Below are 72,089 nucleotides of genomic sequence, written 5' to 3'. Positions count from 1 at the left end.
TGTGAAATAATCATCAAAGCTGAGACAATGCAAGATAAATTAAAATCATTCGTAATAATAATAACGCTTGCCTTTTTCGAAAATCACTAAGTGGTAACGGGAGGTAAGCTCAAATGGTAGAGTGCTCACTTAGCATGCGAGAGGGAATGGGATCGATACCAACATCCTCCAATATTATACATTCTCACATTTTGTCAGCGAATTAACAAATTTGAATTGGAATGAATCAGAAGACACGCAAACTTGACCATTACCACTCTGCAAAATAAATTGTATGCATTATTTTCCATTTAAAGCTCCCTCTATCCAATGACTGACAGTGGCTCACATCAACGTTCGGCATCTTCCAGGTGTCATCGAAATCTGAAATTTGAAATGCCGACGGACAGCGAAGCCAGTTCACTGGGAGACATCACAGAACTGTCAGAAAGCGTCTGCCAATGAATATTTACGTTTAAAAAACGGTAAACGCATTCATAAAACAAAAAAAAGCTGAATCGATATATAGCATTTGAAAATTGCAATTTATATCACTGTAAACTGTGAAATAATCATCAAAGCTGAGACAATGCAAGATAGATTAAAATCATTCGTAATAATAATAACACTTGCCTTTTTCGAAAATCATAAATGGTAACGGGAGATAAGCTCAAATGGTAGAGTGCTCACTTAGCATGCACGAGGTAGTGGGATCAACACCAACATCCTCCAATATTTTACATTCTCACATTTTGTCAGCGAATTTACAATTTTGAATTGGAATCAATCAGAAGACATGCAAACTTGACCATTACCACTCTGTGAAATAAATTGTATGCATTCTTTTCCATGCAAAGCTCGTTCTAACCATTGACTGATTGACTGCCTGATATCAACGTTCGGTGTCTTTCATGTGTCAAAGAAATCTGAAATTTGGAATGCCGACGGACAGCTAAGCCAGAACAATGGGAAACATCACAGAACCATCAGAAAGCGTCTGCCAATGAATATTTACGTTTAAAAAACCGTAAACGCATTTATAAAACAAAAAAAAGCTGAATCGATATATAGCATTTGAAAATTGCAATTTATATCACTGTAAACTGTGAAATAATAATCAAAGCTGAGATTATACAAGATTAATCAAAATCATTCTTAATAATTATAATAATGCTTGCCTTTCTATGAAATCACCAAAAGGTAACGGGGGATTAGCTCAAATGGTAGCGTGTTCACTTATGCATGCGAGAGGTAGTGGGATTGATACCCACATTCTCCAATGTTTTACATTCTCACATTTTGTCAGCGAATTAACAATTTTGAATTGGAATCAATCAGAAGACCAGAGTGGTAACTTGACCATTACCACTCTGCGAAATAAATTGTATGCATTCTTTTCCATGCAAAGCTCGTTCTAACCATTGACTGATTGACTGGCTGATATCAACGTTCGGTGTCTTTCATGTGTCAAAGAAATCTGAAATGTGGAATGCCGACGGACAGCGAAGCCAGAACAATGGGAAACATCACAGAACCATCAGAAAGCGTCTGCCGATGAGAATTTACATAAAAACAAATCGTAAACATATTCATACAATAAAAAAAGCTGAATAGATACAAAGCATTTGAAAATTACTATTTATATCACTGCAGACTGTGAAATAATAATCAAAGCTGAAATCATGCAAGATAAATTAAAATCATTCATAATAATAATAAAGCTTGCCTTTATATGACATCATCTCGAGGTATCGGGGGATTAGCTCAAATGGTAGAGCAGCTCACCCTGCATGTGAGAGGCAGTGGGATTGATACCCACATCCTCCAAAATTCTACATTCTCACATTTTGTCAGCGAATTAACAAATTTTAATCGGCAGGATTCAGAAGACACGCAATCTTGACCATTGCCTCTCCACGAAACAAATTGTATGCATTATTTTCCATATCAAGCTCTTTCTCACCATTGACTGAGTGACTGGGTGATATCAACGTTCGGTATCTTCCAGGTGTCATATAAATCTGAAATTTGGAATGCCGATGGACAGCAAAGCCGGTACACTGGGAGACATGACAGAACCGTCAGAAAGCGTCTGCCAATGAATATTTACGTTTAAAAAAACCGTAAACGCATTCATAAAACAACAAAAAGCTGAATCGATATATAGCATTTGAAAATTGCAATTTATATCACTGTAAACTGTAAAATAATCATCAAAGCTGAGACAATGCAAGATAAATTAAAATCATTCGAAATAATAATAAAGCTTGCCTTTTTCGAAAATCACTAAGTGGTAACAGGAGATAAGCTCAAATGGTAGAGTGCTCACTTAGCATGCGAGAGGTAGTGGGATTGATACCCACATCCTCCAATGTTTTACATTCTCACATTTTGTCAGCGAATTAACAATTTTGAATTGGAATCAATCAGAAGACCAGAGTGGTAACTTGACCATGACCACTCTACGAAATAAATTGTATGCATTCTTTTCCATGCAAAGCTCGTTCTAACCATTGACTGATTGACTGGGTGATATCAACGTTCGGTGTCTTTCATGTGTCAAAGAAATCTGAAATTTGGAATGCCGATGGACAGCGAAGCCAGAACAATGCGAAACATCACAGAACCATCAGAAAGCGTCTGCTGATGAGAATTTACGTAAAAACAAATCGTAAACACATTCATCCAATAAAAAAAGCTGAATAGATACAAAGCATTTGAAAATTACAATTTATATCACTGCAGACTGTGAAATAACAAGTGAATCCTCTTGGATTGCGCTGAGGTTCGGGCATGGAATTTCGAGCCTCGATCATGGTTCGAGCCTCGATCTTGTATACAAAAATAATAATAATAATAATAATAATAAGAACCTTGGGCCGAATCTCACGCTTCACCAGTGCGCGTGCGCGAATTTACGTCACGTCGGCAGCGAGAAGGGGTTCCCCAACACGAACCAATCAGGAACTGCCACGTCACACTTATATGATCTCAGAATTCCTGTGACAGGAATTCGCGTTACACTGGCTGGAAGTCATTCGCGAGAGGCGCTTCCTCAACGCTAATAATCAAAGCTGAAATCATGCAAGATAAATTAAAATCATTCATAATAATAATAAAGCTTGCCTTTATATGAAATCATCTAGAGGTATCCAGGGATTAGCTCAAATGGTAGAGCACTCGCTTTGCATGCGAGAGGCAGTGGGATCGATACCCACATCCTCCAATGTTCTTCATTCTCACATTTTGTCAGCGAATTAACAATTTTGAATTGGAATCAATCAGAAAACCAGAGTGGTAACTTGACCGTTACCACTCTGCGAAATAAATTGTATGCATTCTTTTCCATGCAAAGCTCGTTCTAACCATTGACTGATTGACTGGCTGATATCAACGTTCGGTGTCTTTCATGTGTCAAAGAAACCTGAAATTTGGAATGTCGATGGACAGCGAAGCCAGAACAATGGGAAACATCACAGAACCATCAGAAAGCGTCTGCCGATGAGAATTTACGTAAAAACAAATCGTAAACACATTCATACAATAAAAAAAGCTGAATAGATACAAAGCATTTGAAAATTACTATTTATATCACTGCAGACTGTGAAATAATAATCAAAGCTGAAATCATGCAAGATAAATTAAAATCATTCATAATAATAATAAAGCTTGCCTTTATATGACATCATCTCGAGGTATCGGGGGATTAGCTCAAATGGTAGAGTGCTCGCTTTGCATGTGAGAGGCAGTGGGATCGATACCCACATCCTCCAAAATTCTACGTTCTCACATTTTGTCAGCGAATTAACAATTTTAATCGGCAGGAATCAGAAGACACGCAATCTTGACCATTGCCTCTCCACGAAACAAATTGTATGCATTATTTTCCATATCAAGCTCTTTCTCACCATTGACTGAGTGACTGGGTGATTTCAACGTTCGGTATCTTCCAGGTGTCATATAAATCTGAAATTTGGAATGCCGATGGACAGCAAAGCCGGTACACTGGGAGACATCACAGAACCGTCAGAAAGCGTCTGCCAATGAATATTTACGTTTAAAAAACCCGAAAACGCATTCATAAAACAAAAAAAGCTGAATCGATACATATAAAGCATTTGAAAATTGCAATTTATATCACTGTAAACTGTGAAATAATCATCAAAGCTGAGACAATGCAAGATAAATTAAAAGCATTCATAATAATAACAAAACTTTCCTTTATATAAAATCACAAAGCGGTAACGGGGGATTAGCTCAAATGGTAAAGTGCTCGCTTATGCATGCGAGAGGTAGTGGGATCGATACCCACATCCTCAAATATTCTCCATTGCCACATTTTGTCAGCGAATTAACAATTTTGAATTGGAATCAATCAGAAGACATGCAAACTTGACCATTACCACTCTGCAAAATAAATTGTATGCATTATTTTCCATTTAAAGCTCCCTCTATCCAATGACTGACAGTGGCTCACATCAACGTTCGGCATCTTCCAGGTGTCATCGAAATCTGAAATTTGAAATGCCGACGGACAGCGAAGCCGGTTCACTGGGAGACATCACAGAACCGTCAGAAAGCATCTGCCAATGAATATTTACGTTTAAAAAACCGTAAACGCATTCATAAAACAAAAAAAAGCTGAATCGATATATAGCATTTGAAAATTGCAATTTATATCACTGTAAACTGTGAAATAATCATCAAAGCTGAGACAATGCAAGATTAATTAAAATCATTCGTAATAATAATAAAGCTTGCCTTTTTCGAAAATCACTAAGTGGTAACACGAGATAAGCTCAAATGGTAGAAGGCTCACTTAGCATGCGAAAGGTAGTGGGATCGATACCCACATCCTCCAATGTTTTACATTCTCACATTTTGTCAGCGAATTAACAATTTTGAATTGGAATCAATCAGAAGACCAGAGTGGTAACTTGACCATTACCACTCTGCGAAATAAATTGTATGCATTCTTTTCCATGCAAAGCTCGTTCTATCCATTGACTGATTGACTGGCTGATATCAACATTCGGTGTCTTTCATGTGTCAAAGAAATCTGAAATTTGGAATGCCGACGGACAGCGAAGCCAGAACAATGGGAAACATCACAGAACCATCAGAAAGCGTCTGCCGATGAGAATTTACGTAAAAACAAATCGTAAACACATTCATGCAATAAAAAAAGCTGAATAGATACAAAGCATTTGAAAATTACTATTTATATCACTGCAGAATGTGAAATAATAATCAAAGCTGAAATCATGCAAGATAAATTAAAATCATTCATAATAATAATAAAGCTTGCCTTTATATGACATCATCTTGAGGTATCGGGGGATTAGCTCAAATGGTAGAGTGCTTGCTTTGTATGTGAGAGGCAGTGGGATCAATACCCACATCCTCCAAAATTCTACATTCTCACATTTTGTCAGCGAATTAACAAATTTTAATCGGCAGGAATCAGAAGACACGCAATCTTGACCATTGCCTCTCCACGAAACAAACTGTATGCATTATTTCCCATATCAAGCTCTTTCTCGCCATTGACTGAGTGACTGGGTGATATCAACGTTCGGTATCTTCCAGGTGTCATATAAATCTGAAATTTGGAATGCCGATGGACAGCAAAGCCGGTACACTGGGAGACATCACAGAACCGTCAGAAAGCGTCTGCCAATGAATATTTACGTTTAAAAAAACCCGAAAACGCATTCATAAAACAAAAAAAGCTGAATCGATATATATAAAGCATTTGAAAATTGCAATTTATATCACTGTAAACTGTGAAATAATCATCAAAGCTGAGACAATGCAAGATAAATTAAAAGCATTCATAATAATAACAAAACTTTCCTTTATATAAAATCACAAAGAGGTAACGGTGGATTAGCTCAAATGGTAGAGTGCTCGCTTATGCATGCGAGAGGTAGTGGGATCGATACCCACATCCTCCAATATTCTCCATTGCCACATTTTGTCAGCGAATTAACAATTTTGAATTGGAATGAATCAGAAGACATGCAAACTTGACCATCACCACTCTGCAAAATAAATTGTATGCATTATTTTCCATATAATGCTCCCTCTATCCATTGACTGACAGACTGGCTCACATCAATGTTCGGCATCTTCCAGGTGTCATCGAAATCTGAAATTTGAAATACAGACAGACAGCGAAGACGGTACACTGGGAGACATGACAGAACCGTCAGAAAGCGTCTGCCAATGAATATTTACGTTTAAAAAAACCGTAAACGCATTCATAAAACAAAAAAAAGCTGAATCCATATATAGCATTTGAAAATTGCAATTTATATCACTGCAAACTGTGAAATAATCATCAAAGCTGAGACAATGCAAGATAAAATAAAATCATTCGTAATAATAATAAAGCTTGCCTTTTTCGAAAATCACTAAGTGGTAACGGGAGATAAGCTATAAATGGTAGGAGTGCTCACTTAGCATGCGAGAGGTAGTGGGATTGATACCAACATCCTCCAATATTTTACATTCTCACATTTTGTCAGCGAATTAACAAATTTTAATCGGCAGGATTCAGAAGACACGCAATCTTGACCATTGCCTCTCCACGAAACAAATTGTATGCATTATTTTCCATATCAAGCTCTTTCTCACCATTGACTGAGTGACTGGGTGATATCAACGTTCGGTATCTTCCAGGTGTCATATAAATCTGAAATTTGGAATGCCGATGGACAGCAAAGCCGGTACACTGGGAGACATGACAGAACCGTCAGAAAGCGTCTGCCAATGAATATTTACGTTTAAAAAAACCGTAAACGCATTCATAAAACAACAAAAAGCTGAATCGATATATAGCATTTGAAAATTGCAATTTATATCACTGTAAACTGTAAAATAATCATCAAAGCTGAGACAATGCAAGATAAATTAAAATCATTCGAAATAATAATAAAGCTTGCCTTTTTCGAAAATCACTAAGTGGTAACAGGAGATAAGCTCAAATGGTAGAGTGCTCACTTAGCATGCGAGAGGTAGTGGGATTGATACCCACATCCTCCAATGTTTTACATTCTCACATTTTGTCAGCGAATTAACAATTTTGAATTGGAATGAATCAGAAGACACGCAAACTTGACCATTACCACTCTGCAAAATAAATTGTATGCATTATTTTCCATTTAAAGCTCCCTCTATCCAATGACTGACAGTGGCTCACATCAACGTTCGGCATCTTCCAGGTGTCATCGAAATCTGAAATTTGAAATGCCGACGGACAGTGAAGCCGTTTCACTGGGAGACATCACAGAACCGTCAGAAAGCGTCTGCCAATGAATATTTACGTTTAAAAAACAGTAAACGCATTCATAAAACAAAAAAAAGCTGAATCGATGTATAGCATTTGAAAATTGCAATTTATATCACTGCAAACTGTGAAATAATAATCAAAGCTGAGATTATGCAAGATGAATCAAAATCATTCTTAATAATAATAATGCTTGCCTTTCTATGAAATCACCAAAAGGTATCGGGGGATTAGCTCAAATGGTAGAGTGCTCGCATAGCATGCGAGAGGTAGTGGGATCGATACCCACATCCTCCAATGTTCTTCCTTCTCACATTGTGTCAGCGAATTAACAATTTTGAATTGGAATCAATCAGAAGACCAGAGTGGTAACTTGACCGTTACCACTCTGCGAAATAAATTGTATGCATTCTTTTCCATGCAAAGCTCGTTCTATCCATTGACTGATTGACTGGCTGATATCAACGTTCGGTGTCTTTCATGTGTCAAAGAAATCTGAAATTTGGAATGCCGACGGACAGCGAAGCCAGAACAATGGGAAACATCACAGAACCATCAGAAAACGTCTGCCGATGAGAATTTACGTAAAAACAAATCGTAAACACATTCATGCAACAAAAAAAGCTGAATAGATACAAAGCATTTGAAAATTACTATTTATATCACTGCAGACTGTGAAATAATAATCAAAGCTGAAATCATGCAAGATAAATTAAAATCATTCATAATAATAATAAAGCTTGCCTTTATATGACATCATCTTGAGGTATCAGGGGATTAGCTCAAACGGTAGAGTGCTCGCTTTGCATGTGAGAAGTAGTGGGATCGATACCCACGTCCTCCAAAATTCTACATTCTCACATTTTGTCAGCGAATTAACAAATTTTAATTGGCAGGAATCAGAAGACATGCAATCTTGACCATTGCCTCTCCACGAAACAAATTGTATGCATTATTTTCCATATCAAGCTCTTTCTCACCATTGACTGAGTGACTGGGTGATATCAACGTTCGGTATCTTCCAGGTGTCATATAAATCTGAAATTTGCAATGCCGATGGACAGCAAAGCCGGTACACTGGGAGACATCACAGAACCGTCAGAAAGCGTCTGCCAATGAATATTTACTTTTAAAAAAACGAAAACGCATTAATAAAACAAAAAAAGCTGAATCGATATATATATAGCATTTGAAAATTGCAATTTATATCACTGTAAACTGTGAAATAATCATCAAAGCTGAGACAATGCAAGATAAATTAAAAGCATTCATAATAATAACAAAACTTGCCTTTATATAAAATCACAAAGAGTTAACGGGGGATTAGCTCACATGGTAGAGTGCTCGCTTAGCAAGGGAGAAGTAGTGTGATCGATACCCACATCCTCCAATATTCTACATTGTCACATTTTGTCAGCGAATTAACAATTTTGAATTGGAATGAATCAGAAGACGCCCAAACTTGACCATTACCACTCTGCAAAATAAATTGTATGCATTATTTTCCATTTAAAGCTCCCTCTATCCAATGACTGACAGTGGCTCACATCAACGTTCGGCATCTTCCAGGTGTCATCGAAATCTGAAATTTGAAATGCCGACGGACAGCGAAGCCAGAACAATGGGAAACATCACAGAACCATCAGAAATCGTCTGCCGATGAGAATTTACATTAAAAAAACCCGAAAACGCATTCATAAAACAAAAAAAGCTGAATCGATATATATATAGCATTTGAAAATTGCAATTTATATCACTGTAAACTGTGAAATAATCATCAAAGCTGAGACAATGCAAGATAAATTAAAATCATTCGTAATAATAATAAAGCTTGCCTTTTTCGAAAATCGCTAATTGGTAACGGGAGATAAGCTCAAATGGTAGAGTGCTTACCTATATTGGTAACGGGAGATAAGCTCAAATGGTAGAGTGCTTACCTATGCATGCGAGAGGTAGTGGGATCGATACCAACATCCTCCAATATTTTACATTCTCACATTTTGTCAGCGAATTAACAATTTTGAATTGGAATCAATCAGAAGACACGCAAACTTGACCATTACCACTCTGCAAAATAAATTGTATGCATTATTTTCCATTTAAAGCTCCCTCTATCCAATGACTGATTGACTGGCTGATATCAACGTTCGGTGTCTTTCATGTGTCAAAGAAATCTGAAATTTGGAATGCCGACGGACAGCGAAGCCAGAACAATGGGAAACATCACAGAACCATCAGAAAGCGTCTGCCAATGAATATTTACGTTTAAAAAACCGTAAACGCATTCATAAAACAAAAAACAGCTGAATCCATATATAGCATTTGAAAATTGCAATTTATATCACTGTAAACTGTGAAATAATAATCAAAGCTGAGATTATGCAAGATAAATTAAAATCATTCATAATAATAACAAAACTTGCCTTTATATAAAATTACAAAGAGTTAACGGGGGATTAGCTCAAATGGTAGAGTGCTCGCTTAGCATGCGAGAAGTAGTGGGATCGATACCCACATCCTCCAATATTCTACATTGCCACATTTTGTCAGCGAATAAACAATTTTGAATTGGAATGAATCAGAAGACACGCAAACTTGACCATTACCACTCTGCAAAATTAATTGTATGCATTCTTTTCCATTTAAAGCTCCCTCTATCCAATGACTGACAGTGGCTCACATCAACGTTCGGCATCTTCCAGGTGTCATCGAAATCTGAAATTTGAAATGCCGACGGACAGCGAAGCCGGTTCACTGGGACACATCACAGAACCGTCAGAAAGCGTCTGCCAATGAATATTTACGTTAAAAAAAACCGTAAACGCATTCATAAAACAAAAAAAAGCTGAATCGATATATAGCATTTGAAAATTGCAATTTATATCACTGTAAACTGTGAAATAATCATCAAAGCTGAGACAATGCAAGATAAATTAAAATCATTCGTAATAATAACAAGTGAATCCTCTTGGATTGCGCTGAGGTTCGGGCATGGAATTTCGAGCCTCGATCATGGTTCGAGCCTCGATCTTGTATACAAAAATAATAATAACTAGAACGGGCACTCGGTAGAGCGCATACCTTCGCCGCAGCTACTGTTCTGTACTTGGCATGGGAGTGTAGGGAACAGAACAGTCAACAGTTTGGTGCTGATTTCATGCAAATCGGATAAGAATTGACCGAGTTATGACAAAAAACGCACATTTTGCAAGGTCGTGACCCCCCTGACCTTTGACCCCCAACCGCTAACAAGGGTAATGTCTTCACTGGGTCATGTCGTATATCACAAGATCGGGCATTGAATTCTGAACATTTTGGCATTAGTTGCATGCCAATTGGATAAAAATTGACCGCGCTATGGTAAAAATACGATTTTGACCTTTTCGTGACCTTGACCTTGACCTTTGACCCGATTGCTCCCAAAATCTAATCAAATGTGTCCCGTATAATAACCAATCATCCCACCAAATTTCATGCAATTCGGTTGAATACTTTTTGAGTTATGCGAATAACATACACACACACACACACACAGACATACAAATAAATACACAGCGATCAAAACATAACCTTCCGCTTTTGCGAAGGTAACTATAAATGTGAGGGAGAGATGCAGTAATCTAAGATTAAACTATAAATGTGAGGGAGAGATGCAGTAATCTAAGATTAAACTATAAATGTGAGGGAGAGAAGCAGTAATCTAAGATTAAACAAGATTGGGCATTGAATTCTGAACATTTTGGCATTAGTTTCATACAAATTGGACACAAATTGACCGCGCTATGGTAAAAAGACGATTTTGACCTTTTCATGACCTTGACCTTGACCTTTGACCCGATCGATTCCAAAATCTAATCAAATGGTTCCCGGATAATAACCTATCATCCCACCAAATTTCATGCGAATCGGTTGAATACTTTTTGAGTTATGCGAATAACATACACACACACACACAGACATACAAATAAATACACAGCGATCAAAACATAACCTTCCGCTTTTGCGAAGGTAATAAATACACAGCGATCAAAACATAACCTTCCGCTTTTGCGAAGGTAATTAACCTGAAATTGCAGACAGAATTATTTATTTTATCTGAGAAGCTAAACGAATCTTCTTCTTCTTTAGTACCTCAAACTTTATGTGAAATGCGATCGATTTTTAAAAATCAGAATTTGAGCAAATCTGTTTCATTCGTCTGTTAATATGCCTCCCCGATTGACAAATCTGCAATTTGAATTTCATTTGAGGTTGAAATGATTGCGGGAGATCGCGTTATAGTGATGACGTCTTGGATGGACATCCTCTTCTTCAGTCGCTCATAACTTTGAGTGAAATACGATCGAGTTAAAAATAGTCAGAATTTGAGCAAATCTGTTTCATTCGTTTGTTAATATGCCTCATCTCTTGACAAATCTGCAATTATAATTTTTTTTGAGGTTGAAATGATCGCGGGAGATTGCGTTATTGTGATGACGTCCTGGATGGACATCTTCTTCTTCAGTCGCGCATAACTTTGAGTGAAATACGATCGAGTTAAAAATAGTCAGAATTTGAGCAAATCTGTTTCATTCGTTTGTTAATATGCCTCATCTATTGTCAAATCTGCAATTATAATTTTTTTTGAGGTTGAAATGATCGCGGGAGATCGCGTTATAGTGATGACGTCCTGGATGGACATCTTCTTCTTCAGTCGCTCATAACTTTGAGTGAAATACGATCGAGTTAAAAATAGTCAGAATTTGAGCAAATCTGTTTCCCAAAATCTAATCAAATGTGTCCCGTATAATAACCAATCATCCCACCAAATTTCATGCAATTCGGTTGAATACTTTTTGAGTTATGCGATTAACATACACACACACAGACATACAAATAAATACACAGCGATCAAAACATAACCTTCCGCTTTTGCGAAGGTAATTAAAATCATTCGTAATAATAATAAAGCTTGCCTTTTTTGAAAATCACTAAATGGTAATGGGAGATAAGCTCAAATTGTAGAGTGCTTACTTCTGCATGCGAGAGGTAGTGGGATCGATACCAACATCCTCCAATATTTTACATTCTCACATTTTGTCAACGAATTAACAATTTTGAATTGGAATCAATCAGAAGACACGCAAACTTGACCATTACCACTCTGCAAAATAAGTTGTATGCATTATTTTCCATTTAAACCTCCCTCTATCCAATGACTGACAGTGGCTCACATCAACGTTCGGCATCTTCCAGGTGTCATCGAAATCTGAAATTTGAAATGCCGACGGATAGCGAAGCCGGTTCACTGGGACACATCACAGAACCGTCAGAAAGCGTCTGCCAATGAATATTTACGTATAAAAAACCGCAAACGCATTCATAAAACAAAAAAAAGCTGAATCGATATATAGCATTTGAAAATTGCAATTTATATCACTGTAAACTGTGAAATAATAATCAAAGCTGAGATTATACAAGATTAATCAAAATCATTCTTAATAATAATAATGCTTGCCTTTCTATGAAATCACCAAAAGGTAACGGGGGATTAGTTCAAATGGAAGAGTGCTCGCTTAGCATGCGAGAGGTAGTGGGGTCGATACCCACATCCTCCAATGCTTTACATTCCCACATTTTGTCAGCGAATTAACAATTTTGAATTGGAATCAATCAGAAGACATGCAAACTTGACCATTACCACTCTGCGAAATAAATTGTATGCATTCTTTTCCATGCAAAGCTCGTTCTAACCATTGACTGATTGACTGCCTGATATCAACGTTCGGTGACTTTCATGTGTCAAATAAATCTGAAATTTGGAATGCCGACAGACAGCGAAGCCAGAACAATGGGAAACATCACAGAACCATAAGAAAGCGTCTGCCGATGAGAATTTACGTAAAAACAAATCGTAAACACATTCATGCAATAAAAAAAGCTGAATAGATACAAAGCATTTGAAAATTACAATTTATATCACTGCAGACTGTGAAATAATAATCAAAGCTGAAATCATGCAAGATAAATTAAAATCATTCATAATAATAATAAAGCTTGCCTTTATATGAAATCATCTCAAGGTATCGGGGGATTAGCTCAAATGGTAGAGCTGCTCGCTTTGCATGTGAAAGGCAGTGGGATTGATACCCACATCCTCCAAAATCTTACATTCTCACATTTTGTCAGCGAATTAACAAATTTGAATCAGCAGGAATCAGAAGACACGCAAACTTGACCATTGCCTCTCCATGAAACAAATTGTATGCATTATTTTCCATATCAAGCTCTTTATCACCATTGACTGAGTGACTGGGTGATATCAACGTTTGGTATCTTCCAGGTTTCATATAAATCTGAAATTTGGAATGCCGATGGACAGCAAAGCCGGCACACTGGGAGACATCACAGAACCGTCAGAAAGCGTCTGCCAATGAATATTTACGTTAAAAAAACCCGAAAACGCATTCATAAAACAAAAAAAGCTGAATCGATATATATATAGCATTTGAAAATTGCAATTTATATCACTGTAAACTGTGAAATAATCATCAAAGCTGAGACAATGCAAGATAAATTAAAAGCATTCATAATAATAACAAAACTTGCCTTTATATAAAATTACAAAGACGTGACGGGGGATTAGCTCAAATGGTAGAGTGCTCGCTTAGCATGCGAGAGGTAGTGGGATCGATACCCACATCCTCCAATATTCTACATTGACACATTTTGTCAGCGAATTAACAATTTTGAATTGGAATGAATCAGAAGACATGCAAACTTGACCATTACCACTCTGCAAAATAAATTGTATGCATTATTTTCCATATAATGCTCCCTCTATCCATTGACTGACAGACTGGCTCACATCAATGTTCGGCATCTTCCAGGTGTCATCGAAATCTGAAATTTGAAATACAGACAGACAGCGAAGCCGGTACACTGGGAGACATGACAGAACCGTCAGAAAGCGTCTGCCAATGAATATTTACGTTAAAAAAAACCGTAAACACATTCATAAAACAAAAAAAACCTGAATCGATGTATAGCATTTGAAAATTGCAATTTATATCACTGTAAACTGTGAAATAATAATGAAAGTTGAGATTATGCAAGATGAATCAAAATCATTCTTTATAATAATAATGCTTGCCTTTCTATGAAATCACCAAAAGGTAACGGGGGATTAGCTCAAAAGGTAACAGGGGATTCGCTCAAATGGTAGAGTTCTCACTTAGCATGCGAGACGTAGTGGAGATTGATACCCACATCCTCCAATGTTCTACATTCTCACATTTTGTCAGCGAATTAACAATTTTGAATTGGAATCAATCAGAAGACCAGAGTGGTAACTTCACCATTACCACTCTGCAAAATAAATTGTATGCATTCTTTTCCATGCAAAGCTAGTTCGAACCATTGACTGATTGACTGGCTGATATCAACGTTCGGTGTCTTTCATGTGTCAAAGAAATCTGAAATTTGGAATGCCGACGGACAGCGAAGCCAGAACAATTGGAAACATCACAGAACCATCAGAAAGCGTCTGCCGATGAGAATTTACGTAAAAACAAATCGTAAACACATTCATGCAATAAAAAAAGCTGAATAGAAACAAAGCATTTGAAAATTACTATTTATATCACTGCAGACTGTGAAATAATAATCAAAGCTGAAATCATGCAAGATAAATTAAAATCATTCATAATAATAATAAAGCTTGCCTTTATATGACGTCATCTTGCGGTATCGGGGGATTAGCTCAAATGGTATCGCGCTTGCCTTGCATGCGAGAGGCAGTAGGATCGATACCAACATCCACCAATGTTCTACATTTTCACATTTTGTCAGCGAATTAACAATTTTGAATTGGAATCAATCAGAAGACACGCAAACTTGACCATTACCACTCTGCGAAATAAATTGTATGCATTCTTTTCCATGCAAAGCTCGTTCTAACCATTGACTGATTGACTGGCTGATATCAACGTTCGGTGTCTTTCATGTGTCAAAGAAATCTGAAATTTGGAATGCCGACGGACAGCGAAGCCAGAACAATGGGACACATCACAGAACCGTCAGAAAGCGTCTGCCAATGAATATTTACGTTTAAAAAACCGTAACCGCATTCATAAAACAAAAAAAAGCTGCATCCATATATAGCATTTGGAAATTGCAATTTATATCACTGTAAACTGTGAAATAATAATCAAAGCTGAGATTATGCAAGATGAATCAAAATCATTCTTAATAATAATAATGCTTGCCTTTCTAGGAAATCACCAAAAGGTAATAGGGGATTAGCTCAAATGGTAGAGTGCTCGTTTTGCATGCAAAAGGTAGTGGAATCGATACACACATCCTCCAATGTTCTACATTCTCACATTTTGTCAGCGAATTAACAATTTTGAATTGGAATCAATCAGAAGACACGCAAACTTGACCATTACCACTCTGCGAAATAAATTGTATGCATTATTTTCCATATCAAGCTCCTTCTCACCATTGACTGAGTGACTGGGTGATATCAACGTTCGGTATCTTCCAGGTGTCATATAAATCTGAAATTTGGAATGCCGATGGACAGCAAAGCCGGTACACTGGGAGACATCACATAACCGTCAGAAAGCATCTGCCAATGAATATTTACGTTAAAAAAACCGAAAACGCATTCATAAAACAAAAAAAGCTGAATCGATATTTATATAGCATTTGAAAATTGCAATTTATATCACTGTAAACTGTGAAATAATCATCAAAGCTGAGACAATGCAAGATAAATTAAAATCATTCTTAATAATAACAAAGCTTGCCTTCATATAAAATCACAAAGACGTAACGGGGGATTAGCTCAAATGGTAGGGTGCTCGCTTAGCCTGGGAGAGGTAGTAGGATCGATACCCACATCCTCCAATATTTTATATTGTCACATTTTGTCAGCGAATTAACAATTTTGAATTGGAATGAATCAGAAGACACGCAAACTTGACCATTACCACTCTGCAAAATAAATTGTATGCATTATTTTCCATATAAAGCTCCCTCTATCCATTGACTGACAGACTGGCTCATATCAATGTTCGGCATCTTCCAGGCGTCATCGAAATCTGAAATTTGAAATGACGACAGACAGCGAAGCCGGTACACTGGGAGACATGACAGAACCATCAGAAAGCGTCTGCCAATGAATATTTACGTTAAAAAAAACCGTAAACGCATTCATAAAACAAAAAAAAGCTGAATCGATATATAGCATTTGAAAATTGCAATTTATATCACTGTAAACTGTGAAATAATCATCAAAGCTGAGACAATGCAAGATAAATTAAAATCATTCGTAATAATAATAAAGCTTGCCTTTTTCGAAAATCACTAAGTGGTAACGGGAGATAAGCTCAAATGGTAGAGTGCTCCCTTATGCATGCGAGAGGTAGTGGGATCGATACGAACATCCTCCAATATTTTACATTCTCACATTTTGTCAGCGAATTAACAATTTTGAATTGGAATGAATCAGAGGACATGCAAACTTGACCAATACCACTCTGCAAAATAAATTGTATGCATTATTTTCCATTTAAAGCTCCCTCTATCCAATGACTGACAGTGGCTCACATCAACGTTCGGCATCTTCCAGGTGTCATCGAAATCTGAAATTTGAAATGCCGACGGACAGCGAAGCCGGTACACTGGGAGACATGACAGAACCGTCAGAAAGCGTCTGCCAATGAATATTTACGTTTAAAAAACCGAAAACGCATTCATAAAACAAAAAAAGCTGAATCGATATTTATATAGCATTTGAAAATTGCAATTTATATCATTGTAAACTGTGAAATAATCATCAAAGCTGAGACAATGCAAGATAAATTAAAATCATTCATAATAATAACAAACCTTGCCTTCATATAAAATCACAAAGCGGTAACAGGGGATTAGCTCAAATGGTAGAGTGCTTGCTTAGACCTGGGAGAGGTAGTGGGATCGTATACCCACATTTTCCAATATTTTACATTGTCACATTTTGTCAGCGAATTAACAATTTTGAATTGGAATGAATCAGAGGACACGCAAACTTGACCATTACCACTCTGCAAAATAAATTGTATGCATTATTTTCCATATAAAGCTCCCTCTATCCATTGACTGACAGACTGGCTCACATCAATGTTCGGCATCTTCCAGGTTTCATCGAAATCTGAAATTTGAAATGCCGACGGACAGCGAAGCCGGTACACTGGGAGACATGACAGAACCGTCAGAAAGCGTCTGCCAATGAATATTTACGTTTAAAAAACCGTAAACGCATTCATAAAACAAAAAAAAGCTGAATCGACATATAGCATTTGAAAATTGCAATTTATATCACTGTAAACTGTGAAATAATCATCAAAGCTGAGACAATGCAAGATAAATTAAAATCATTCATAATAATAATAAAGCTTGCCTTCATACAAAGTCACCAAAAAGTAACAGGGGATTTAGCTCAAATAGTAGAGTGCTCACTTAGTATGCGAGAGTTAATGGGATCGATACCGACATCCTCCAATATTCTACATTCCCACATTTTGTCAGCGAATTGACAATTTTAAAATGGAATCAATCGGAAGACACGCAAACTTGACCATCACCACTCTGCGAAATAAATTGTATGCATTCTTTTCCATGCAAAGCTCGTTCTAACCATTGACTGATTGACTGGCTGATATCAACGTTCGGTGTCTTTCATGTGTCAAAGAAATCTGAAATTTGGAATGCCGACGGACAGCGAAGCCAGAACAATGGGAAACATCACAGAACCATCAGAAAGCATCTGCCGATGAGAATTTACATAAAAACAAATCGTAAACACATTCATGCAATAAAAAAAGCTAAATAGATACAAAACATTTGAAAATTACTATTTATATCACTGCAGACTGTGAAATAATAATCAAAGCTGAAATCATGCAAGATAAATTAAAATCATTCTTAATAATAATAAAGCTTGCCTTTATATGAAATCATCTCGAGGAATTGGGGGATTAGCTCAAATGGTAGAGCGCTCGCTTTGCATGTGAGAGGCAGTGGTATCGATACCCACATCCTCCAAAATTCTACATTCTCACATTTTGTCAGCGAATTAACAAATTAACAAATAAAAAAAGCTAAATAGATACAAAACATTTGAAAATTACTATTTATATCACTGCAGACTGTGAAATAATAATCAAAGCTGAAATCATGCAAGATAAATTAAAATCATTCTTAATAATAATAAAGCTTGCCTTTATATGAAAACATCTCGAGGAATTGGGGGATTAGCTCAAATGGTAGAGCGCTCGCTTTGCATGTGAGAGGCAGTGGTATCGATACCCACATCCTCCAAAATTCTACATTCTCACATTTTGTCAGCGAATTAACAAATTTGAATCGGCAGGAATCAGAAGACGCGCAAACTTGACCATTGCCTCTCCACGAAACAAATTGTATGCATTATTTTCCATATCAAGCTCCTTCTCCCAATTGACTGAGTGACTGGGTGATATCAACGTTCGGTATCTTCCAGGTGTCATATAAATCTGAAATTTGGAATGCCGATGGACAGCAAAGCCGGTACACTGGGAGACATCACAGAACCGTCAGAAAGCATCTGCCAATGAATATTTACGTTTAAAAAACCATAAACGCATTCATAAAACAAAAAAAAGCTGAATCGACATATTGCATTTGAAAATTGCAATTTATATCACTGTAAACTGTGAAATAATCATCAAAGCTGAGACAATGCAAGATAAATTAAAATCATTCATAATAATAATAAAGCTTGCCTTCATACAAAGTCCCCAAAAGGTAACAGGGATTAGCTCAAATGGTAGAGTGCTCACTTAGCATGCGAGAGGTAGTGGGATCGATACCCACATCCTCCAATATTCTACATTTTCACATTTTGTCAGCGAATTAACAAATTTTAATCGGCAGGAATCAGAAGACACGCAATCTTGACCATTACCACTCTGCAAAATAAAGTGTATGCATTATTTTCCATATAAAGCTCCCTCTATCCATTGACTGACAGACTGGCTCACATCAATGTTCGGCATCCTCCAGGTGTCATCGAAATCTGAAATTTGAAATGCAGACGGACAGCGAAGCCGGAACACTGGGAGACATGACAGAACCATCAGAAAGCGTCTGCCAATGAATATTTACGTTTAAACAAACCGTAAACGCATTCATAAAACAACAAAAAGCTGAATCGATATATAGCATTTGAAAATTGCAATTTATATCACTGTAAACTGTGAAATAATCATCAAAGCTGAGACAATGCAAGATAAATTAAAATCATTCGTAATAATAATAAAGCTTGCCTTTTTCGAAAATCACTCAGTGGTAACAGGATATAAGCTCAAATGGTAGAGTGCTCACTTAGCATGCGAGAGGTAGTGGGATTGATACCCACATCCTCCAATGTTTTACATTCTCACATTTTGTCAGCGAATTAACAATTTTGAATTGGAATCAATCAGAAGACCAGAGTGGTAACTTGACCATGACCTCTCTCCGAAATAAATTGTATGCATTATTTTCCATGCAAAGCTCGTTCTAACCATTGACTGATTGACTGGGTGATATCAACGTTCGGTGTCTTTCATGTGTCAAAGAAATCTGAAATTTGGAATGCCGATGGACAGCGAAGCCAGAACAATGCGAAACATCACAGAACCATCAGAAAGCGTCTGCTGATGAGAATTTACGTAAAAACAAATCGTAAACACATTCATCCAATAAAAAAAGCTGAATAGATACAAAGCATTTGAAAATTACAATTTATATCACTGCAGACTGTGAAATAATAATCAAAGCTGAAATCATGCAAGATAAATTAAAATCATTCATAATAATAATAAAGCTTGCCTTTATATGAAATCATCTAGACATATCTAGGGATTATCTCAAATGGTATAGCCCTTGCTTTGCATGTGAGAAGGCAGTGGGATCGATACCCACATCCTCCAATATTCTACATTGCCACATTTTTTCAGCGAATTAACAATTTTGAATTGGAATGAATCAGAAGACAAGCAAACTTGACCATTACCTCTCCACGAAACAAATTGTATGCATTATTAGCGCTGAGGAAGCGCCTCTAGCGAATGACTTCCAGCCAGTGTAACGCGAATTCCTGTCACAGGAATTCTGAGATCATATAAGTGTGATGTGGCAGTTCCTGATTGGGTCGTGTTGGGGAACCCCTTCTCGCTGCCGACGTGACGTAAATTCGCGCACGCGCACTGGTGAAGCGCGAGATTCGGCCCAAGGTTCTTATTATTATTATTATTATTTTTGTATACAAGATCGAGGCTCGAACCATGATCGAGGCTCGAAATTCCATGCCCGAACCTCAGCGCAATCCAAGAGGATTCATTTTCCATATAAAGCTCCCTCTATCCATTGACTGAGTGACTGGGTGATATCAACGTTCGGTATCTTCCAGGTGTCATATAAATCTGAAATTTGGAATGCCGATGGACAGCAAAGCCGGTACACCTGGAGACATCACAGAACCGTCAGAAAGCGTCTGCCAATGAATATTTACGTTAAAAAAACCCGAAAACGCGTTCATAAAACAAAAAAAGCTGAATCGATATATATATAGCATTTGAAAATTGCAATTTATATCACTGTAAACTGTGAAATAATCATCAAAGCTGAGACAATGCAAGATACATTAAAAGCATTCATAATAATAACAAAACTTGCCTTTATATAAAATCACAAAAAGGTTATGGGGGATTAGCTCAAATGGTAGAGTGCTCGCTTAAGCAAGCGAGAGGTAGTGGAATCGATACCCACATCCTCCAATATTTTACGTTGTCACATTTTGTCAGCGAATTAACAATTTTGAATTGGAATGAATCAGAAGACACGCAAACTTGACCATTACCACTCTGCAAAATAAATTGTATGCATTATTTTCCATTTAAAGCTCCCTCTATCCAATGACTGACAGTGGCTCACATCAACGTTCGGCATCTTCCAGGTGTCATCGAAATCTGAAATTTGAAATGCCGACGGGCAGCGAAGCCGGTTCACTGGGAGACATCACAGAACCGTCAGAAAGTGTCTGCCAATGAATATTTACGTTTAAAAAACCGTAAACGCATTTATAAAACAAAAAAAATCTGAATCGCTATATAGCATTTGAAAATTGCAATTTATATCACTGTAAACTGTGAAATAATAATCAAAGCTGAGATATACAAGATTAATCAAAATCATTCTTAATAATAATAATGCTTGCCTTTCTATGAAATCACCAAAAGGTAATGGGGGATTAGCTCAAATGGTAGAGTGCTCGCCTCGCATGCGAGAGGTAGTGGGATCGATACCCATATTCTACATTCTCACATTTTGTCAGCGAATTAACAAATTTTAATCAGCAGGAATCAGAAGACATGCAATCTTGACCATTACCACTCTGCAAAATAAAGTGTATGCATTATTAGCGCTGAGGAAGCGCCTCTAGCGAATGACTTCCAGCCAGTGTAACGCGAATTCCTGTCACAGGAATTCTGAGATCATATAAGTGTGACGTGGCAGTTCCTGATTGGTTCGTGTTGGGGAACCCCTTCTCGCTGCCGACGTGACGTAAATTCGCGCACGCGCACTGGTGAAGCGCGAGATTCGGCCCAAGGTTCTTATTATTATTATTATTATTTTTGTATACAAGATCGAGGCTCGAACCATGATCGAGGCTCGAAATTCCATGCCCGAACCTCAGCGCAATCCAAGAGGATTCACTTGTTTTCCATATAAAGCTCCCTCTATCCATTGACTGACAGACTGGCTCACATCAATGTTCGGCATCTTCCAGGTGTCATCAAAATCTGATATTTGAAATGCAGACGGACAGCGAAGCCGGTACACTGGGAGACATGACAGAACCGTCAGAAAGCGTCTGCCAATGAATATTTACATTTAAAAAAACCGTAAACGCATTCATAAAACAACAAAAAGCTGAATCGATATATAGCATTTGAAAATTGCAATATATATCACTGTAAACTGTGAAATAATCATCAAAGCTGAGACAATGCAAGATAAATTAAAATCATTCGTAATAATAATAAAGCTTGCCTTTTTCGAAAATCACTAAGTGGTAACAGGAGATAAGCTCAAATGGTAGAGTGCTCACTTAGCATGCGAGAGGTAGTGGGATTGATACCCACATCCTCCAATGTTTTACATTCTCACATTTTGTCAGCGAATTAACAATTTTGAATTGGAATCAATCAGAAGACCAGAGTGGTAACTTGACCATGACCACTCTACGAAATAAATTGTATGCATTCTTTTCCATGCAAAGCTCGTTCTTACCATTGACTGATTGACTGGGTGATATCAACGTTCGGTGTCTTTCATTTGTCAAAGAAATCTGAAATTTGGAATGCCGATGGACAGCGAAGCCAGAACAATGCGAAACATCACAGTACCATCAGAAAGCGTCTGCTGATGAGAATTTACGTAAAAACAAATCGTAAACACATTCATCCAATAAAAAAAGCTGAATAGATACAAAGCATTTGAAAATTACAATTTATATCACTGCAGACTGTGATATAATAATCAAAGCTGAAATCATGCAAGATAAATTAAAATCATTCATAATAATAATAAAGCTTGCCTTTATATGAAATCATCTAGAGGTATCCAGGGATTAGCTCAAATGGTAGAGCACTTGCTTTGCATGTGAGAGGCAGTGGGATTGATACCCACATCCTCCAATATTCTACATTGCCACATTTTGTCAGCGAATTAACAATTTTGAATTGGAATGAATCAGAAGACACGCAAACTTGACCATTACCTCTCCACGAAACAAATTGTATGCATTATTTTCCATATAAAGCTCCCTCTATCCATTGACTGATTGACTGGCTGATATCAACGTTCGGTGTCTTTCATGTGTCAAAGAAATCTGAAATTTGGAATGCCGACGGACAGCGAAGCCAGAACAATGGGAAACATCACACAACCATCAGAAAGCGTCTGCCGATGAGAATTTACGTAAAAACAAATCATAAACACATTCATGCAATAAAAAAAGCTGAATAGATACAAAACATTTGAAAATTACTATTTATATCACTGCAGACTGTGAAATAATAATCAAAGCTGAAATCATGCAAGATAAATTAAAATCATTCATAATAATAATAAAGCTTGCCTTTATATGAAATCACCTTGAGGTATCAGGGGATTAGCTCAAATGGTAGAGCGCTCGCTTTGCATGTGAGAGGCAGTGGGATCGATACCCACATCCTCCAAAATTCTACATTCTCGCATTTTGTCAGCGAATAAACAAATTTTAATTGGCAGGAATCAGAAGACACGCAATCTTGACCATTGCCTCTCCACGAAACAAATTGAATGCATTATTTTCCATATCAAGCTCTTTCTCACCATTGACTGAGTGACTGGGTGATATCAACGTTCGGTATCTTCCAGGTGTCATATAAATCTGAAATTTGGAATGCCGATGGACAGCAAAGCCAGTACACTGGGAGACATCACAGAACCGTCAGAAAGCATCTGCCAATGAATATTTACGTTAAAAAAACCCGAAAACGCATTCATAAAACAAAAAAAGCTGAATCGATATATATAAAGCATTTGAAAATTGCAATTTATATCACTGTAAACTGTGAAATAATCATCAAAGCTGAGACAATGCAAGATAAATTAAAAGCATTCATAATAATAACAAAACTTTCCTTTATATAAAATCACAAAGAGTTAACGGGGGATTAGCTCAAATGGTAGAGTGCTCACTTATGCATGCGAGAGGTAGTGTGGATCGATACCCACATCCTCCAATATTCTCCATTGCCACATTTTGTCAGCGAATTAACAATTTCGAATTGGAATGAATCAGAAGACATGCAAACTTGACCATCACCACTCTGCAAAATAAATTGTATGCATTATTTTCCATATAATGCTCCCTCTATCCATTGACTGACAGACTGGCTCACATCAATGTTCGGCATCTTCCAGGTGTCATCGAAATCTGAAATTTGAAATACAGACAGACAGCGAAGAAGGTACACTGGGAGACATGACAGAACCGTCAGAGAGCGTCTGCCAATGAATATTTACGTTAAAAAAAACCGTAAATGCATTCATAAAACAAAAAAAAGCTGAATCCATATATAGCATTTGAAAATTGCAATTTATATCACTGCAAACTGTGAAATAATCATCAAAGCTGAGACAATGCAAGATAAATTAAAATCATTCGTAATAATAATAAAGCTTGCCTTTTTCGAAAATCACTAAGTGGTAACGGGAGATAAGCTATAAATGGTAGAGTGCTCACTTCACATGCGAGAGGTAGTGGGATTGATACCAACATCCTCCAATATTTTACATTCTCACATTTTGTCAGCGAATTAACAATTTTGAATTGGAATGAATCAGAAGACACGCAAACTTGACCATTACCACTCTGCAAAATAAATTGTATGCATTATTTTCCATTTAAAGCTCCCTCTATCCAATGCCTGACAGTGGCTCACATCAACGTTCGGCATCTTCCAGGTGTCATCGAAATCTGAAATTTGAAATGCCGACGGACAGCGAAGCCGGTTCACTGGGAGACATCACAGAACCATCAGAAAGCATCTGCCAATGAATATTTACATTTAAAAAACCGTAAACGCATTCATAAAACAAAAAAAAGCTGAATCGATGTATAGCATTTGAAAATTGCAATTTATATCACTGCAAACTGTGAAATAATAATCAAAGCTGGGATTATGCAAGATGAATCAAAATCATTCTTAATAATAATAATGCTTGCCTTTCTATGAAATCACCAAAAGGTATCAGGGGATTAGCTCAAATGGTAGAGTGCTCGCTTAGCATGCAAGAGGTAGTGGGATCGATACCCACATCCTCCAATGTTCCTCATTCTCACATTTTGTCAGCGAATTAACAATTTTGAATTGGAATCAATCAGAAGACCAGAGTGGTAACTTCACCGTTACCACTCTGCGAAATAAATTGTATGCATTATTTTCCATGCAAAGCTCGTTCTAACCATTGACTGATTGACTGGCTGATATCAACGTTCAGTGTCTTTCATGTGTCAAAGAAATCTGAAATTTGGAATGCCGACGGACAGCGAAGCCAGAACAATGGGAAACATCACAGAACCATCAGAAAGCGTCTGCCGATGAGAATTTACGTAAAAACAAATCGTAAACACATTCATGCAACAAAAAAAGCTGAATAGATACAAAGCATTTGAAAATTACTATTTATATCACTGCAGACTGTGAAATAATAATCAAAGCTGAAATCATGCAAGATAAATTAAAATCATTCAAAATAATAATAAAGCTTGCCTTTATATGACATCATCTTGAGGTATCAGGGGATTAGCTCAAACGGTAGAGCGCTTGCTTTGCATGTGAGAGGCAGTGGGATCGATGCCCACATCCTCCAAAATTCTACATCCTCACATTTTGTCAGCGAATTAACAAATTTTAATCGGCAGGAATCAGAAGACATGCAATCTTGACCATTGCCTCTCCACGAAACAAATTGTATGCATTATTTTCCATATCAAGCTCTTTCTCACCATTGACTGAGTGACTGGGTGATATCAACGTTCGGTATCTTCCATGTGTCATATAAATCTGAAATTTGGAATGCCGATGGACAGCAAAGCCGGTACACTGGGAGACATCACAGAACCGTCAGAAAGTGTCTGCCAATGAATATTTACTTTAAAAAAAAACGAAAACGCATTAATAAAACAAAAAAAGCTGAATCGATATATATATAGCATTTGAAAATTGCAATTTATATCACTGTAAACTGTGAAATAATCATCAAAGCTGAGACAATGCAAGATAAATTAAAATCATTCATAATAATAACAAAACTTGCCTTTATATAAAATCACAACAAGTTAACGGGGGATTAGCTCAAATGGTAGAGTGCTCGCTTAGCATGCGAGAGGTAGTGGGATCGATACCCACATCCTCCAATATTTTACATTGTCACATTTTGTCAGCGAATTAACAATTTTGAATTGGAATGAATCAGAAGACACGCAAACTTGACCATTACCACTCTGCAAAATAAATTGTATGCATTATTTTCCATATAAAGCTCCCTCTATCCATTGACTGACAGACTGGCTCACGTCAATGTTCGGCATCTTCCAGGTGTCATCGAAATCTGAAATTTGAAATGCAGACGGACAGCGAAGCCAGTACACTGGGAGACATGACAGAACCGTCAGAAAGCGTCTGCCAATGAATATTTACGTTTAAAAAAACCGTAAACACATTCATAAAACAAAAAAAAGCTGAATCGATATATAGCATTTGAAAATAGCAATTTATATCACTGTAAACTGTGAAATAATCATCAAAGCTGAGACAATGCAAGATAAATTAAAATCATTCGTAATAATAATAAAGCTTGCCTTTTTCGAAAATCACTAAGTGGTAACAGGAGATAAGCTCAAATGGTAGAGTGGTTACTTATGCATGCGAGAGGTAGTGGGATTGATACCAACATCCTCCAATATTTTACATTCTCACATTTTGTCAGCGAATTAACAATTTTGAATTGGAATGAATCAGAAGACACGCAAACTTGACCATTACCACTCTGCAAAATAAATTGTATGCATTATTTTCCATTTAAAGCTCCCTCTATCCATTGACTGACAGACTGGCTCACGTCAATGTTCGGCATCTTCCAGGTGTCATCGAAATCTGAAATTTGAAATGCAGACGGACAGCGAACCCGCTACACTGGGAGACATGACAGAACCGTCAGAAAGCGTCTGCCAATGAATATTTACGTTTAAAAAACCCGTAAACGCATTCATAAAACAAAAAAAAAGCTGAATCGATATATAGCATTTGAAAATTGCAATTTATATGACTGGAAACTGTGAAATAATCATCAAAGCTGAGACAATGCAAGATTAATTAAAATCATTCGTAATAATAACAAAGCTTGCCTTTTTCGAAAATCACTAAGTGGTAACAGGAGATAAGCTCAAATGGTAGAGAGCTCGCTTAGCATGCGAGAGGTAGTGGGATCGAGACCCACATCCTCCAATGTTTTACATTCTCACATTTTGTCAGCGAATTAACAATTTTGAATTGGAATCAATCAGAAGACCAGAGTGGTAACTTGACCATTACCACTCTGCAAAATAAATTGTATGCATTCTTTTCCATGCAAAGCTCGTTCTAACCATTGACTGATTGACTGGCTGATATCAACGTTCGGTGTCTTTCATGTGTCAAAGAAATCTGAAATTTGGAATGCCGACGGACAGCGAAGCCAGAACAATGGGAAACATCACAGAACCATCAGAAAGCGTCTGCCGATGAGAATTTACGTAAAAACAAATCGTAAACACATTCATGCAATAAAAAAAGCTGAATAGATACAAAGCATTTGAAAATTACTATTTATATCACTGCAGAATGTGAAATAATAATCAAAGCTGAAATCATGCAAGATAAATTAAAATCATTCATAATAATAATAAAGCTTGCCTTTTTATGACATCATCTTGAGGTATCGGGGAATTAGCTCAAATGGTAGAGTGCTTGCTTTGTATGTGAGAGGCAGTGGGATCGATACCCACATCCTCCAAAATTTTACATTCTCACATTTTGTCAGCGAATTAACAAATTTTAATCGGCAGGAATCAGAAGACACGCAATCTTGACCATTGCCTCTCCACGAAACAAACTGTATGCATTATTTCCCATATCAAGCTCTTTCTCGCCATTGACTGAGTGACTGGGTGATATCAACGTTCGGTATCTTCCAGGTGTCATATAAATCTGAAATTTGGAATGCCGATGGACAGCAAAGCCGGTACACTGGGAGACATCACAGAACCGTCAGAAAGCGTCTGCCAATGAATATTTACGTTTAAAAAACCCGTAAACGCATTCATAAAACAAAAAAAAGCTGAATCGATATATAGCATTTGAAAATTGCAATTTATATCACTGTAAACTGTGAAATAATCATCAAAGCTGAGACAATGCAAGATAAATTAAAAGCATTCATAATAATAACAAAACTTTCCTTTATATAAAATCACAAAGAGGTAACGGTGGATTAGCTCAAATGGTAGAGTGCTCGCTTAGCATGCGAGAGGTAGTGGGATCGATACCCACATCCTCCAATATTCTCCATTGCCACATCTTGTCAGCGAATTAACAATTTTGAATTGGAATGAATCAGAAGACATGCAAACTTGACCATCACCACTCTGCAAAATAAATTGTATGCATTATTTTCCATATAATGCTCCCTCTATCCATTGAATGACAGACTGGCTCACATCAATGTTCGGCATCTTCCAGGTGTCATCGAAATTTGAAATACAGACAGACAGCGAAGACGGTACACTGGGAGACATCACAGAACCGTCAGAAAGCGTCTGCCAATGAATATTTACTTTAAAAAAAAACGAAAACGCATTAATAAAACAAAAAAAGCTGAATCGATATATATATAGCATTTGAAAATTGCAATTTATATCACTGTAAACTGTGAAATAATCATCAAAGCTGAGACAATGCAAGATAAATTAAAATCATTCATAATAATAACAAAACTTGCCTTTCTATGAAATCACCAAAAGGTAACGGGGGATTAGCTCAAATGGTAGGGTGCTCGCTTAGCATGCGAGAGATAGTGGGATCGATACCAACATCCTCCAATGTTCTACATCCTCACATTTTGTCAGCGAATTAACAAATTTTAATCGGCAGGAATCAGAAGACATGCAATCTTGACCATTGCCTCTCCACGAAACAAATTGTATGCATTATTTTCCATATCAAGCTCTTTCTCACCATTGACTGAGTGACTGGGTGATATCAACGTTCGGTATCTTCCATGTGTCATATAAATCTGAAATTTGGAATGCCGATGGACAGCAAAGCCGGTACACTGGGAGACATCACAGAACCGTCAGAAAGTGTCTGCCAATGAATATTTACTTTAAAAAAAAACGAAAACGCATTAATAAAACAAAAAAAGCTGAATCGATATATATATAGCATTTGAAAATTGCAATTTATATCACTGTAAACTGTGAAATAATCATCAAAGCTGAGACAATGCAAGATAAATTAAAATCATTCATAATAATAACAAAACTTGCCTTTATATAAAATCACAACAAGTTAACGGGGGATTAGCTCAAATGGTAGAGTGCTCACTTAAGCATGCGAGAGGTAGTGGGATCGATACCCACATCCTCCAATATTTTACATTGTCACATTTTGTCAGCGAATTAACAATTTTGAATTGGAATGAATCAGAAGACACGCAACCTTGACCATTACCACTCTGCAAAATAAATTGTATACATTATTTTCCATATAAAGCTCCCTCTATCCATTGACTGACAGACTGGCTCACGTCAATGTTCGGCATCTTCCAGGTGTCATCGAAATCTGAAATTTGAAATGCAGACGGACAGCGAAGCCAGTACACTGGGAGACATGAAAGAACCATCAGAAAGCGTCTGCCAATGAATATTTACGTTTAAAAAAACCGTAAACACATTCATAAAACAAAAAAAAGCTGAATCGATATATAGCATTTGAAAATAGCAATTTATATCACTGTAAACTGTGAAATAATCATCAAAGCTGAGACAATGCAAGATAAATTAAAATCATTCGTAATAATAATAAAGCTTGCCTTTTTCGAAAATCACAAAGTGGTGACGGGAGATAAGCTCAAATGGTAGAGTGCTTACTTATGCATGCGAGAGGTAGTGGGATTGATACCAACATCCTCCAATATTTTACATTCTCACATTTTGTCAGCGAATTAACAATTTTGAATTGGAATGAATCAGAAGACACGCAAACTTGACCATTACCACTCTGCAAAATAAATTGTATGCATTATTTTCCATTTAAAGCTCACTCTATCCAATGACTGACAGTGGCTCACATCAACGTTCGGCATCTTCCAGGTGTCATCGAAACCTGAAATTTGAAATGCCGACGGACAGTGAAGCCGGTTCACTGGGAGACATCACAGAACCGTCAGAAAGTGTCTGCCAATGAATATTTACGTTTAAAAAACCGTAAACGCATTTATAAAACAAAAAAAAGCTGAATCGATATATAGCATTTGAAAATTGCAATTTATATCACTGTAAACTGTGAAATAATAATCAAAGCTGAGATTATACAAGATTAATCAAAATCATTCTTAAGAATAATAATACTGCTTGCCTTTCTATGAAATCACCAAAAGGTAACGGGGGATTAGCTCAAATGGTAGAGTGCTCGCTTAGCATGCGAGAGATAGTGGGATCGATACCAACATCCTCCAATGTTCTACATTCTCACATTTTGTCAGCGAATTAACAATTTTGAATTGGAATCAATCAGAAGACACGCAAACTTGACCATTACCACTCTGCGAAATAAATTGTATGCATTCTTTTCCATGCAAAGCTCGTTCTAACCATTGACTGATTGACTGCCTGATATCAACGTTCGGTGACTTTCATGTGTCAAAGAAATCTGAAATTTGGAAAGCCGACGGACAGCGAAGCCAGAACAATGGGAAACATCACAGAACCATGAGAAAGCATCTGCCGATGAGAATTTACGTAAAAACAAATCGTAAACACATTCATGCAATAAAAAAAGCTAAATAGATACAAAGCATTTGAAAATTACAATTTATATCACTGTAAACTGTGAAATAATAATCAAAGCTGAGATTATTCAAGATGAATCAAAATCATTCTTAATAATAATAATGTTTGCCTTTCTAGGAAATCACCAAAAGGTAACAGGGGATTAGCTCCCCTCCAATTAGCTTATTATTATTATTCATAATAATAACAAAATAACAAACTTGCCAAAACTTGCCTTTATATAAAATCACAAAGAGTTAATGGGGGATTAGCTCAAATGGTAGAGTGCTCGCTTAGCATGCGAGAGGTAGTGGGATCAATACCCACATCCTCCAATATTCTACATTGCCACATTTTGTCAGCGAATTAACAATTTTGAATTGGAATGAATCAGAAGACACGCAAACTTGACCATAACCACTCTGCAAAATAAATTGTATGCATTATTTTCCATATAAAGCTCCCTCTATCCATTGAATGACAGACTGGCTCACATCAATGTTCGGCATCTTCCAGGTGTCATCGAAATCTGAAATTTGAAATGCAGACGGAGAGCGAAGCCGGTACACTGGGAGACATGACAGAACCGTCAGAAAGCGTCTGCCAATGAATATTTACGTTTAAAAAAACCGTAAACGCATTCATAAAACAAAAAAAAGCTGAATCGATATATAGCATTTGAAAATTGCAATTTATATCACTGTAAACTGTGAAATAATCATCAAAGCTGAGACAATGCAAGATAAATTAAAATCATTCGTAATAATAATAAAGCTTGCCTTTTTCGAAAATCACTAAGTGGTAACAGGAGATAAGCTCAAATGGTAGAGTGCTCACTTATGCATGCGAGAGGTAGTGGGATCGATACCCACATCCTCCAATGCCTTACATTCTCACATTTTGTCAGCGAATTAACAATTTTGAATTGGAATCAATCAGAAGACCAAAGTGGTAACTTGACCATTACCACTCTGCAAAATAAATTGTATGCATTCTTTTCCATGCAAAGCTCGTTCTAACCATTGACTGATTGACTGGCTGATATCAACGTTCGGTGTCTTTCATGTGTCAAAGAAATCTGAAATTTGGAATGCCGACGGACAGCGAAGCCAGAACAATGGGAAACATCACAGAACCATCAGAAAGCGTCTGCCGATGAGAATTTACGTAAAAACAAATCGTAAACACATTCATGCAATAAAAAAAGCTGAATAGATACAAAGCATTTGAAAATTACTATTTATATCACTGCAGAATGTGAAATAATAATCAAAGCTGAAATCATGCAAGATAAATTAAAATCATTCATAATAATAATAAAGCTTGCCTTTATATGACATCATCTTGAGGTATCGGGGAATTAGCTCAAATGGTAGAGTGCTTGCTTTGTATGTGAGAGGCAGTGGGATCGATACCCACATCCTCCAAAATTCTACATTCTCACATTTTGTCAGCGAATTAACAAATTTTAATCGGCAGGAATCAGAAGACACGCAATCTTGACCATTGCCTCTCCACGAAACAAACTGTATGCATTATTTCCCATATCAAGCTCTTTCTCGCCATTGACTGAGTGACTGGGTGATATCAACGTTCGGTATCCTCCAGGTGTCATATAAATCTGAAATTTGGAATGCCGATGGACAGCAAAGCCGGTACACTGGGAGACATCACAGAACCGTCAGAAAGCGTCTGCCAATGAATATTTACGTTTAAAAAAACCCGAAAACGCATTCATAAAACAAAAAAAGCTGAATCGATATATATAAAGCATTTGAAAATTGCAATTTATATCACTGTAAACTGTGAAATAATCATCAAAGCTGAAATCATGCAAGATAAATTAAAATCATTCAAAATAATAATAAAGCTTGCCTTTATATGACATCATCTTGAGGTATCAGGGGATTAGCTCAAACGGTAGAGCGCTTGCTTTGCATGTGAGAGGCAGTGGGATCGATACCCACATCCTCCAAAATTCTACATCCTCACATTTTGTCAGCGAATTAACAAATTTTAATCGGCAGGAATCAGAAGACATGCAATCTTGACCATTGCCTCTCCACGAAACAAATTGTATGCATTATTTTCCATATCAAGCTCTTTCTCACCATTGACTGAGTGACTGGGTGATATCAACGTTCGGTATCTTCCATGTGTCATATAAATCTGAAATTTGGAATGCCGATGGACAGCAAAGCCGGTACACTGGGAGACATCACAGAACCGTCAGAAAGTGTCTGCCAATGAATATTTACTTTAAAAAAAAACGAAAACGCATTAATAAAACAAAAAAAGCTGAATCAATATATATATAGCATTTGAAAATTGCAATTTATATCACTGTAAACTGTGAAATAATCATCAAAGCTGAGACAATGCAAGATAAATTAAAATCATTCATAATAATAACAAAACTTGCCTTTATATAAAATCACAACAAGTTAACGGGGGATTAGCTCAAATGGTAGAGTGCTCGCTTAGCATGCGAGAGGTAGTGGGATCGATACCCACATCCTCCAATATTTTACATTGTCACATTTTGTCAGCGAATTAACAATTTTGAATTGGAATGAATCAGAAGACACGCAAACTTGACCATTACCACTCTGCAAAATAAATTGTATGCATTATTTTCCATATAAAGCTCCCTCTATCCATTGACTGACAGACTGGCTCACGTCAATGTTCGGCATCTTCCAGGTGTCATCGAAATCTGAAATTTGAAATGCAGACGGACAGCGAAGCCAGTACACTGGGAGACATGACAGAACCGTCAGAAAGCGTCTGCCAATGAATATTTACGTTTAAAAAAACCGTAAACACATTCAAAAAACAAAAAAAAGCTGAATCGATATATAGCATTTGAAAATAGCAATTTATATCACTGTAAACTGTGAAATAATCATCAAAGCTGAGACAATGCAAGATAAATTAAAATCATTCGTAATAATAATAAAGCTTGCCTTTTTCGAAAATCACTAAGTGGTAACAGGAGATAAGCTCAAATGGTAGAGTGGTTACTTATGCATGCGAGAGGTAGTGGGATTGATACCAACATCCTCCAATATTTTACATTCTCACATTTTGTCAGCGAATTAACAATTTTGAATTGGAATGAATCAGAAGACACGCAAACTTGACCATTACCACTCTGCAAAATAAATTGTATGCATTATTTTCCATTTAAAGCTCCCTCTATCCATTGACTGACAGACTGGCTCACGTCAATGTTCGGCATCTTCCAGGTGTCATCGAAATCTGAAATTTGAAATGCAGACGGACAGCGAACCCGCTACACTGGGAGACATGACAGAACCGTCAGAAAGCGTCTGCCAATGAATATTTACGTTTAAAAAACCCGTAAACGCATTCATAAAACAAAAAAAAGCTGAATCGATATATAGCATTTGAAAATTGCAATTTATATGACTGGAAACTGTGAAATAATCATCAAAGCTGAGACAATGCAAGATTAATTAAAATCATTCGTAATAATAACAAAGCTTGCCTTTTTCGAAAATCACTAAGTGGTAACAGGAGATAAGCTCAAATGGTAGAGAGCTCGCTTAGCATACGCAAGGTAGTGGGATCGAGACCCACATCCTCCAATGTTTTACATTCTCACATTTTGTCAGCGAATTAACAATTTTGAATTGGAATCAATCAGAAGACCAGAGTGGTAACTTGACCATTACCACTCTGCAAAATAAATTGTATGCATTCTTTTCCATGCAAAGCTCGTTCTAACCATTGACTGATTGACTGGCTGATATCAACGTTCGGTGTCTTTCATGTGTCAAAGAAATCTGAAATTTGGAATGCCGACGGACAGCGAAGCCAGAACAATGGGAAACATCACAGAACCATCAGAAAGCGTCTGCCGATGAGAATTTACGTAAAAACAAATCGTAAACACATTCATGCAATAAAAAAAGCTGAATAGATACAAAGCATTTGAAAATTACTATTTATATCACTGCAGAATGTGAAATAATAATCAAAGCTGAAATCATGCAAGATAAATTAAAATCATTCATAATAATAATAAAGCTTGCCTTTATATGACATCATCTTGAGGTATCGGGGAATTAGCTCAAATGGTAGAGTGCTTGCTTTGTATGTGAGAGGCAGTGGGATCGATACCCACATCCTCCAAAATTTTACATTCTCACATTTTGTCAGCGAATTAACAAATTTTAATCGGCAGGAATCAGAAGACACGCAATCTTGACCATTGCCTCTCCACGAAACAAACTGTATGCATTATTTCCCATATCAAGCTCTTTCTCGCCATTGACTGAGTGACTGGGTGATATCAACGTTCGGTATCTTCCAGGTGTCATATAAATCTGAAATTTGGAATGCCGATGGACAGCAAAGCCGGTACACTGGGAGACATCACAGAACCGTCAGAAAGCGTCTGCCAATGAATATTTACGTTTAAAAAACCCGTAAACGCATTCATAAAACAAAAAAAAGCTGAATCGATATATAGCATTTGAAAATTGCAATTTATATCACTGTAAACTGTGAAATAATCATCAAAGCTGAGACAATGCAAGATAAATTAAAAGCATTCATAATAATAACAAAACTTTCCTTTATATAAAATCACAAAGAGGTAACGGTGGATTAGCTCAAATGGTAGAGTGCTCGCTTAGCATGCGAGAGGTAGTGGGATCGATACCCACATCCTCCAATATTCTCCATTGCCACATCTTGTCAGCGAATTAACAATTTTGAATTGGAATGAATCAGAAGACATGCAAACTTGACCATCACCACTCTGCAAAATAAATTGTATGCATTATTTTCCATATAATGCTCCCTCTATCCATTGAATGACAGACTGGCTCACATCAATGTTCGGCATCTTCCAGGTGTCATCGAAATTTGAAATACAGACAGACAGCGAAGACGGTACACTGGGAGACATCACAGAACCGTCAGAAAGCGTCTGCCAATGAATATTTACTTTAAAAAAAAACGAAAACGCATTAATAAAACAAAAAAAGCTGAATCGATATATATATAGCATTTGAAAATTGCAATTTATATCACTGTAAACTGTGAAATAATCATCAAAGCTGAGACAATGCAAGATAAATTAAAATCATTCATAATAATAACAAAACTTGCCTTTCTATGAAATCACCAAAAGGTAACGGGGGATTAGCTCAAATGGTAGGGTGCTCGCTTAGGCATGCGAGAGATAGTGGGATCGATACCAACATCCTCCAATGTTCTACATCCTCACATTTTGTCAGCGAATTAACAAATTTTAATCGGCAGGAATCAGAAGACATGCAATCTTGACCATTGCCTCTCCACGAAACAAATTGTATGCATTATTTTCCATATCAAGCTCTTTCTCACCATTGACTGAGTGACTGGGTGATATCAACGTTCGGTATCTTCCATGTGTCATATAAATCTGAAATTTGGAATGCCGATGGACAGCAAAGCCGGTACACTGGGAGACATCACAGAACCGTCAGAAAGTGTCTGCCAATGAATATTTACTTTAAAAAAAAACGAAAACGCATTAATAAAACAAAAAAAGCTGAATCGATATATATATAGCATTTGAAAATTGCAATTTATATCACTGTAAACTGTGAAATAATCATCAAAGCTGAGACAATGCAAGATAAATTAAAATCATTCATAATAATAACAAAACTTGCCTTTATATAAAATCACAACAAGTTAACGGGGGATTAGCTCAAATGGTAGAGTGCTCACTTAAGCATGCGAGAGGTAGTGGGATCGATACCCACATCCTCCAATATTTTACATTGTCACATTTTGTCAGCGAATTAACAATTTTGAATTGGAATGAATCAGAAGACACGCAACCTTGACCATTACCACTCTGCAAAATAAATTGTATACATTATTTTCCATATAAAGCTCCCTCTATCCATTGACTGACAGACTGGCTCACGTCAATGTTCGGCATCTTCCAGGTGTCATCGAAACCTGAAATTTGAAATGCTGACGGACAGTGAAGCCGGTTCACTGGGAGACATCACAGAACCGTCAGAAAGTGTCTGCCAATGAATATTTACGTTTAAAAAACCGTAAACGCATTTATAAAACAAAAAAAAGCTGAATCGATATATAGCATTTGAAAATTGCAATTTATATCACTGTAAACTGTGAAATAATAATCAAAGCTGAGATTATACAAGATTAATCAAAATCATTCTTAAGAATAATAATACTGCTTGCCTTTCTATGAAATCACCAAAAGGTAACGGGGGATTAGCTCAAATGGTAGAGTGCTCGCTTAGCATGCGAGAGATAGTGGGATCGATACCAACATCCTCCAATGTTCTACATTCTCACATTTTGTCAGCGAATTAACAATTTTGAATTGGAATCAATCAGAAGACACGCAAACTTGACCATTACCACTCTGCGAAATAAATTGTATGCATTCTTTTCCATGCAAAGCTCGTTCTAACCATTGACTGATTGACTGCCTGATATCAACGTTCGGTGACTTTCATGTGTCAAAGAAATCTGAAATTTGGAAAGCCGACGGACAGCGAAGCCAGAACAATGGGAAACATCACAGAACCATGAGAAAGCATCTGCCGATGAGAATTTACGTAAAAACAAATCGTAAACACATTCATGCAATAAAAAAAGCTAAATAGATACAAAGCATTTGAAAATTACAATTTATATCACTGTAAACTGTGAAATAATAATCAAAGCTGAGATTATTCAAGATGAATCAAAATCATTCTTAATAATAATAATGTTTGCCTTTCTAGGAAATCACCAAAAGGTAACAGGGGATTAGCTCCCCTCCAATTAGCTTATTATTATTATTCATAATAATAACAAAATAACAAACTTGCCAAAACTTGCCTTTATATAAAATCACAAAGAGTTAATGGGGGATTAGCTCAAATGGTAGAGTGCTCGCTTAGCATGCGAGAGGTAGTGGGATCAATACCCACATCCTCCAATATTCTACATTGCCACATTTTGTCAGCGAATTAACAATTTTGAATTGGAATGAATCAGAAGACACGCAAACTTGACCATAACCACTCTGCAAAATAAATTGTATGCATTATTTTCCATATAAAGCTCCCTCTATCCATTGAATGACAGACTGGCTCACATCAATGTTCGGCATCTTCCAGGTGTCATCGAAATCTGAAATTTGAAATGCAGACGGACAGCGAAGCCGGTACACTGGGAGACATGACAGAACCGTCAGAAAGCGTCTGCCAATGAATATTTACGTTTTAAAAAACCGTAAACGCATTCATAAAACAAAAAAAAGCTGAATCGATATATAGCATTTGAAAATTGCAATTTATATCACTGTAAACTGTGAAATAATCATCAAAGCTGAGACAATGCAAGATAAATTAAAATCATTCGTAATAATAATAAAGCTTGCCTTTTTCGAAAATCACTAAGTGGTAACAGGAGATAAGCTCAAATGGTAGAGTGCTCACTTATGCATGCGAGAGGTAGTGGGATCGATACCCACATCCTCCAATGCCTTACATTCTCACATTTTGTCAGCGAATTAACAATTTTGAATTGGAATCAATCAGAAGACCAAAGTGGTAACTTGACCATTACCACTCTGCAAAATAAATTGTATGCATTCTTTTCCATGCAAAGCTCGTTCTAACCATTGACTGATTGACTGGCTGATATCAACGTTCGGTGTCTTTCATGTGTCAAAGAAATCTGAAATTTGGAATGCCGACGGACAGCGAAGCCAGAACAATGGGAAACATCACAGAACCATCAGAAAGCGTCTGCCGATGAGAATTTACGTAAAAACAAATCGTAAACACATTCATGCAATAAAAAAAGCTGAATAGATACAAAGCATTTGAAAATTACTATTTATATCACTGCAGAATGTGAAATAATAATCAAAGCTGAAATCATGCAAGATAAATTAAAATCATTCATAATAATAATAAAGCTTGCCTTTATATGACATCATCTTGAGGTATCGGGGAATTAGCTCAAATGGTAGAGTGCTTGCTTTGTATGTGAGAGGCAGTGGGATCGATACCCACATCCTCCAAAATTCTACATTCTCACATTTTGTCAGCGAATTAACAAATTTTAATCGGCAGGAATCAGAAGACACGCAATCTTGACCATTGCCTCTCCACGAAACAAACTGTATGCATTATTTCCCATATCAAGCTCTTTCTCGCCATTGACTGAGTGACTGGGTGATATCAACGTTCGGTATCTTCCAGGTGTCATATAAATCTGAAATTTGGAATGCCGATGGACAGCAAAGCCGGTACACTGGGAGACATCACAGAACCGTCAGAAAGCGTCTGCCAATGAATATTTACGTTTAAAAAAACCCGAAAACGCATTCATAAAACAAAAAAAGCTGAATCGATATATATAAAGCATTTGAAAATTGCAATTTATATCACTGTAAACTGTGAAATAATCATCAAAGCTGAAATCATGCAAGATAAATTAAAATCATTCAAAATAATAATAAAGCTTGCCTTTATATGACATCATCTTGAGGTATCAGGGGATTAGCTCAAACGGTAGAGCGCTTGCTTTGCATGTGAGAGGCAGTGGGATCTATACCCACATCCTCCAAAATTCTACATCCTCACATTTTGTCAGCGAATTAACAAATTTTAATCGGCAGGAATCAGAAGACATGCAATCTTGACCATTGCCTCTCCACGAAACAAATTGTATGCATTATTTTCCATATCAAGCTCTTTCTCACCATTGACTGAGTGACTGGGTGATATCAACGTTCGGTATCTTCCATGTGTCATATAAATCTGAAATTTGGAATGCCGATGGACAGCAAAGCCGGTACACTGGGAGACATCACAGAACCGTCAGAAAGTGTCTGCCAATGAATATTTACTTTAAAAAAAAACGAAAACGCATTAATAAAACAAAAAAAGCTGAATCAATATATATATAGCATTTGAAAATTGCAATTTATATCACTGTAAACTGTGAAATAATCATCAAAGCTGAGACAATGCAAGATAAATTAAAATCATTCATAATAATAACAAAACTTGCCTTTATATAAAATCACAACAAGTTAACGGGGGATTAGCTCAAATGGTAGAGTGCTCGCTTAGCATGCGAGAGGTAGTGGGATCGATACCCACATCCTCCAATATTTTACATTGTCACATTTTGTCAGCGAATTAACAATTTTGAATTGGAATGAATCAGAAGACACGCAAACTTGACCATTACCACTCTGCAAAATAAATTGTATGCATTATTTTCCATATAAAGCTCCCTCTATCCATTGACTGACAGACTGGCTCACGTCAATGTTCGGCATCTTCCAGGTGTCATCGAAATCTGAAATTTGAAATGCAGACGGACAGCGAAGCCAGTACACTGGGAGACATGACAGAACCGTCAGAAAGCGTCTGCCAATGAATATTTACGTTTAAAAAAACCGTAAACACATTCATAAAACAAAAAAAAGCTGAATCGATATATAGCATTTGAAAATAGCAATTTATATCACTGTAAACTGTGAAATAATCATCAAAGCTGAGACAATGCAAGATAAATTAAAATCATTCGTAATAATAATAAAGCTTGCCTTTTTCGAAAATCACTAAGTGGTAACAGGAGATAAGCTCAAATGGTAGAGTGGTTACTTATGCATGCGAGAGGTAGTGGGATTGATACCAACATCCTCCAATATTTTACATTCTCACATTTTGTCAGCGAATTAACAATTTTGAATTGGAATGAATCAGAAGACACGCAAACTTGACCATTACCACTCTGCAAAATAAATTGTATGCATTATTTTCCATTTAAAGCTCCCTCTATCCATTGACTGACAGACTGGCTCACGTCAATGTTCGGCATCTTCCAGGTGTCATCGAAATCTGAAATTTGAAATGCAGACGGACAGCGAACCCGCTACACTGGGAGACATGACAGAACCGTCAGAAAGCGTCTGCCAATGAATATTTACGTTTAAAAAACCCGTAAACGCATTCATAAAACAAAAAAAAGCTGAATCGATATATAGCATTTAAAAATTGCAATTTATATGACTGGAAACTGTGAAATAATCATCAAAGCTGAGACAATGCAAGATTAATTAAAATCATTCGTAATAATAACAAAGCTTGCCTTTTTCGAAAATCACTAAGTGGTAACAGGAGATAAGCTCAAATGGTAGAGAGCTCGCTTAGCATACGCAAGGTAGTGGGATCGAGACCCACATCCTCCAATGTTTTACATTCTCACATTTTGTCAGCGAATTAACAATTTTGAATTGGAATCAATCAGAAGACATGCAAACTTGACCATCACCACTCTGCAAAATAAATTGTATGCATTATTTTCCATGCAAAGCTCGTTCTAACCATTGACTGATTGACTAGCTGATATCAACGTTCGGTGTCTTTCATGTGTCAAAGAAATCTGAAATTTGGAATGCCGACGGACAGCGAAGCCAGAACAATGGGAAACATCACAGAACCATCAGAAAGCGTCTGCCGATGAGAATTTACGTAAAAACAAATCGTAAACACATTCATGCAATAAAAAAAGCTGAATAGATACAAAGCATTTGAAAATTACTATTTATATCACTGCAGAATGTGAAATAATAATCAAAGCTGAAATCATGCAAGATAAATTAAAATCATTCATAATAATAATAAAGCTTGCCTTTATATGACATCATCTTGAGGTATCGGGGAATTAGCTCAAATGGTAGAGTGCTTGCTTTGTATGTGAGAGGCAGTGGGATCGATACCCACATCCTACCAAAATTTTACATTCTCACATTTTGTCAGCGAATTAACAAATTTTAATCGGCAGGAATCAGAAGACACGCAATCTTGACCATTGCCTCTCCACGAAACAAACTGTATGCATTATTTCCCATATCAAGCTCTTTCTCGCCATTGACTGAGTGACTGGGTGATATCAACGTTCGGTATCTTCCAGGTGTCATATAAATCTGAAATTTGGAATGCCGATGGACAGCAAAGCCGGTACACTGGGAGACATCACAGAACCGTCAGAAAGCGTCTGCCAATGAATATTTACGTTTAAAAAAACCCGAAAACGCATTCATAAAACAAAAAAAGCTGAATCGATATATATAAAGCATTTGAAAATTGCAATTTATATCACTGTAAACTGTGAAATAATCATCAAAGCTGAGACAATGCAAGATAAATTAAAAGCATTCATAATAATAACAAAACTTTCCTTTATATAAAATCACAAAGAGGTAACGGTGGATTAGCTCTAAATGTTAGAGTGCTCGCTTAGCATGCGAGAGGTAGTGGGATCGATACCCACATCCTCCAATATTCTCCATTGCCACATCTTGTCAGCGAATTAACAACCTTGAATTGGAATGAATCAGAAGACATGCAAACTTGACCATCACCACTCTGCAAAATAAATTGTATGCATTATTTTCCATATAATGCTCCCTCTATCCATTGAATGACAAACTGGCTCACATCAATGTTCGGCATCTTCCAGGTGTCATCGAAATTTGAAATACAGACAGACAGCGAAGACGGTACACTGGGAGACATCACAGAACCGTCAGAAAGCGTCTGCCAATGAATATTTACTTTAAAGAAAAACGAAAACGCATTAATAAAACAAAAAAAGCTGAATCGATATATATATAGCATTTGAAAATTGCAATTTATATCACTGTAAACTGTGAAATAATCATCAAAGCTGAGACAATGCAAGATAAATTAAAATCATTCATAATAATAACAAAACTTGCCTTTATATAAAATCACAAAGAGTTAACGGGGGATTATCTCAAATGGTAGAGTGCTCGCTTAGCATGCGAGAGGTAGTGGGATCGATACCCACATCCTCCAATATTCTACATTGCCACATTTTGTCAGCGAATTAACAATTTTGAATTGGAATGAATCAGAAGACACGCAACCTTGACCATTACCACTCTGCAAAATAAATTGTATACATTATTTTCCATATAAAGCTCCCTCTATCCATTGACTGACAGACTGGCTCACGTCAATGTTCGGCATCTTCCAGGTGTCATCGAAATCTGAAATTTGAAATGCAGACGGACAGCGAAGCCAGTACACTGGGAGACATGAAAGAACCATCAGAAAGCGTCTGCCAATGAATATTTACGTTTAAAAAAACCGTAAACACATTCATAAAACAAAAAAAAGCTGAATCGATATATAGCATTTGAAAATAGCAATTTATATCACTGTAAACTGTGAAATAATCATCAAAGCTGAGACAATGCAAGATAAATTAAAATCATTCATAATAATAATAAAGCTTGCGTTTTTCGAAAATCACAAAGTGGTGATGGGAGATAAGCTCAAATGGTAGAGTGCTTACTTATGCATGCGAGAGGAAGTGGGATTGATACCAACATCCTCCAATATTTTACATTCTCACATTTTGTCAGCGAATTAACAATTTTGAATTGGAATGAATCAGAAGACGCGCAAACTTGACCATTACCACTCTGCAAAATAAATTGTATGCATTATTTTCCATTTAAAGCTCCCTCTATCCAATGACTGACAGTGGCTGCAATCAAAGTTCGGCATCTTCCAGGTGTCATCGAAACCTGAAATTTGAAATGCCGACGGACAGTGAAGCCGGTTCACTGGGAGACATCACAGAACCGTCAGAAAGTGTCTGCCAATGAATATTTACGTTTAAAAAACCGTAAACGCATTTATAAAACAAAAAAAAGCTGAATCGATATATAGCATTTGAAAATTGCAATTTATATCACTGTAAACTGTGAAATAATAATCAAAGCTGAGATTATACAAGATTAATCAAAATCATTCTTAAGAATAATAATACTGCTTGCCTTTCTATGAAATCACCAAAAGGTAATGGGGGATTAGCTCAAATGGTAGAGTGCTCGCTTAGCATGCGAGAGATAGTGGGATCGATACCAACATCTTCCAATGTTCTACATTCTCACATTTTGTCAGCGAATTAACAATTTTGAATTGGAATCAATCAGAAGACACGCAAACTTGACCATTACCACTCTGCGAAATAAATTGTATGCATTCTTTTCCATGCAAAGCTCATTCTAACCATTGACTGATTGACTGCCTGATATCAACGTTCGGTGACTTTCATGTGTCAAAGAAATCTGAAATTTGGAAAGCCGACGGACAGCGAAGCCAGAACAATGGGAAACATCACAGAACCATGAGAAAGCATCTGCCAATGAGAATTTACGTAAAAACAAATCGTAAACACATTCATGCAATAAAAAAAGCTAAATAGATACAAAGCATTTGAAAATTACAATTTATATCACTGTAAACTGTGAAATAATAATCAAAGCTGAGATTATTCAAGATGAATCAAAATCATTCTTAATAATAATAATGTTTGCCTTTCTAGGAAATCACCAAAAGGTAACAGGGGATTAGCTCCCCTCCAATTAGCTTATTATTATTATTCATAATAATAACAAAATAACAAACTTGCCAAAACTTGCCTTTATATAAAATCACAAAGAGTTAATGGGGGATTAGCTCAAATGGTAGAGTGCTGGCTTAGCATGCCGAGAGGTAGTGGGATCAATACCCACATCCTCCAATATTCTACATTGTCACATTTTGTCAGCGAATTAACAATTTTGAATTGGAATGAATCAGAAGACACGCAAACTTGACCATAACCACTCTGCAAAATAAATTGTATGCATTATTTTCCATATAAAGCTCCCTCTATCCATTGAATGACAGACTGGCTCACATCAATGTTCGGCATCTTCCAGGTGTCATCGAAATCTGAAATTTGAAATGCAGACGGACAGCGAAGCCGGTACACTGGGAGACATGACAGAACCGTCAGAAAGCGTCTGCCAATGAATATTTACGTTTAAAAAAACCGTAAACGCATTCATAAAACAAAAAAAAGCTGAATCGATATATAGCATTTGAAAATTGCAATTTATATCACTGTAAACTGTGAAATAATCATCAAAGCTGAGACAATGCAAGATAAATTAAAATCATTCGTAATAATAATAAAGCTTGCCTTTTTCGAAAATCACTAAGTGGTAACAGGAGATAAGCTCAAATGGTAGAGTGCTCACTTATGCATGCGAGAGGTAGTGGGATCGATACCCACATCCTCCAATGCCTTACATTCTCACATTTTGTCAGCGAATTAACAATTTTGAATTGGAATCAATCAGAAGACCAAAGTGGTAACTTGACCATCACCACTCTACGAAATAAATTGTATGCATTCTTTTCCATGCAAAGCTCGTTCTAACCATTGACTGACTGAATGGCTGATATCAACGTTCGGTGTCTTTCATGTGTCAAAGAAATCTGAAATTTGGAATGCCGACAGACAGCGAAGCCAGAACAATGGGAAACATCACAGAACCATCAGAAATCGTCTGCCGATGAGAATTTACGTAAAAACAAATCGTAAACACATTCATGCAATAAAAAAAGCTGAATAGATACAAAGCATTTGAAAATTACTATTTATATCACTGCAGACTGTGAAATAATAATCAAAGCTGAAATCATGCAAGATAAAATAAAATCATTCATAATAATAATAAAGCTTGCCTTTATATGAAGTCATCTCAAGGTATCGGGGGATTAGCTCAAATGGTAGAGCACTCGCTTTGCATGTGAGAAGCAGTGGGATTGATACCCACATCCTCCAAAATTTTACATTCTCACATTTTGTCAGCAAATTAACAAATTTGAATCGGCAGGAATCAGAAGACACGCAAACTTGACCATTGCCTCTCCACGAAACAAATTGTGTGCATTATTTTCCATATCAAGCTCTTTATCACCATTGACTGAGTGACTGGGTGATATCAACGTTCGGTATCTTCCAGGTTTCATATAAATCTGAAATTTGGAATGCCGATGGACAGCAAAGCCGGAACACTGGGAGACAACACAGAACCGTCAGAAAGCGTCTGCCAATGAATATTTACATTAAAAAAACCCGAAAACGCATTCATAAAACAAAAAAAGCTGAATCGATATATATATAGCATTTGAAAATTGCAATTTATATCACTGTAAACTGTGAAATAATCATCAAAGCTGAGACAATGCAAGATAAATTAACATCATTCGTAATAATAATAAAGCTTGCCTTTTTCGAAAATCGCTAATTGGTAACGGGAGATAAGCTCAAATGGTCGAGTGCTCACTTAGCATGCAAGAGGTCGTGGGATTGATACCCACATCCTCCAATGTTTTACATTCTCACATTTTGTCAGCGAATTAACAATTTTGCATTGGAATCAATCAGAAGACCAGAGTGGTAACTTGACCATGACCACTCCACGAAATAAATTGTATGCATTCTTTTCCATGCAAAGCTCGCTCTAACCATTGACTGATTGACTGGGTGATATCAACGTTCGGTGTCTTTCATGTGTCAAAGAAATCTGAAATTTGGGATGCCGATGGACAGCGAAGCCAGAACAATGCAAAACATCACAGAACCATCAGAAAGCGTCTGCTGATGAGAATTTACGTAAAAACAAATCGTAAACACATTCATCCAATAAAAAAAGCTGAATAGATACAAAGCATTTGAAAATTACAATTTATATCACTGCAGACTGTGAAATAATAATCAAAGCTGAAATCATGCAAGATAAATTAAAATCATTCATAATAATAATAAAGCTTGCCTTTATATGAAATCATCTAGAGGTATCCAGGGTTTAGCTCAAATGGTAAAGCACTCGCTTTGTATGTGAGAGGCAGTGGGATCAATACCCACATCCTCCAAAATTCTACATTGCCACATTTTGTCAGCGAATTAACAATTTTGAATTGGAATGAATCAGAAGACACGCAAACTTGACCATTACCTCTCCACGAAACAAATTGTATGCATTATTTTCCATATAAAGCTCCCTCTATCCATTGACTGAGTGACTGGGTGATATCAACGTTCGGTATCTTCCAGGTGTCATATAAATCTGAAATTTGGAATGCCGATGGACAGCAAAGCCGGTACACTGGGAGACATCACAGAACCGTCAGAAAGCGTCTGCCAATGAATATTTACGTTAAAAAAACCCGAAAACGCATTCATAAAACAAAAAAAGCTGAATCGATATATATATAGCATTTGAAAATTGCAATTTATATCACTGTAAACTGTGAAATAATCATCAAAGCTGAGACAATGCAAGATACATTAAAAGCATTCATAATAATAACAAAACTTGCCTTTATATAAAATCGCAAAGAGGTAACAGGGGATTAGCTCAAATGGTAGAGTGCTTGCTTAAGCAAGCGAGAGGTATTGGGATCGATACCCACATCCTCCAATATTACACATTGCCACATTTTGTCAGCGAATTAACAATTTTGAATTGAAATGAATCAGAAGACGTGCAAACTTGACCATTACCACTCTGCAAAATAAATTGTATGCATTATTTTCCATTTAAAGCTCCCTCTATCCAATGACTGACAGTGGCTCACATCAACGTTCGGCATCTTCCAGGTGTCATCGAAATCTGAAATTTGAAATGCCGACGGACAGCGAAGCCGGTTCACTGGGAGACATCACAGAACCGTCAGAAAGTGTCTGCCAATGAATATTTACGTTTAAAAAACCGTAAACGCATTTATAAAACAAAAAAAAGCTGAATCGATACAAAGCATTTGAAAATTGCAATTTATATCACTGTAATCTGTGAAATAATAATCAAAGCTGAGATATACAAGATTAATCAAAATCATTCTTAATAATAATAATGCTTGCCTTTCTATGAAATCACCGAAAGATAACGGGGGATTAGCTCAAATGGTAGAGTGCTCGCTTAGCATGCGAGAGGTAGTGGGATCGATACCCACATCCTCCAATGTTCTACATTCTCACATTTTGTCAGCGAATTAACAATTTTGAATTGGAATCAATCAGAAGACAAGCAAACTTGACCATTACCACTCTGCGAAATAAATTGTATGCATTATTTTCCATGCAAAGCTCATTCTAACCATTGACTGATTGACTGGCTGATATCAACGTTCGGTGTCTTTCATGTGTCAAAGAAATCTGAAATTTGGAATGCCGACGGACAGCGAAGCCAGAACAATGGGAAACATCACAGAACCATCAGAAAGCGTCTGCCGATGAGAATTTACGTAAAAACAAATCATAACACATTCATGCAATAAAAAAAGCTGAATAGATACAAAACATTTGAAAATTACTATTTATATCACTGCAGACTGTGAAATAATAATCAAAGCTGAAATCATGCAAGATAAATTAAAATCATTCATAATAATAATAAAGCTTGCCTTTATATGAAATCCTCTTGAGGTATCAGGGGATTAGCTCAAATGATAGAGTGCTCGCTTTGCATGTGAGATGCAGTGGGATTGATACCCACATCCTACCAAAATTTTACATTCTCACATTTTGTCAGCGAATAAACAAATTTTAATCGGCAGGAATCAGAAGACACGCAATCTTGACCATTGCCTCTCCACGAAACAAATTGAATGCATTATTTTCCATATCAAGCTCATTCTCACCATTGACTGAGTGACTGGGTGATATCAACGTTCGGTATCTTCCAGGTGTCATATAAATCTGAAATTTGAAATGCCGATGGACAGCACAGCCGGAACACTGGGAGACATCACAGAACCATCAGAAAGCGTCTGCCAATGAATATTTACGTTTTAAAAAACCGAAAACGCATTTATAAAACAAAAAAAGCTGAATCGATATATATATAGCATTTGAAAATTGCAATTTGTATCACTGTAAACTGTAAAAATAATCATCAAAGCTGAGACAATGCAAGATAAATTAAAATCATTCATAATAATAACAAAACTTGCCTTTATATAAAATCGCAAAGAGTTAACGGGGGATTAGCTCAAATGGTAGAGTGCTCGCTTAGCATGCGCGAGGTAGTGGGATCGATACCCACATCTTCCAATATTCTACATTGTCACATTTTGTCAGCGAATTAACAATTATGAATTGGAATGAATCAGAAGACACGCAAACTTGACCATTACCACTCTGCAAAATAAATTGTATGCATTATTTTCCATTTAAAGCTCCCTCTATCCAATGACTGACAGTGGCTCACATCAACGTTCGGCATCTTCCAGGTGTCATCGAAATCTGAAATTTGAAATGCCGACGGACAGCGAAGCCAGTTCACTGGGAGACATCACAGAACCGTCAGAAAGTGTCTGCCAATGAATATTTACGTTGAAAAAACGGTAAACGCATTCATAAAACAAAAAAAAGCTGAATCGATATATAGCATTTGAAAATTGCAATTTATATCACTGTAAACTGTGAAATAATCATCAAAGCTGAGACAATGCAAGATAAATTAAAATCATTCGTAATAATAATAACGCTTGCCTTTTTCGAAAATCACTAAGTGGTAACGGGAGATAAGCTCAAATGGTAGAGTGCTCACTTAGCATGCGAGAGGGAATGGGATCGATACCAACATCCTCCAATATTATACATTCTCACATTTTGTCAGCGAATTAACAAATTTGAATTGGAATGAATCAGAAGACACGCAAACTTGACCATTACCACTCTGCAAAATAAATTGTATGCATTATTTTCCATTTAAAGCTCCCTCTATCCAATGACTGACAGTGGCTCACATCAACGTTCGGCATCTTCCAGGTGTCATCGAAATCTGAAATTTGAAATGCCGACGGACAGCGAAGCCAGTTCACTGGGAGACATCACAGAACTGTCAGAAAGCGTCTGCCAATGAATATTTACGTTTAAAAAACGGTAAACGCATTCATAAAACAAAAAAAAGCTGAATCGATATATAGCATTTGAAAATTGCAATTTATATCACTGTAAACTGTGAAATAATCATCAAAGCTGAGACAATGCAAGATAGATTAAAATCATTCGTAATAATAATAACACTTGCCTTTTTCGAAAATCATAAATGGTAACGGGAGATAAGCTCAAATGGTAGAGTGCTCACTTAGCATGCACGAGGTAGTGGGATCAATACCAACATCCTCCAATATTTTACATTCTCACATTTTGTCAGCGAATTTACAATTTTGAATTGGAATCAATCAGAAGACATGCAAACTTGACCATTACCACTCTGTGAAATAAATTGTATGCATTCTTTTCCATGCAAAGCTCGTTCTAACCATTGACTGATTGACTGCCTGATATCAACGTTCGGTGTCTTTCATGTGTCAAAGAAATCTGAAATTTGGAATGCCGACGGACAGCTAAGCCAGAACAATGGGAAACATCACAGAACCATCAGAAAGCGTCTGCCAATGAATATTTACGTTTAAAAAACCGTAAACGCATTTATAAAACAAAAAAAAGCTGAATCGATATATAGCATTTGAAAATTGCAATTTATATCACTGTAAACTGTGAAATAATAATCAAAGCTGAGATTATACAAGATTAATCAAAATCATTCTTAATAATTATAATAATGCTTGCCTTTCTATGAAATCACCAAAAGGTAACGGGGGATTAGCTCAAATGGTAGCGTGTTCACTTATGCATGCGAGAGGTAGTGGGATTGATACCCACATTCTCCAATGTTTTACATTCTCACATTTTGTCAGCGAATTAACAATTTTGAATTGGAATCAATCAGAAGACCAGAGTGGTAACTTGACCATTACCACTCTGCGAAATAAATTGTATGCATTCTTTTCCATGCAAAGCTCGTTCTAACCATTGACTGATTGACTGGCTGATATCAACGTTCGGTGTCTTTCATGTGTCAAAGAAATCTGAAATGTGGAATGCCGACGGACAGCGAAGCCTGAACAATGGGAAACATCACAGAACCATCAGAAAGCGTCTGCCGATGAGAATTTACATAAAAACAAATCGTAAACATATTCATACAATAAAAAAAGCTGAATAGATACAAAGCATTTGAAAATTACTATTTATATCACTGCAGACTGTGAAATAATAATCAAAGCTGAAATCATGCAAGATAAATTAAAATCATTCATAATAATAATAAAGCTTGCCTTTATATGACATCATCTCGAGGTATCGGGGGATTAGCTCAAATGGTAGAGCAGCTCACCCTGCATGTGAGAGGCAGTGGGATTGATACCCACATCCTCCAAAATTCTACATTCTCACATTTTGTCAGCGAATTAACAAATTTTAATCGGCAGGATTCAGAAGACACGCAATCTTGACCATTGCCTCTCCACGAAACAAATTGTATGCATTATTTTCCATATCAAGCTCTTTCTCACCATTGACTGAGTGACTGGGTGATATCAACGTTCGGTATCTTCCAGGTGTCATATAAATCTGAAATTTGGAATGCCGATGGACAGCAAAGCCGGTACACTGGGAGACATGACAGAACCGTCAGAAAGCGTCTGCCAATGAATATTTACGTTTAAAAAAACCGTAAACGCATTCATAAAACAACAAAAAGCTGAATCGATATATAGCATTTGAAAATTGCAATTTATATCACTGTAAACTGTAAAATAATCATCAAAGCTGAGACAATGCAAGATAAATTAAAATCATTCGAAATAATAATAAAGCTTGCCTTTTTCGAAAATCACTAAGTGGTAACAGGAGATAAGCTCAAATGGTAGAGTGCTCACTTAGCATGCGAGAGGTAGTGGGATTGATACCCACATCCTCCAATGTTTTACATTCTCACATTTTGTCAGCGAATTAACAATTTTGAATTGGAATCAATCAGAAGACCAGAGTGGTAACTTGACCATGACCACTCTACGAAATAAATTGTATGCATTCTTTTCCATGCAAAGCTCGTTCTAACCATTGACTGATTGACTGGGTGATATCAACGTTCGGTGTCTTTCATGTGTCAAAGAAATCTGAAATTTGGAATGCCGATGGACAGCGAAGCCAGAACAATGCGAAACATCACAGAACCATCAGAAAGCGTCTGCTGATGAGAATTTACGTAAAAACAAATCGTAAACACATTCATCCAATAAAAAAAGCTGAATAGATACAAAGCATTTGAAAATTACAATTTATATCACTGCAGACTGTGAAATAACAAGTGAATCCTCTTGGATTGCGCTGAGGTTCGGGCATGGAATTTCGAGCCTCGATCATGGTTCGAGCCTCGATCTTGTATACAAAAATAATAATAATAATAATAATAATAAGAACCTTGGGCCGAATCTCACGCTTCACCAGTGCGCGTGCGCGAATTTACGTCACGTCGGCAGCGAGAAGGGGTTCCCCAACACGAACCAATCAGGAACTGCCACGTCACACTTATATGATCTCAGAATTCCTGTGACAGGAATTCGCGTTACACTGGCTGGAAGTCATTCGCGAGAGGCGCTTCCTCAACGCTAATAATCAAAGCTGAAATCATGCAAGATAAATTAAAATCATTCATAATAATAATAAAGCTTGCCTTTATATGAAATCATCTAGAGGTATCCAGGGATTAGCTCAAATGGTAGAGCACTCGCCTTGCATGCGAGAGGCAGTGGGATCGATACCCACATCCTCCAATGTTCTTCATTCTCACATTTTGTCAGCGAATTAACAATTTTGAATTGGAATCAATCAGAAAACCAGAGTGGTAACTTGACCGTTACCACTCTGCGAAATAAATTGTATGCATTCTTTTCCATGCAAAGCTCGTTCTAACCATTGACTGATTGACTGGCTGATATCAACGTTCGGTGTCTTTCATGTGTCAAAGAAACCTGAAATTTGGAATGTCGATGGACAGCGAAGCCAGAACAATGGGAAACATCACAGAACCATCAGAAAGCGTCTGCCGATGAGAATTTACGTAAAAACAAATCGTAAACACATTCATACAATAAAAAAAGCTGAATAGATACAAAGCATTTGAAAATTACTATTTATATCACTGCAGACTGTGAAATAATAATCAAAGCTGAAATCATGCAAGATAAATTAAAATCATTCATAATAATAATAAAGCTTGCCTTTATATGACATCATCTCGAGGTATCGGGGGATTAGCTCAAATGGTAGAGTGCTCGCTTTGCATGTGAGAGGCAGTGGGATCGAGACCCACATCCTCCAAAATTCTACGTTCTCACATTTTGTCAGCGAATTAACAATTTTAATCGGCAGGAATCAGAAGACACGCAATCTTGACCATTGCCTCTCCACGAAACAAATTGTATGCATTATTTTCCATATCAAGCTCTTTCTCACCATTGACTGAGTGACTGGGTGATTTCAACGTTCGGTATCTTCCAGGTGTCATATAAATCTGAAATTTGGAATGCCGATGGACAGCAAAGCCGGTACACTGGGAGACATCACAGAACCGTCAGAAAGCGTCTGCCAATGAATATTTACGTTTAAAAAACCCGAAAACGCATTCATAAAACAAAAAAAGCTGAATCGATACATATAAAGCATTTGAAAATTGCAATTTATATCACTGTAAACTGTGAAATAATCATCAAAGCTGAGACAATGCAAGATAAATTAAAAGCATTCATAATAATAACAAAACTTTCCTTTATATAAAATCACAAAGCGGTAACGGGGGATTAGCTCAAATGGTAAAGTGCTCGCTTATGCATGCGAGAGGTAGTGGGATCGATACCCACATCCTCAAATATTCTCCATTGCCACATTTTGTCAGCGAATTAACAATTTTGAATTGGAATCAATCAGAAGACATGCAAACTTGACCATTACCACTCTGCAAAATAAATTGTATGCATTATTTTCCATTTAAAGCTCCCTCTATCCAATGACTGACAGTGGCTCACATCAACGTTCGGCATCTTCCAGGTGTCATCGAAATCTGAAATTTGAAATGCCGACGGACAGCGAAGCCGGTTCACTGGGAGACATCACAGAACCGTCAGAAAGCATCTGCCAATGAATATTTACGTTTAAAAAACCGTAAACGCATTCATAAAACAAAAAAAAGCTGAATCGATATATAGCATTTGAAAATTGCAATTTATATCACTGTAAACTGTGAAATAATCATCAAAGCTGAGACAATGCAAGATTAATTAAAATCATTCGTAATAATAATAACGCTTGCCTTTTTCGAAAATCACTAAGTGGTAACACGAGATAAGCTCAAATGGTAGAAGGCTCACTTAGCATGCGAAAGGTAGTGGGATCGATACCCACATCCTCCAATGTTTTACATTCTCACATTTTGTCAGCGAATTAACAATTTTGAATTGGAATCAATCAGAAGACCAGAGTGGTAACTTGACCATTACCACTCTGCGAAATAAATTGTATGCATTCTTTTCCATGCAAAGCTCGTTCTATCCATTGACTGATTGACTGGCTGATATCAACATTCGGTGTCTTTCATGTGTCAAAGAAATCTGAAATTTGGAATGCCGACGGACAGCGAAGCCAGAACAATGGGAAACATCACAGAACCATCAGAAAGCGTCTGCCGATGAGAATTTACGTAAAAACAAATCGTAAACACATTCATGCAATAAAAAAAGCTGAATAGATACAAAGCATTTGAAAATTACTATTTATATCACTGCAGAATGTGAAATAATAATCAAAGCTGAAATCATGCAAGATAAATTAAAATCATTCATAATAATAATAAAGGTTGCCTTTATATGACATCATCTTGAGGTATCGGGGGATTAGCTCAAATGGTAGAGTGCTTGCTTTGTATGTGAGAGGCAGTGGGATCAATACCCACATCCTCCAAAATTCTACATTCTCACATTTTGTCAGCGAATTAACAAATTTTAATCGGCAGGAATCAGAAGACACGCAATCTTGACCATTGCCTCTCCACGAAACAAACTGTATGCATTATTTCCCATATCAAGCTCTTTCTCGCCATTGACTGAGTGACTGGGTGATATCAACGTTCGGTATCTTCCAGGTGTCATATAAATCTGAAATTTGGAATGCCGATGGACAGCAAAGCCGGTACACTGGGAGACATCACAGAACCGTCAGAAAGCGTCTGCCAATGAATATTTACGTTTAAAAAAACCCGAAAACGCATTCATAAAACAAAAAAAGCTGAATCGATATATATAAAGCATTTGAAAATTGCAATTTATATCACTGTAAACTGTGAAATAATCATCAAAGCTGAGACAATGCAAGATAAATTAAAAGCATTCATAATAATAACAAAACTTTCCTTTATATAAAATCACAAAGAGGTAACGGTGGATTAGCTCAAATGGTAGAGTGCTCGCTTATGCATGCGAGAGGTAGTGGGATCGATACCCACATCCTCCAATATTCTCCATTGCCACATTTTGTCAGCGAATTAACAATTTTGAATTGGAATGAATCAGAAGACATGCAAACTTGACCATCACCACTCTGCAAAATAAATTGTATGCATTATTTTCCATATAATGCTCCCTCTATCCATTGACTGACAGACTGGCTCACATCAATGTTCGGCATCTTCCAGGTGTCATCGAAATCTGAAATTTGAAATACAGACAGACAGCGAAGACGGTACACTGGGAGACATGACAGAACCGTCAGAAAGCGTCTGCCAATGAATATTTACGTTTAAAAAAACCGTAAACGCATTCATAAAACAAAAAAAAGCTGAATCCATATATAGCATTTGAAAATTGCAATTTATATCACTGCAAACTGTGAAATAATCATCAAAGCTGAGACAATGCAAGATAAAATAAAATCATTCGTAATAATAATAAAGCTTGCCTTTTTCGAAAATCACTAAGTGGTAACGGGAGATAAGCTATAAATGGTAGGAGTGCTCACTTAGCATGCGAGAGGTAGTGGGATTGATACCAACATCCTCCAATATTTTACATTCTCACATTTTGTCAGCGAATTAACAAATTTTAATCGGCAGGATTCAGAAGACACGCAATCTTGACCATTGCCTCTCCACGAAACAAATTGTATGCATTATTTTCCATATCAAGCTCTTTCTCACCATTGACTGAGTGACTGGGTGATATCAACGTTCGGTATCTTCCAGGTGTCATATAAATCTGAAATTTGGAATGCCGATGGACAGCAAAGCCGGTACACTGGGAGACATGACAGAACCGTCAGAAAGCGTCTGCCAATGAATATTTACGTTTAAAAAAACCGTAAACGCATTCATAAAACAACAAAAAGCTGAATCGATATATAGCATTTGAAAATTGCAATTTATATCACTGTAAACTGTAAAATAATCATCAAAGCTGAGACAATGCAAGATAAATTAAAATCATTCGAAATAATAATAAAGCTTGCCTTTTTCGAAAATCACTAAGTGGTAACAGGAGATAAGCTCAAATGGTAGAGTGCTCACTTAGCATGCGAGAGGTAGTGGGATTGATACCCACATCCTCCAATGTTTTACATTCTCACATTTTGTCAGCGAATTAACAATTTTGAATTGGAATGAATCAGAAGACACGCAAACTTGACCATTACCACTCTGCAAAATAAATTGTATGCATTATTTTCCATTTAAAGCTCCCTCTATCCAATGACTGACAGTGGCTCACATCAACGTTCGGCATCTTCCAGGTGTCATCGAAATCTGAAATTTGAAATGCCGACGGACAGTGAAGCCGTTTCACTGGGAGACATCACAGAACCGTCAGAAAGCGTCTGCCAATGAATATTTACGTTTAAAAAACAGTAAACGCATTCATAAAACAAAAAAAAGCTGAATCGATGTATAGCATTTGAAAATTGCAATTTATATCACTGCAAACTGTGAAATAATAATCAAAGCTGAGATTATGCAAGATGAATCAAAATCATTCTTAATAATAATAATGCTTGCCTTTCTATGAAATCACCAAAAGGTATCGGGGGATTAGCTCAAATGGTAGAGTGCTCGCATAGCATGCGAGAGGTAGTGGGATCGATACCCACATCCTCCAATGTTCTTCCTTCTCACATTGTGTCAGCGAATTAACAATTTTGAATTGGAATCAATCAGAAGACCAGAGTGGTAACTTGACCGTTACCACTCTGCGAAATAAATTGTATGCATTCTTTTCCATGCAAAGCTCGTTCTATCCATTGACTGATTGACTGGCTGATATCAACGTTCGGTGTCTTTCATGTGTCAAAGAAATCTGAAATTTGGAATGCCGACGGACAGCGAAGCCAGAACAATGGGAAACATCACAGAACCATCAGAAAACGTCTGCCGATGAGAATTTACGTAAAAACAAATCGTAAACACATTCATGCAACAAAAAAAGCTGAATAGATACAAAGCATTTGAAAATTACTATTTATATCACTGCAGACTGTGAAATAATAATCAAAGCTGAAATCATGCAAGATAAATTAAAATCATTCATAATAATAATAAAGCTTGCCTTTATATGACATTATCTTGAGGTATCAGGGGATTAGCTCAAACGGTAGAGTGCTCGCTTTGCATGTGAGAAGTAGTGGGATCGATACCCACGTCCTCCAAAATTCTACATTCTCACATTTTGTCAGCGAATTAACAAATTTTAATTGGCAGGAATCAGAAGACATGCAATCTTGACCATTGCCTCTCCACGAAACAAATTGTATGCATTATTTTCCATATCAAGCTCTTTCTCACCATTGACTGAGTGACTGGGTGATATCAACGTTCGGTATCTTCCAGGTGTCATATAAATCTGAAATTTGCAATGCCGATGGACAGCAAAGCCGGTACACTGGGAGACATCACAGAACCGTCAGAAAGCGTCTGCCAATGAATATTTACTTTTAAAAAAACGAAAACGCATTAATAAAACAAAAAAAGCTGAATCGATATATATATAGCATTTGAAAATTGCAATTTATATCACTGTAAACTGTGAAATAATCATCAAAGCTGAGACAATGCAAGATAAATTAAAAGCATTCATAATAATAACAAAACTTGCCTTTATATAAAATCACAAAGAGTTAACGGGGGATTAGCTCACATGGTAGAGTGCTCGCTTAGCAAGGGAGAAGTAGTGTGATCGATACCCACATCCTCCAATATTCTACATTGTCACATTTTGTCAGCGAATTAACAATTTTGAATTGGAATGAATCAGAAGACGCCCAAACTTGACCATTACCACTCTGCAAAATAAATTGTATGCATTATTTTCCATTTAAAGCTCCCTCTATCCAATGACTGACAGTGGCTCACATCAACGTTCGGCATCTTCCAGGTGTCATCGAAATCTGAAATTTGAAATGCCGACGGACAGCGAAGCCAGAACAATGGGAAACATCACAGAACCATCAGAAATCGTCTGCCGATGAGAATTTACATTAAAAAAACCCGAAAACGCATTCATAAAACAAAAAAAGCTGAATCGATATATATATAGCATTTGAAAATTGCAATTTATATCACTGTAAACTGTGAAATAATCATCAAAGCTGAGACAATGCAAGATAAATTAAAATCATTCGTAATAATAATAAAGCTTGCCTTTTTCGAAAATCGCTAATTGGTAACGGGAGATAAGCTCAAATGGTAGAGTGCTTACCTATGCATGCGAGAGGTAGTGGGATCGATACCAACATCCTACAATATTTTACATTCTCACATTTTGTCAGCGAATTAACAATTTTGAATTGGAATCAATCAGAAGACACGCAAACTTGACCATTACCACTCTGCAAAATAAATTGTATGCATTATTTTCCATTTAAAGCTCCCTCTATCCAATGACTGATTGACTGGCTGATATCAACGTTCGGTGTCTTTCATGTGTCAAAGAAATCTGAAATTTGGAATGCCGACGGACAGCGAAGCCAGAACAATGGGAAACATCACAGAACCATCAGAAAGCGTCTGCCAATGAATATTTACGTTTAAAAAACCGTAAACGCATTCATAAAACAAAAAAAAGCTGAATCCATATATAGCATTTGAAAATTGCAATTTATATCACTGTAAACTGTGAAATAATAATCAAAGCTGAGATTATGCAAGATAAATTAAAATCATTCATAATAATAACAAAACTTGCCTTTATATAAAATTACAAAGAGTTAACGGGGGATTAGCTCAAATGGTAGAGTGCTCGCTTAGCATGCGAGAAGTAGTGGGATCGATACCCACATCCTCCAATATTCTACATTGCCACATTTTGTCAGCGAATAAACAATTTTGAATTGGAATGAATCAGAAGACACGCAAACTTGACCATTACCACTCTGCAAAATTAATTGTATGCATTCTTTTCCATTTAAAGCTCCCTCTATCCAATGACTGACAGTGGCTCACATCAACGTTCGGCATCTTCCAGGTGTCATCGAAATCTGAAATTTGAAATGCCGACGGACAGTGAAGCCGGTTCACTGGGACACATCACAGAACCGTCAGAAAGCGTCTGCCAATGAATATTTACGTTAAAAAAAACCGTAAACGCATTCATAAAACAAAAAAAAGCTGAATCGATATATAGCATTTGAAAATTGCAATTTATATCACTGTAAACTGTGAAATAATCATCAAAGCTGAGACAATGCAAGATAAATTAAAATCATTCGTAATAATAACAAGTGAATCCTCTTGGATTGCGCTGAGGTTCGGGCATGGAATTTCGAGCCTCGATCATGGTTCGAGCCTCGATCTTGTATACAAAAATAATAATAACTAGAACGGGCACTCGGTAGAGCGCATACCTTCGCCGCAGCTACTGTTCTGTACTTGGCATGGGAGTGTAGGGAACAGAACAGTCAACAGTTTGGTGCTGATTTCATGCAAATCGGATAAGAATTGACCGAGTTATGACAAAAAACGCACATTTTGCAAGGTCGTGACCCCCCTGACCTTTGACCCCCAACCGCTAACAAGGGTAATGTCTTCACTGGGTCATGTCGTATATCACAAGATCGGGCATTGAATTCTGAACATTTTGGCATTAGTTGCATGCCAATTGGATAAAAATTGACCGCGCTATGGTAAAAATACGATTTTGACCTTTTCGTGACCTTGACCTTGACCTTTGACCCGATTGCTCCCAAAATCTAATCAAATGTGTCCCGTATAATAACCAATCATCCCACCAAATTTCATGCAATTCGGTTGAATACTTTTTGAGTTATGCGAATAACATACACACACACACACACACAGACATACAAATAAATACACAGCGATCAAAACATAACCTTCCGCTTTTGCGAAGGTAACTATAAATGTGAGGGAGAGATGCAGTAATCTAAGATTAAACTATAAATGTGAGGGAGAGATGCAGTAATCTAAGATTAAACTATAAATGTGAGGGAGAGAAGCAGTAATCTAAGATTAAACAAGATTGGGCATTGAATTCTGAACATTTTGGCATTAGTTTCATACAAATTGGACACAAATTGACCGCGCTATGGTAAAAAGACGATTTTGACCTTTTCATGACCTTGACCTTGACCTTTGACCCGATCGATTCCAAAATCTAATCAAATGGTTCCCGGATAATAACCTATCATCCCACCAAATTTCATGCGAATCGGTTGAATACTTTTTGAGTTATGCGAATAACATACACACACACACACAGACATACAAATAAATACACAGCGATCAAAACATAACCTTCCGCTTTTGCGAAGGTAATAAATACACAGCGATCAAAACATAACCTTCCGCTTTTGCGAAGGTAATTAACCTGAAATTGCAGACAGAATTATTTATTTTATCTGAGAAGCTAAACGAATCTTCTTCTTCTTTAGTACCTCAAACTTTATGTGAAATGCGATCGATTTTTAAAAATCAGAATTTGAGCAAATCTGTTTCATTCGTCTGTTAATATGCCTCCCCGATTGACAAATCTGCAATTTGAATTTCATTTGAGGTTGAAATGATTGCGGGAGATCGCGTTATAGTGATGACGTCTTGGATGGACATCCTCTTCTTCAGTCGCTCATAACTTTGAGTGAAATACGATCGAGTTAAAAATAGTCAGAATTTGAGCAAATCTGTTTCATTCGTTTGTTAATATGCCTCATCTCTTGACAAATCTGCAATTATAATTTTTTTTGAGGTTGAAATGATCGCGGGAGATTGCGTTATTGTGATGACGTCCTGGATGGACATCTTCTTCTTCAGTCGCGCATAACTTTGAGTGAAATACGATCGAGTTAAAAATAGTCAGAATTTGAGCAAATCTGTTTCATTCGTTTGTTAATATGCCTCATCTATTGTCAAATCTGCAATTATAATTTTTTTTGAGGTTGAAATGATCGCGGGAGATCGCGTTATAGTGATGACGTCCTGGATGGACATCTTCTTCTTCAGTCGCTCATAACTTTGAGTGAAATACGATCGAGTTAAAAATAGTCAGAATTTGAGCAAATCTGTTTCCCAAAATCTAATCAAATGTGTCCCGTATAATAACCAATCATCCCACCAAATTTCATGCAATTCGGTTGAATACTTTTTGAGTTATGCGATTAACATACACACACACAGACATACAAATAAATACACAGCGATCAAAACATAACCTTCCGCTTTTGCGAAGGTAATTAAAACCATTCGTAATAATAATAAAGCTTGCCTTTTTTGAAAATCACTAAATGGTAATGGGAGATAAGCTCAAATTGTAGAGTGCTTACTTCTGCATGCGAGAGGTAGTGGGATCGATACCAACATCCTCCAATATTTTACATTCTCACATTTTGTCAACAAATTAACAATTTTGAATTAGAATCAATCAGAAGACACGCAAACTTGACCATTACCACTCTGCAAAATAAGTTGTATGCATTATTTTCCATTTAAACCTCCCTCTATCCAATGACTGACAGTGGCTCACATCAACGTTCGGCATCTTCCAGGTGTCATCGAAATCTGAAATTTGAAATGCCGACGGATAGCGAAGCCGGTTCACTGGGACACATCACAGAACCGTCAGAAAGCGTCTGCCAATGAATATTTACGTATAAAAAACCGCAAACGCATTCATAAAACAAAAAAAAGCTGAATCGATATATAGCATTTGAAAATTGCAATTTATATCACTGTAAACTGTGAAATAATAATCAAAGCTGAGATTATACAAGATTAATCAAAATCATTCTTAATAATAATAATGCTTGCCTTTCTATGAAATCACCAAAAGGTAACGGGGGATTAGTTCAAATGGAAGAGTGCTCGCTTAGCATGCGAGAGGTAGTGGGGTCGATACCCACATCCTCCAATGCTTTACATTCCCACATTTTGTCAGCGAATTAACAATTTTGAATTGGAATCAATCAGAAGACATGCAAACTTGACCATTACCACTCTGCGAAATAAATTGTATGCATTCTTTTCCATGCAAAGCTCGTTCTAACCATTGACTGATTGACTGCCTGATATCAACGTTCGGTGACTTTCATGTGTCAAATAAATCTGAAATTTGGAATGCCGACAGACAGCGAAGCCAGAACAATGGGAAACATCACAGAACCATAAGAAAGCGTCTGCCGATGAGAATTTACGTAAAAACAAATCGTAAACACATTCATGCAATAAAAAAAGCTGAATAGATACAAAGCATTTGAAAATTACAATTTATATCACTGCAGACTGTGAAATAATAATCAAAGCTGAAATCATGCAAGATAAATTAAAATCATTCATAATAATAATAAAGCTTGCCTTTATATGAAATCATCTCAAGGTATCGGGGGATTAGCTCAAATGGTAGAGCTGCTCGCTTTGCATGTGAAAGGCAGTGGGATTGATACCCACATCCTCCAAAATCTTACATTCTCACATTTTGTCAGCGAATTAACAAATTTGAATCAGCAGGAATCAGAAGACACGCAAACTTGACCATTGCCTCTCCATGAAACAAATTGTATGCATTATTTTCCATATCAAGCTCTTTATCACCATTGACTGAGTGACTGGGTGATATCAACGTTTGGTATCTTCCAGGTTTCATATAAATCTGAAATTTGGAATGCCGATGGACAGCAAAGCCGGCACACTGGGAGACATCACAGAACCGTCAGAAAGCGTCTGCCAATGAATATTTACGTTAAAAAAACCCGAAAACGCATTCATAAAACAAAAAAAGCTGAATCGATATATATATAGCATTTGAAAATTGCAATTTATATCACTGTAAACTGTGAAATAATCATCAAAGCTGAGACAATGCAAGATAAATTAAAAGCATTCATAATAATAACAAAACTTGCCTTTATATAAAATTACAAAGACGTGACGGGGGATTAGCTCAAATGGTAGAGTGCTCGCTTAGCATGCGAGAGGTAGTGGGATCGATACCCACATCCTCCAATATTCTACATTGACACATTTTGTCAGCGAATTAACAATTTTGAATTGGAATGAATCAGAAGACATGCAAACTTGACCATTACCACTCTGCAAAATAAATTGTATGCATTATTTTCCATATAATGCTCCCTCTATCCATTGACTGACAGACTGGCTCACATCAATGTTCGGCATCTTCCAGGTGTCATCGAAATCTGAAATTTGAAATACAGACAGACAGCGAAGCCGGTACACTGGGAGACATGACAGAACCGTCAGAAAGCGTCTGCCAATGAATATTTACGTTAAAAAAAACCGTAAACACATTCATAAAACAAAAAAAACCTGAATCGATGTATAGCATTTGAAAATTGCAATTTATATCACTGTAAACTGTGAAATAATAATGAAAGTTGAGATTATGCAAGATGAATCAAAATCATTCTTTATAATAATAATGCTTGCCTTTCTATGAAATCACCAAAAGGTAACGGGGGATTAGCTCAAAAGGTAACAGGGGATTCGCTCAAATGGTAGAGTTCTCGCTTAGCATGCGAGACGTAGTGGAGATTGATACCCACATCCTCCAATGTTCTACATTCTCACATTTTGTCAGCGAATTAACAATTTTGAATTGGAATCAATCAGAAGACCAGAGTGGTAACTTCACCATTACCACTCTGCAAAATAAATTGTATGCATTCTTTTCCATGCAAAGCTAGTTCGAACCATTGACTGATTGACTGGCTGATATCAACGTTCGGTGTCTTTCATGTGTCAAAGAAATCTGAAATTTGGAATGCCGACGGACAGCGAAGCCAGAACAATTGGAAACATCACAGAACCATCAGAAAGCGTCTGCCGATGAGAATTTACGTAAAAACAAATCATAAACACATTCATGCAATAAAAAAAGCTGAATAGAAACAAAGCATTTGAAAATTACTATTTATATCACTGCAGACTGTGAAATAATAATCAAAGCTGAAATCATGCAAGATAAATTAAAATCATTCATAATAATAATAAAGCTTGCCTTTATATGACGTCATCTTGCGGTATCGGGGGATTAGCTCAAATGGTATCGCGCTTGCCTTGCATGCGAGAGGCAGTAGGATCGATACCAACATCCACCAATGTTCTACATTTTCACATTTTGTCAGCGAATTAACAATTTTGAATTGGAATCAATCAGAAGACACGCAAACTTGACCATTACCACTCTGCGAAATAAATTGTATGCATTCTTTTCCATGCAAAGCTCGTTCTAACCATTGACTGATTGACTGGCTGATATCAACGTTCGGTGTCTTTCATGTGTCAAAGAAATCTGAAATTTGGAATGCCGACGGACAGCGAAGCCAGAACAATGGGACACATCACAGAACCGTCAGAAAGCGTCTGCCAATGAATATTTACGTTTAAAAAACCGTAACCGCATTCATAAAACAAAAAAAAGCTGCATCCATATATAGCATTTGGAAATTGCAATTTATATCACTGTAAACTGTGAAATAATAATCAAAGCTGAGATTATGCAAGATGAATCAAAATCATTCTTAATAATAATAATGCTTGCCTTTCTAGGAAATCACCAAAAGGTAATAGGGGATTAGCTCAAATGGTAGAGTGCTCGTTTTGCATGCAAAAGGTAGTGGAATCGATACACACATCCTCCAATGTTCTACATTCTCACATTTTGTCAGCGAATTAACAATTTTGAATTGGAATCAATCAGAAGACACGCAAACTTGACCATTACCACTCTGCGAAATAAATTGTATGCATTATTTTCCATATCAAGCTCCTTCTCACCATTGACTGAGTGACTGGGTGATATCAACGTTCGGTATCTTCCAGGTGTCATATAAATCTGAAATTTGGAATGCCGATAGACAGCAAAGCCGGTACACTGGGAGACATCACATAACCGTCAGAAAGCATCTGCCAATGAATATTTACGTTAAAAAAACCGAAAACGCATTCATAAAACAAAAAAAGCTGAATCGATATTTATATAGCATTTGAAAATTGCAATTTATATCACTGTAAACTGTGAAATAATCATCAAAGCTGAGACAATGCAAGATAAATTAAAATCATTCTTAATAATAACAAAGCTTGCCTTCATATAAAATCACAAAGACGTAACGGGGGATTAGCTCAAATGGTAGGGTGCTCGCTTAGCCTGGGAGAGGTAGTAGGATCGATACCCACATCCTCCAATATTTTATATTGTCACATTTTGTCAGCGAATTAACAATTTTGAATTGGAATGAATCAGAAGACACGCAAACTTGACCATTACCACTCTGCAAAATAAATTGTATGCATTATTTTCCATATAAAGCTCCCTCTATCCATTGACTGACAGACTGGCTCATATCAATGTTCGGCATCTTCCAGGCGTCATCGAAATCTGAAATTTGAAATGACGACAGACAGCGAAGCCGGTACACTGGGAGACATGACAGAACCATCAGAAAGCGTCTGCCAATGAATATTTACGTTAAAAAAAACCGTAAACGCATTCATAAAACAAAAAAAAGCTGAATCGATATATAGCATTTGAAAATTGCAATTTATATCACTGTAAACTGTGAAATAATCATCAAAGCTGAGACAATGCAAGATAAATTAAAATCATTCGTAATAATAATAAAGCTTGCCTTTTTCGAAAATCACTAAGTGGTAACGGGAGATAAGCTCAAATGGTAGAGTGCTCCCTTATGCATGCGAGAGGTAGTGGGATCGATACGAACATCCTCCAATATTTTACATTCTCACATTTTGTCAGCGAATTAACAATTTTGAATTGGAATGAATCAGAGGACATGCAAACTTGACCAATACCACTCTGCAAAATAAATTGTATGCATTATTTTCCATTTAAAGCTCCCTCTATCCAATGACTGACAGTGGCTCACATCAACGTTCGGCATCTTCCAGGTGTCATCGAAATCTGAAATTTGAAATGCCGACGGACAGCGAAGCCGGTACACTGGGAGACATGACAGAACCGTCAGAAAGCGTCTGCCAATGAATATTTACGTTTAAAAAACCGAAAACGCATTCATAAAACAAAAAAAGCTGAATCGATATTTATATAGCATTTGAAAATTGCAATTTATATCATTGTAAACTGTGAAATAATCATCAAAGCTGAGACAATGCAAGATAAATTAAAATCATTCATAATAATAACAAACCTTGCCTTCATATAAAATCACAAAGCGGTAACAGGGGATTAGCTCAAATGGTAGAGTGCTTGCTTAGACCTGGGAGAGGTAGTGGGATCGTATACCCACATTTTCCAATATTTTACATTGTCACATTTTGTCAGCGAATTAACAATTTTGAATTGGAATGAATCAGAGGACACGCAAACTTGACCATTACCACTCTGCAAAATAAATTGTATGCATTATTTTCCATATAAAGCTCCCTCTATCCATTGACTGACAGACTGGCTCACATCAATGTTCGGCATCTTCCAGGTTTCATCGAAATCTGAAATTTGAAATGCCGACGGACAGCGAAGCCGGTACACTGGGAGACATGACAGAACCGTCAGAAAGCGTCTGCCAATGAATATTTACGTTTAAAAAACCGTAAACGCATTCATAAAACAAAAAAAAGCTGAATCGACATATAGCATTTGAAAATTGCAATTTATATCACTGTAAACTGTGAAATAATCATCAAAGCTGAGACAATGCAAGATAAATTAAAATCATTCATAATAATAATAAAGCTTGCCTTCATACAAAGTCACCAAAAAGTAACAGGGGATTTAGCTCAAATAGTAGAGTGCTAACTTAGTATGCGAGAGTTAATGGGATCGATACCGACATCCTCCAATATTCTACATTCCCACATTTTGTCAGCGAATTGACAATTTTAAAATGGAATCAATCAGAAGACACGCAAACTTGACCATCACCACTCTGCGAAATAAATTGTATGCATTCTTTTCCATGCAAAGCTCGTTCTAACCATTGACTGATTGACTGGCTGATATCAACGTTCGGTGTCTTTCATGTGTCAAAGAAATCTGAAATTTGGAATGCCGACGGACAGCGAAGCCAGAACAATGGGAAACATCACAGAACCATCAGAAAGCATCTGCCGATGAGAATTTACATAAAAACAAATCGTAAACACATTCATGCAATAAAAAAAGCTAAATAGATACAAAACATTTGAAAATTACTATTTATATCACTGCAGACTGTGAAATAATAATCAAAGCTGAAATCATGCAAGATAAATTAAAATCATTCTTAATAATAATAAAGCTTGCCTTTATATGAAATCATCTCGAGGAATTGGGGGATTAGCTCAAATGGTAGAGCGCTCGCTTTGCATGTGAGAGGCAGTGGTATCGATACCCACATCCTCCAAAATTCTACATTCTCACATTTTGTCAGCGAATTAACAAATTTGAATCGGCAGGAATCAGAAGACGCGCAAACTTGACCATTGCCTCTCCACGAAACAAATTGTATGCATTATTTTCCATATCAAGCTCCTTCTCACCATTGACTGAGTGACGAGGTGATATCAACGTTCGGTATCTTCCAGGTGTCATATAAATCTGAAATTTGGAATGCCGATGGACAGCAAAGCCGGTACACTGGGAGACATCACAGAACCGTCAGAAAGCATCTGCCAATGAATATTTACGTTTAAAAAACCGAAACGCATTCATAAAACAAAAAAAGCTGAATCGATATATATATAGCATTTGAAAATTGCAATTTATATCACTGTAAACTGTGACATAATCATAAGAGCTGAGACAATGCAAGATAAATTAAAATCATTCATAATAATAACAAAGCTTGCCTTCATATAAAATCACAAAGAGGTAACGGGGGATTAGCTCAAATGGTAAAGTGCTCGCTTGGCCTGGGAGCGGTAGTGGGATCGATACCCACATTCTCCAATATTTTGTATTGTCACATTTTGTCAGCGAATTAACAATTTTGAATTGGAATGAATCAGAAGACATGCAAACTTGACCATTACCACTCTGCAAAATAAATTGTATGCATTATTTTCCATATAAAGCTCCCTCTATCCATTGACTGACAGACTGGCTCACATCAATGTTCGGCATCTTCCAGGTTTCATTGAAATCTGAAATTTGAAATGCCGACGGACAGCGAAGCCAGTACACTGGGAGACATGACAGAACCGTCAGAAAGCGTCTGCCAATGAATATTTACGTTAAAAAAACCGTAAACGCATTCATAAAACAAAAAAAAGCTGAATCGACATATAGCATTTGAAAATTGCAATTTATATCACTGTAAACTGTGAAATAATCATCAAAGCTGAGTTAATGCAAGATAAATTAAAATCATTCATAATAATAATAAAGCTTGCCTTCATACAAAGTCCCCAAAAGGTAACAGGGGATTTGCTCAAATGGTAGAGTGCTCACTTAGTATGCGAGAGTTAGTGGGATCGATACCATACATCCTCCAATGCTTTACATTCCCACATTTTGTCAGCGAATTAACAATTTTGAAATGGAATCAATCAGAAGACAAGCAAACTTGACCATTACCACTCTGCGAAATAAATTGTATGCATTCTTTTCCATGCAAAGCTCGTTCTAACCATTGACTGATTGACTGGCTGATATCAACGTTCGGTGTCTTTCATGTGTCAAAGAAATCTGAAATTTGGAATGCCGACGGACAGCGAAGCCAGAACAATGGGAAACATCACAGAACCATCAGAAAGCGTCTGCCGATGAGAATTTACGTAAAAACAAATCGTAAACACATTCATGCAATAAAAAAAGCTGAATAGATACAAAACATTTGAAAATTACTATTTATATCACTGCAGACTGTGAAATAATAATGAAAGCTGAAATCATGCAAGATAAATTAAAATCATTCTTAATAATAATAAAGCTTGCCTTTATATAAAATCATCTGGAGTTATCGGGGGATTAGCCCAAATGGTAGAGCAACTTGCTTTGCATGTCAGAGGCAGTGGGATCGATACCCACATCCTCCAAAATTCTACATTCTCACATTTTGTCAGTGAATTAACAATTTTGAATTGGAATGAATCAGAAGACAAGCAAACTTGACCATCACCACTCTTCAAAATAAATTGTATGCATTATTTTCCATATAAAGCTCCCTCTATCCATTGACTGACAGACTGGCTTACGTCACTGTTCGGCATCTTCCAGGTGTTATCGACATCTGAAATTTGAAATGCCGATGAACAGCAAAGCCGGTACACTGGGAGACATCAGAAAGTGTCTGCCAATGAATATTTACGTTAAAAAAACCGAAAACGCATTCATAAAACAAAAAAAGCTGAATCGATATTGTTGCGGATATGGGATTTGGCCTCCATCCATATCCGCTTGTAAATATTCCCCTATTTCCCCAATACTTCCCAACAATCCCCAATCCCCCATTCCCTAGTCCAATTTTCTGTAAACAACACTCTGTAGAACCGACCTTCCCCTATTTCCCCCCTTAAATGTCGTGCCCAGGTTCACCGCATCTCACGTAGACAACTTTCGGACATCTTGCTAGTTATTCTTAGTCTATGTCAGTTAAGGACTCGTTTCCATTAATTCTGACTCTTCGTTGCACCAGAATGTGATTGTATGGCACCATTAGTAAGTTTAGGACCTCCCAATACCTCCCCGCATCTCTTCCTCATGGAACAACAACACCAACAACAACAACAGCGGCGGCGGCGCGGCGGCGGCGCGGGGAGTGCGCATCCTCACTCCGGCTTGGTTAGCCGCCATTGAACATGTGTTCCGACGGGGTTACCACGCAGGGGCTCGCTGTCAGCTCCTCGTCAAAGGCGGACCCCGGTAACCCCCCCGCACCCAATAGGAGCGGCGGACCGATTCCATCTGGGGCGGAGCTAACGAGCCGAGGGCGTGTCACTCCCCGCTGAGCATGCGCAGAAAGGGGGGGTGACGTCAGATGCGTGCTGGACTTGAAGGAAGAGAGACGCCACCAACCGAGCGCTGCGATACCTCCCCGCATCTCTGGACCGGACCGAGCTGTATTCTGCCCCCTGAGCCAAGGTGCACCTTGTGCCATCGACTGCCTGCCCTTCCTTGCCATCAATCCCTGTGTAAGTCAGTCTTGTCCCGTTTGTCTGTGGTCTGTCGGGGATAATATAAGACTGTGTCTAAGTGCCCATCTTTCTGTGCTTTACCTCTTACCGTGTAATCTACCCGTTTCTGCATCACCAATATTATATCCTCCTCCGGAGGTCTTGAGAACTGTACCCCTTGTGTCGTTGCATTTATCCCAGCCGTTGTGTCCTTTCCTTCATTGATTTAGCATAGCGCGACTTAGTCAACGTTCGTGTGGAATCGGGTAAACTGTGCGGACGCGGTAATACCAAACCGCTTGGTAAACTAACATCTAAAACCGCGTCTGTAACATTTGGTGTCAGGAAGTGAGATCGGACCCGTAGCGCGCTTCACGCGCTCGAAATTGTTAACGGCGAAATTTGATTTTGTTTTACAAAAATAAAAACCCGAATTTTGAAAGTCGCGCTATGGCAGATCATGACGGCTGGGTTCCAGTAGAGGAGAGTGAGGCAGGTTCGATCCAGGACCAAATTGAGGGACAAGAGGAGAGCGAAGCAGTGAGGGTGGCAGGTTCGCAAAATAGCGTCGTCGCGCACAAGGTTGCGGGCGCGCAAAATGGCGCCTCGCACATGGCCACGGCGACCGCGCCCGCGACCGTAGTAGCGCCACCGGTGGATTTGAACCTTTTTCTTATGCAAATGAAGGCCCTTATGGACAAGAATAATGAAGAAATGAAAAACAGTATGAGGGCTAATAGTGAGCGATTGGAGGGCCAAATGGGGGTAATAGGGAACCGGATGGAGGCTCAGAGTGAGCAAATGGGGGTAATGAGGGACGAAGCGAGGGGTACCGGTGAGGGGTTAGACAATAATTTTAAGGGATTAGACAAGAAATTGGGGAAGTTAGACGACAAATTTGAGGGGTTAGACAACGGGATAAAAGAGGTGAAAAATGGGTTAATGGGGGTAGAAAACAGAATGGCCGCTCAAGAGAATCTAATGGAAGGGATGCAAAAGGGGTTAGAGGGGTTAGAAAACAGTATGGAAGGCAAATTGAGGGACATGAGGGACCAAGCGGAAAGGGAAGTTAAACAAATGGGGCAGCAGATAGAGGGGGTCAGAATGGGGGTAGAAACTAAATTGGATGCTCACAGGGAGGAAATGGAGCAGATGAGGGTGGCATCTGGGCAGGAGATGCAAGTGATGGGAGAAGAGATCAGAAGAGGTGTGAGTGAGGAGGTCGGAGGAGTGCGCGAGGAGGTGAGGCACTGTAAGGAGCGCATGGAGAAGGAGGTGAGAAAGGGGACTGTAAAATTGCAAGGTGGTATAGAGGAGTTGACGCTGGGAGTAGAACAACTGACAGTGGGACAAAAGGAGTTGGGGGACCAGGTAAAGAAGAACACAGCGGTAATAGAGGGTTTAAAATCGACACAGAAGGAGATGAAAAAGGACGTAGGGGTAATTAAAAAAGAGTGTCAGACGGTACATGAGGACCTGACGAGGAAAATGGACAAGGTGGTAGAGGTGATGGAGGTTAAAGAGCGGGAGGTGCGGGAGCACATAGAAAAAAATTAAGTGGAGTTAGAGGAAGAACTTAAAGGGGCGCACGCGGAGATGAAGGAGGTGAAGCAGAAATTAGAAGAAGTGGAAGAAGGGGTGAGCGAAATTAAGAAGCGACGGAGAGAGGATAAGAAAGAGATAAAGGAGGAAGTAAAAGAATTGGTCCAAAGTCTGTGTTCGGATCATGATGATGTGCTCATTAACCGGATGAG

General features: G+C 37.2%; 10 non-coding genes across 10 annotated transcripts; all 10 read left to right on the top strand.

Annotated features, from left to right (window-relative positions):
- The first annotated feature begins 13,885 nt into the window (after positions 1–13,885).
- TRNAA-AGC (transfer RNA alanine (anticodon AGC)) lies at positions 13,886–13,958 on the top strand. The gene has a single exon. It is a non-coding gene; the product is annotated as a tRNA-Ala (tRNA).
- A 12,260-nt stretch (positions 13,959–26,218) lies between these two features.
- On the top strand, positions 26,219–26,291 carry TRNAA-AGC (transfer RNA alanine (anticodon AGC)). The gene has a single exon. It is a non-coding gene; the product is annotated as a tRNA-Ala (tRNA).
- Positions 26,292–28,399: 2,108 nt separating this feature from the next.
- On the top strand, positions 28,400–28,472 carry TRNAA-AGC (transfer RNA alanine (anticodon AGC)). The gene has a single exon. It is a non-coding gene; the product is annotated as a tRNA-Ala (tRNA).
- A 2,752-nt stretch (positions 28,473–31,224) lies between these two features.
- On the top strand, positions 31,225–31,297 carry TRNAA-AGC (transfer RNA alanine (anticodon AGC)). The gene has a single exon. It is a non-coding gene; the product is annotated as a tRNA-Ala (tRNA).
- A 2,114-nt stretch (positions 31,298–33,411) lies between these two features.
- Positions 33,412–33,484, top strand: TRNAA-AGC (transfer RNA alanine (anticodon AGC)). The gene has a single exon. It is a non-coding gene; the product is annotated as a tRNA-Ala (tRNA).
- Positions 33,485–35,591: 2,107 nt separating this feature from the next.
- On the top strand, positions 35,592–35,664 carry TRNAA-AGC (transfer RNA alanine (anticodon AGC)). The gene has a single exon. It is a non-coding gene; the product is annotated as a tRNA-Ala (tRNA).
- Positions 35,665–37,874: 2,210 nt separating this feature from the next.
- On the top strand, positions 37,875–37,947 carry TRNAA-AGC (transfer RNA alanine (anticodon AGC)). The gene has a single exon. It is a non-coding gene; the product is annotated as a tRNA-Ala (tRNA).
- A 2,114-nt stretch (positions 37,948–40,061) lies between these two features.
- TRNAA-AGC (transfer RNA alanine (anticodon AGC)) lies at positions 40,062–40,134 on the top strand. Its single transcript has one exon. It is a non-coding gene; the product is annotated as a tRNA-Ala (tRNA).
- A 7,661-nt stretch (positions 40,135–47,795) lies between these two features.
- TRNAA-AGC (transfer RNA alanine (anticodon AGC)) lies at positions 47,796–47,868 on the top strand. The gene has a single exon. It is a non-coding gene; the product is annotated as a tRNA-Ala (tRNA).
- A 15,302-nt stretch (positions 47,869–63,170) lies between these two features.
- Positions 63,171–63,243, top strand: TRNAA-AGC (transfer RNA alanine (anticodon AGC)). Its single transcript has one exon. It is a non-coding gene; the product is annotated as a tRNA-Ala (tRNA).
- Positions 63,244–72,089: the final 8,846 nt, after the last annotated feature.

Source organism: Myxine glutinosa, chromosome 1 (assembly GCF_964187855.1).
Source record: "Myxine glutinosa chromosome 1, kmMyxGlut1.1, whole genome shotgun sequence".
NCBI lineage: Eukaryota > Metazoa > Chordata > Myxini > Myxiniformes > Myxinidae > Myxine > Myxine glutinosa.
Note: the sequence above shows the minus strand (reverse complement) of the source record. Positions and strands in the feature narration are given on the sequence as shown.